At 32.3% G+C, this 72089-nt stretch overlaps 3 protein-coding genes and 1 long non-coding RNA gene across 5 annotated transcripts in view; 2 read left to right on the forward strand and 2 right to left on the reverse strand.

Moving 5' to 3' along the window:
- Positions 1–1058: 1058 nt before the first annotated feature.
- LOC127739151 (uncharacterized) lies at positions 1059–4385 on the reverse strand. The gene is made up of 2 exons (XR_008000306.1): positions 3393–4385; positions 1059–3335 (listed from the first exon to the last, which is right to left on the reverse strand). It is a non-coding gene; the product is annotated as an uncharacterized LOC127739151 (long non-coding RNA).
- A 17-nt stretch (positions 4386–4402) lies between these two features.
- LOC127739147 (tight junction-associated protein 1-like) lies at positions 4403–19930 on the reverse strand. Of its 2 annotated transcripts, XM_052250741.1 has the most exons (9): positions 19866–19930; positions 16097–16214; positions 14999–15048; positions 14291–14455; positions 12791–12857; positions 12125–12232; positions 8980–9063; positions 7026–7361; positions 4403–6551 (listed from the first exon to the last, which is right to left on the reverse strand). In XM_052250741.1, exons 2-9 carry the CDS (start codon positions 16172–16174, stop codon positions 6540–6542), a joined length of 900 nt encoding a protein of 299 aa, XP_052106701.1. In that variant the 5' UTR covers positions 16175–16214; positions 19866–19930; the 3' UTR covers positions 4403–6539. The 2 variants fall into 2 exon arrangements, with proteins under 2 accessions (XP_052106701.1, XP_052106700.1); XM_052250740.1 differs by having other exon boundaries at positions 4403–7361.
- Positions 19931–19944: 14 nt separating this feature from the next.
- Positions 19945–45251, forward strand: LOC127739144 (F-box/WD repeat-containing protein 7-like). The gene is made up of 12 exons (XM_052250736.1): positions 19945–19987; positions 26317–26457; positions 27901–28025; positions 28934–29086; positions 30569–30687; positions 32087–32241; positions 33308–33380; positions 35832–35943; positions 37749–37873; positions 41169–41244; positions 42374–42489; positions 43363–45251. The coding sequence occupies exons 2-12, from the start codon at positions 26324–26326 to the stop codon at positions 43489–43491; spliced, it is 1317 nt and encodes a 438-aa protein (XP_052106696.1). The 5' UTR covers positions 19945–19987; positions 26317–26323; the 3' UTR covers positions 43492–45251.
- An 11806-nt stretch (positions 45252–57057) lies between these two features.
- LOC127739153 (extracellular tyrosine-protein kinase PKDCC-like) overlaps positions 57058–72089 on the forward strand; it is a 16094-nt gene continuing 1062 nt past the window's right edge. Inside the window, exons 1-7 of the mRNA XM_052250743.1 lie at positions 57058–57156; positions 58803–59810; positions 61917–62033; positions 65144–65352; positions 66795–67045; positions 69189–69368; positions 71517–72089. The exon at positions 71517–72089 is cut by the window's right edge and continues 1062 nt beyond it. Coding sequence (XP_052106703.1) covers positions 59304–59810; positions 61917–62033; positions 65144–65352; positions 66795–67045; positions 69189–69368; positions 71517–71620 — 1368 coding nt within the window. The 5' untranslated portion in view covers positions 57058–57156; positions 58803–59303 and the 3' untranslated portion in view covers positions 71621–72089. The remainder of the gene's footprint in view (positions 57157–58802; positions 59811–61916; positions 62034–65143; positions 65353–66794; positions 67046–69188; positions 69369–71516) is intronic.

Here is a 72089-nt window from a genome sequence, read left to right on the forward strand (position 1 = left end):
TCTGACCCACTCACTAAAGAACAGATTGCTATAGGCCTTCTGCTGATTAATCAGTGGGCCCTTATGTAATTTCATAAACAACATGTAATTTTTAATAATTAGGGCCCCACCGAATGGCGGACGCCCTACAGTGATCAGTCTGTCCGTCCGTCCTTAACAAATTGTGTCCGCTCTATATCTAGAGAACCATTATGATTTCAAAGTTTAAACTTGACATGTATATTAACCAACACCAGAGGGTGTGTCATAATGTATGTACAACTTCCTAGGTCAAAGGTCAAGGTAAAAAACTTTGGTTTTAGTTGACAATCCCATGTCCTATGGTAAAGATCGTGTCCGCTCTATATCTTGAGAACCGTTATGATTTCAAAGTTTATACTTGACATGTATATAAACCAACACCAGAGGGTGTGTCATAATGTATGTACAACTTCCTAGGTCAAAGGTCAAGGTCAAACACTTTGGTTTTAGTTGACAACCCCATGTCTATGGTAAAGATCGTGTCCACTCTATATCTTGAGAACCGTTATGATTTCAATGTTTATACTTGACATGTATATAAACCAACACCAGAGGTTGTGTCATAATTTATGTTCAACTTCCTAGATCAAAGGTCAAGGTCAAACACTTCGGTTTCAGTTGACAACCCCATGTCCAATGATAAAGATACAAATTTTTTACCACACATTATTCACAGCGGGGCCCACAGAGATGGCTCCCATCTCAATGATATCTAGTTGCTCCAACGAATACTCTATATGTGAAAAGCAGCTGTAAAAGAATTGTTAAAATCACAACATATTAATTTTAATTGCATGACAATTAACATTGCTGTGAATTCAGAAATTCGTGCGAGGTTTTTATTAATGCGAATAATGCGACTACTTGAGTATTGCAATAATAAGAATTCACATTCTGTTATCAAATACTTATATCTGTATGTAGCTTTTCCTCAAATCGCTAAAATCAAACTTGCATTTTTGTTTAATTTTCAAAAAATCGCAATAATAAATGCATGCAATAATTTCTGAATTTACAGTATAAGGACAATAAACAAATTAAATGTATCTTCTTTATTGGGACATATTAGATTCAAAACTGACATATCCATTATTGTTCTGTCCATAATTCAATTCATACAAATGATAAATGTGACATACAATGAGTACGAATTACAAATAATACCTTTATTATCAATTCTAAACCTTTTAATAACTACGTCAACCTGTATCAGTCACTATAAGGAAAACTGTTAATCTTGATCTAGGACAAGGTTAAAATATTTTGTCCAAACAGGCTTGTAATATGCAGATCAAAGATTGATTGAGTGAATATTGATTGTTTTTATGGAAAATGGCTATATTGTGGTGGCAGATCAAAGAAAAATAATGGTAGTCATCTTGGACTTCAGACAGAATCATGGTTCATATACAACCAAGATTTTATGGTAATATAAGTCAATAGTTAGTTAAATATTCAAAAACCTTAAGCCATTTCACCATTATCATCTTAACAGCTGTGATGGGAAAAAGATCAATTGGTATTTTTGTTATTGTTTGGTTTATATACCAATGGATATTAATAGATGGACCCATGTTCTTTTAAAATAAAATTCAGAAACAAATTAACTAACGTCCTGGTAAATGATTTTGTGCCGGCTCAGTGTCTTTGTAAATGATGCATGGAACTATCAGATTGTTTGAGATATTGGTGTTTTATATTGCAATACATTTTCTGAATTTGTCCATCAATGCATAATAAGACTAGTGCTTCAGATAAGAAAAATTTTAAAAGCTTCCGACAGACAATGATGGGTACCAAGAAATGGCTAAAGCTCAGTTGGCCGATATTGTATGTGTCATAAGTCATCTTAAAATAAATTGACAATTATTGCACTTGTGTGAGGAGTTCAAACTATTGGCTATTGCATTTCAGAGTATTCATAAAAGTAAATTTATAAAATTCATGTCAATAATATATAAGCGGGAAAAAAATACAATGCCACAAATAATACAATTCCCTTCCAAAATTTTAAATGAAAATTGATTACATGGAGAAGAAAATACAAATAACAACACTTTTTGTCAAAAGTCGTAAAGGACTTTTCTTCAGTTTATGTGGAACATTTATAACAAACAAAAGGGCCAACCACTCTTTTTCCATATAAAACTGATGATAAAAAGTTAGTACATTGCAGTGTACAGGTAACCTTTGATTAATTTTAATCGTAAAATTCTTTGTGAAAAGAGCACTAGTTTGTGAAATATTAAAATATGCATTCATTTTGCTCTCTGAAAAGTATTTCACCAAAAAAGTTAATCTGGGGGGAAAATCTAAAACAAGAAGCAAAACGAAAATCCTGTAACACACAATTTTAATAAAACACCTATTGTGCTGAGTCCTTGAAAATGTGAGAAATTAACCAGTTATACAGTTGCTTTCCTTCACATTACAAAAACTATTCTTAAATTCAAAACAACAGCAAATCTGACAGCAACAAAAAAATAGTGTTATGGATAACTGAAATGTAACAGAAATATTAATCTCAATAATTCAGCCATTACATTCCATGAACTACAATCAGATGCAGAATTATTCAAACAAAATGTGAATCAATACATTCAAACAAAATGTGAATCAATATATTCAAACAAAATGTGAATCAATACATTCAAACAACATGTGAATCAATACATTCAAACAACAAGTGAATCAATACAACAGAGAAAACTAACAGCCTGAATTAAGTTAATGACATAAAATGAATACAGTTATGACAGATGGAAACCAACAACCACTGAATGACAGGCATATAAATCATGAGGCAGGATTAAAAAATTTTGTGAGCACTCAAGCCTCCCACTTCCTTCGGACAGTAGTGTAACAATACTAGCACATCATTCATGTATTTATCACTGCAAATACACTGATTTTTCCCAGGTACTTTTTGTGTTGAACCCGTTCCAACCAAATTTTGTGCCTTTTTATTTTTTGTGATTTGCTAACTTTATTCATGTATTCAAATAAAAAAAAATTAAAAATTTCAAATTTTTGAAATTATTTATTTTATACTTGCAAAAGTCAAGGAAAATAAATCGCCCCTGAAAATAAGTTTATAGTATACTAAGGATGCTCTCTCTTCTTTCAAACTAACAAGCATTTTAAAAGACTGTTATAAAATTGATAGTATGTAAATAAAGGAACTTAAAAAATAGAAAAAATGACAAGTTTGTGTCCTTGTTTTTGAGATATAATAAATTGAAAATTTGGCGCGAAATGATTCTCTCTAGATTTTACATACATTTAACATTGGCACCTTGTTTCTTTAAAAAAAACTATCTAATAGATTTTACATACATTTAACATTGGCACCTTGTTTCTTTAAAAAAAACTATCTAAAAATAACAAGGATTTTATAAGATTTTCATAATTGTTTTTTAAACATTATCTAATAAAATTATGAAAAGAAAAGAAGGGTTACCGGGCAAAATTTTTATTGACACTACATGGATAAAACCAAGGATTTGTATAACAATATAGTACTATACAAATCCTTGATAAAACCAGAGGATTCCAAATGTCTGACAAAAAGTCAAAAACAAGAGAAGCGAACATACTTAAAACAATACATAATACTGTATTGTGTACTAGACATTTATATTAAAAACAAGGACATTGTACTCATATTTTCTACCTAAATCTATATTGATGTCAGTCCAGTATATTTGACATACAATTCATACACAGCCAATTATACACTATGATATATATACTTTTCAAATTATAAACATTAAAAATATTTTTTGGCACAAAACTGACAAAAGTATTTGAATATTATGCGTTAAAATATGCATTAAATAAGAATAATTTGATGATAATATATAAACTTAAAATTTAAACTTGCATGTTAACTAGCATCTTCGCTAGCCAAGGGTTACGATCCAGTCCCCTTCTCTCCATGAGGAGGGGACTTGGTTGTAACCCTTGGATAGTGAAGATGCCTCCATGGTTATTTTGTTGAGTTTGAATGGAGCAGCCATGCCTCCTCCTAAACACAATTGAAAGTAGATACACTTCTATAAATTAACATGTAAAAATAGAGAATAATAATGAGTATATCATAACTTACATTAAACTACATACATGTATATTATTTCATAAACAAGTTAAATTTAGCTTTTCATAATTTAAGATCAAACAAATTTAGTTAGATTTCCATTCATCAACATCAATGAACTGAGTACAATTTTATAACATGTGTATATTTTTTTCATATATACTACCTTTTAGAGATTTTCTTTCCCCTCATTATGGAAAAATCTTAAGTTAGTAAAAAATTAAGGGCAACAGATAAATTTTCATATTTAATAAAAAGTTTCATTTAGTAGTTTCTAAAAAAAAATTCTAACATTCTTCTTTTTATAGGATTGAATAACAGTGAAGCAGTTTTTCAATCCACTTCAGTTATTTGCCCATGTTAATAAAACATAATTACAAAATTAACCAGAGTAATATGGCAACTATTTGTTGTATCTGAATACCTTTTGACACCAACTTTTGCAAATATTGGCTAACAATACGGTTGGTTTTCCTGTTTGAATGGTTTTTCACTAGTCATTTTTGGGGCCCTTTATAGCTTGCTGTTCGGTGTGAGCCAAGGCTCCGTGTTGAAGGCTGTACTTTGACCTATAATGGTTTACTTTTACAAATTGTGACTTGGATGGAGAGTTGTCTCATTGGCACTCATACCACATCTTCTTATATTTATTTACAAAGCAATTACTAACACAATCCTCAAAAATAGGTGATTTTTTTAAAATCTTTATCTCAGGGCTATTAAATTAAAGTGATTGATTGATTGGTGTAAAATGCCACTTTCAGCACTATTATAAGTTATCTACGTTCATATCCGTAGATATGGATATTTTAACACCCTGAAGTATCAAAGTACACCCTGAGGCGTAGCCGAAGGGTGTACAGGGTACTGAAGGGTGTTAAAATATCCATATCTACGGATATGAACGTAGATAACGAATTTATCCCCGCTCTTAGTCTAAATATAGCGATTTTTAGAGAAATTCGACCACAAAATTAAACGTGAAAGCAACGTTTTTTTCATTTTTTAAATATCTTTTATTGAAATTTAGGAATTTGACATATTTTTAACGGGGTGTAGGGTACTACCTTTGGTAGAACCCTACAGGTAGACAAATATAAGACGTTTTTAAACTAGAGACAGAGAAACTGAAATGGGTCGAATTTGGCGCGCAATGTTGTGAGAGTTACATCATAAACGGTGTGACTACAACGTGAGTCATTTGCATAGCTAGGTCAGTAGTACCATTCATTGACAATGTGGCTGCATAGTGATGCATTTACTAAAATGAGTGCAAATAATCGATATAATAAGATAAAATCGTTAGTGGATTAAATATTTAATTATACAGACATCATGGAAAATCTACAGAATTCGATATTTCATAAGGAACAACCATGGAACTAAGGAAAACGCGCGTGAAATTCCCCGATGTAATGGGTAGCAACGTCCGGGGATATGGGTTAGCAACACCCAGGGGATATGGGTTTTGTAACGACGTGCGTTAACCAATCAGAATCCTAGAAATATACTAAGCCGGGGATAATGGCTATTTCATGGTGATCAATGTTTATTGGTAAAGGAAGCTGTAGTGCCTGTAGAGAACCACAACCTTTGGCAGGAACATTGGCAATCCTAGTTAATTAAGATTAGAGTCAAACGCACTTGTCATGTGTGGGATTCAAACTCACAACCTCAGTGTTGACAGGTTAGTGATACAGAAGTTCAACTAATAAGACCACTCAGGCACATTCTTCCTGACATGGCTTAAGAGTAAAACTGGCAAACAAATTTAACCAAACAAAATGCTTCTTGGAACACATATTAGTATACAGAGATCTAAGTCATAATTTCAATGTTTAAACACAACAAGTCAATTCTATAATTTAATTGCCACTGTTCATCACCAAGTTTAATAATCAGCGACCACTCTCGGACTACTAACATGTGTGGGGGGGTGTCTTTCATTTCACATCTTTTTCGCCAATTAAATTTTATTCTTTTTTTTTAAGCACCCCATTCTTCTCTATTCTATATTTTAGCAGCCCATTTTTCCCTATTCATGCTATTCTTTATATTTTAGCACCTCTTTATTCTCTATTCTATATTTTTTTGCCCTTTATTCTACACATTATTCTCTATTCTGTTAACCCTATCTACACCATATAACAACCTGAAGGACAAATTTCATTACTAACGTGATGGATCAGCTTTTTGATACCAAATTTAACTTTAAGAAACACCAAATAACACCATAAACATCAAACAACTATATTCGCATTCTGATGACATGAGAAAAAAAATGGGTATGGTGGCACCGATGACAATATTTCATTTTTTAATGCATCATATACATTTTCTTCTCTTTTTTTCCATACAGTTGTTGCTACATATGCTCACATTGTTCCTGGTGACTTGGCCAATTGCTTGCTACACTGTTCTATCAAGTAACGTCCTTAAAAGAAAATACTATCCAATATAAATAGTTTGTAGTAGGTGTTAAATATTTGCCTATTGATACTATTTAGTGATCTGAAAAAAGTTTAAATCTTTATTTTTTGGTTGTAAGACATATCTGTATTTTATATAGCAAGGTAACTTATATTTTTCAGAAAACTTTAAAGTTTTCATTTAAGATAAGGTATATTTCTGACAATTTCAGAATGTTTCAATTATTTTCAACTTCTGGAACCGTTCAACAACATCAGAAAGAAAAATATCAACTCAAGAGTATTTCTATTTTAGGTGATCCTTCCAGGGTTGAGCGATCTTTGATCAATCTCTATTAATGCAGTGTTCAGTGGAGAAATTCTATAACATGTACACAATCCAAAATACTAAATTACTTGTGTCAAATATCTGTCTCTGTAGAGTTGGCACGTACTCTACCATGAGGTCTATGTACTCGGGAGTTACTATGGTTACTTACTGAGTCACGTGACACATTAACTTGCACCTCTTTATCGTGATATGTGACATCATCATTACATTTGACACACAAGTAAACTCGACGGGGTTTACGACGAGGTTCGTTTGGTGTTAATACTTTGGTAATGAGATTCATTGGTACTGTGCCATTTGGCTCATCCTTTTTCTCGTCCTTAGTAGGATTATTTATAGAATACACCATGGCAGTGGGCGGGAATGTTGGCATAGGAACACGGATTAATTTTGTTGATTCATCTGATTTCGGAGCCTCTTCACAATTCAGTCTTTGTTCTTGTGTCATGTGTTTCTTAACTCTTTCTTGAAATTCTATGGGAAGCTGTGAAAATAAAATAATAATTGCTTCTTTATTAGTCAAGGGTGTAACTTGAATAAGTTATTGGAGAAAAATAACATACATGTGTTATTATGGATACTTTCTCTTAATCTGTAGTAACATATGTTTGTTATCAGTTAAATGTACCATAAAATTTTTTATTTTCAGTGGGCACTTGGGAATTCTTGAAACTTGCGCAGAAACTTAATACATAACCTTGAAAACTAATTTTCCAATTCAATTAATACATTTTTGATCAACCATGGTAAATCAATGAGACAAGCTAGGCTTTTAAGTAATAACTTAGCTGTAATAACAATGCTTAGTTATTACAGGCATTTAACTTATTACATGAGACACTTGGGAATGACTAGGAAGCTTGCGCAGAACCTCATTACATGCTCTTATCATTATTTATTACAATAAATTAAAATACATTGTGATATATGTAGGAGAAAAGGCTTTGAAGAGTTGTAGAGAAGCTGTAATAACACCCTTGAGTTATTACAGGCATACTTTTTCTGTTATAACATGGGTGTGTTATGCATGATTGGCAAACTATGGGCTGTTATATCTTTCTAAAGTTTAATATACATAAAGACAATTATAATATCAAAAGAACTAGTAACAAAATAAAGGATGTATAATGCCCCTTTGAAACATGTAACATACATATGTTATCACAGATGTTTGATTTTTTCGCCCTCAATAACAAATGTATGTTATTTTTCTCTAATAACTTATTTAAGTTAGACCCTTGACTGTTTATTAGGACTATAACAGGAAAAATGTATGGGAGGGTTTGAAGACACTATTAAGTTCCACAACCTGTAAAATTTCAATAAGTACATCCTTATGTAAAAGATGCTCCAAATCCCTACACCAAAATATTATATAACTTTTCCTGGTAAAGCCTTTAAATTAAGACAGGATTTTTTTGTGGTTAGAGAGTTAAGACAAGCATGACTGCAAAGTGTAATACCTTGACTGGACTGAACTGGACTCTCATATGTTTATTATTTTGATGGCATCCACTTAGGCCACACTTAAAAATATTTTGGTTTGCCCAAACCCTACTCGAAGGTAGAGACAGTGGGTAGGTAGGCAGGCATTTTCTTTTTTTTTGGCAAAGAGAAATTGAAGTGTCAATTGTTTATTATATCATGCCTATCTGATTAAAAAAAAAACTTTTTCACATCAGGACAATAAGAGATTTTGAGTAGGCAGCTATTTTCTGGGTAGGTAGGGTTAGGGCAAACAAACATATTCTTTTTTATGGCCTTATGTTTTATTTGTATATTTGTTATCTTCTTGATTAGGGCTGTTCCATTAAAACATACATGGTACCCAGGGAAGGCACTTTTAAAATGGGGTAACCACCTATAGAGGCAAATTAAAATTGTTTGGTGGTAATAAACATTGTGTATAAGTTTCATAACATTTGTTTTAGGCACACTAAAGTTAGAGAACAGAAACTAATTTTCAAAACATATGTACAGACAGACAAGGGTATATTTATATTCATGTAACTTAATATGTTCAAAAACACTGTTTAATATTAAAGCATGTCTACAAAGGAAGCTGAAATATTTTCTGTACATTTGGAGTAAATGCAACTTACCGTATTTAATTTATGAGATATAAAATTTGAGGGTCGACATTGTAACAATTGAACAGCTATATTGCAGTCTGTTCTGTAACGATCCTGAAAAATAAGAATATTGTACTAGTAATAGTTTTAGTCAATAGTCAATTGAAATTAGATTAAAAATTCAAGCTTTGAGTGCTAACAAAATAATGATAAATGACTAACCGTTATTCTTACCACAACTCTTTTATATCAAAATTCTATGACAATAAAATCAATAAATAACACAATTTGTTAAATAATTTGTGACTTATTTGACATATGGTTTATAGAACTTTTAAGATAGTCCCTTTTTAGCTCACCTGGCCCAAAGGGCCAAGTGAGCTTTTCTCATCACTTGGCGTCCGTCGTCGTCCGTCGTCGTTGTTAACTTTTTACATTTTTAACTTCTTCTAGAGAACCACTGAATGGAATGAAACCAAACATGGCATGAATGTTCCTTATGAGGTGCTGACCATGTGTTGTTACTTTGTAGCCAATCCATCATCCAAGATGGCCGCCATCAGGGAACTTAGTTTAACATAGGACCCTATGGGAAATACATACAAATGTCTTCTTATAGAGAACCACTGAATGGAACGAAATCAAACATGGCATGAATGTTCCTTATGAGGTGCTGACCAAGTGTTGTTACTTTGTAGCCGATCCATCATCCAAGATGGCCGCCAGCGGGGGACTTAGTTTAACATAGGACCCTATGGGAAATACATACAAATGTCTTCTTTTAGAGAACCACTGAATGGAATGAAACCAAACATGGCATGAATGTTCCTTATGAGGTGCTAACCAATTGTTGTGATTTGAAGCTAATCCATAATCCAAGATGGCTGCCAGCGGGGGACTTAGTTTAACATAGGACCCTATGGGAAATATTTACAAATGTCTTCTTTTAGAGAACCACTGAAATGGAATGAAACCAAACATGGCATGAATGTTCCTTATAAGGTGCTGACCAAGTGTTGTTACTTTGTAGCCGATCCATCATCCAAGATGGCCGCCTATGGAGGACTAAGTTTAACATAGGACCCTATGGGAAATACATACAAATGTCTTCTTTTAGAGAACCCCAGAATGGAATGAAACCAAACATGGCATGAATGTTCCTTATGAGGTGCTGACCAAGTGTTGTTACTTTGAAGCCGATCCATCATCCAAGATGGCCGCCAGTGGGAGACTTAGTTTAACATAGGACCCTAAGGGAAATACATACAAATGTCTTCTTTTAGAGAACCACTGAATGGAATGAAACCAAACATGGCATGAATGTTCCTTATAAGGTGCTGACCAAGTGTTGTTACTTTGTAGCCGATCCATCATCCAAGATGGCCGCCTATGGAGGACTAAGTTTAACATAGGACCCTATGGGAAATATTTACAAATGTCTTCTTTTAGAGAACCACTTGAATGGAATGAAACCAAACATGGCATGAATGTTCCTTATGAGGTGCTGACCAAGTGTTGTTACTTTGAAGATGATCCATAATCCAAGATGGCTGCCAGTGGAGGACTTAGTTTAACATAGGACCCTATGGGAAATACATACAAATGTCTTCTTTTAGGGAACTTACTAAATGGAATGAAACCAAACATGGCATGCATGTTCCTTTCAAGGTACTGACCAAGTGTTGTTACTTTGAAGCCGATCCATAATCCAAGATGGCCGCCAGTGGGGGACTTAGTTTAACATAGGACCCTAAGGGAAATACATACAAATGTCTTATTTTAGAGAACCACTGAATGGAATGAAACTAAACATGGCATGAATGTTCATTATGAAGTGCTGACCAATTGTTGTTACTTTGAAGCCGATCCATCATCCAAGATGGCCGCCAGCTGGGGACAATGTTTAACAAAGGACCCTATGGACAATACATACAAATGTCTTATTTTAGAGAACCACGTACTGAATATATTGAAACCAAACATGGCATGAATGTTCCTTATGAGGTGCTGACTAAGTGTTGTTACTTTGAAGCTGATCCTTCATCCAAGATGGCCGCCAGCAGGGGGACTTCCTTTAACATAAGATCCTATGGGAAATACATACAAATGCTTCTTCTAGAGGTGCACTGAATGGAATGAAACCAAACATGTCATAAATGTTTCTTATGAGGTGCTGATGAAGTGTTGCTACTTTGTTGCCGATTTACTGTTCAAGATCTAGATGGCCACCAGGATTTTTTATTAAATTACAGGACCAATATTAAACCAAATTTGGCCTTACTCATTATTAGGGTATCTGTTATGATTTTAATCTATTTTTACATGATTTCCAAAACCAAAGTAGAATCAGGTGAGCGACACAGGCTCTTGAGAGCTTCTAGTTTCTAGGTGCTGACGTTGTGTTTCATGTTATTTACTTTACTGTTTTCCCTAAATTTGTCTTTGTATTACTATGTTCCTTTTGGTTGTATTACTCTTGACGTGACACGGTATTTGTGAATTCGGCTATAGAGATTTTGGTTTTGGGTGGTCCTGATGCAGGTGGGTCCAGAGGTATGATTTGGATGCATGAGGTTTTCATTTTGTATACCTTTGTATTTATATTCTACTTGATTTGGAAAGTGTATATGAAATTATGTTTTACTATACTGTATGTACTATCAACTACAATCAGTTTTTTTGTTGGTATCTTTTCAGATTTGTTTGTATGTTTGTTTGAATTCTTTAATGTGTTGTTTTGTAAGTTTGTGTACATGTACAGTATTGACTGTTGGATCCCAATTATTGGGAAAGTATGTGTGAAAATATGACTTCCATGGTAAACTCTTAGTGAAACTTACAATGACCTCCATGGTAAATGCTAGTGAAACTTACAATGACTTTCATGGTAAACTCTAGTGAAACTTATAGACCTCCATGGTAAACCCTTGTGAAACTTACAATGTTTTCCATGGAAAACTATAGTGAAACTTACAATGACCTGCATGGTAAACTCTTGTGAAACTTACAATGACTTCCATGGTAAACTTTAGTGAAACTTACAATGACCTACATGGTAAACTCAAGTGAATCTTACAATGACTTTCGTAAACTCTAGTGAAACATTTAATGACTTCCATGGTAAACTATAGTGAAATTTACAATGGCCTATGTGGTAAACTCTAGTGAAACTTACATTTTCTTCCTCCATGTCTGTTACAGCTAGTCTTGCTTCAACTAACTTAGATGTCACTGAGGACCTTTCTCTCTGTAAACTCATCTTTTCTGATTCAAATCCAGAAACCTTTAAAAAAGACAATTAACATGAATTACCAAACTGTTGTTGGATGTTAACCTACTGATCAATTTGATTTATCATACTTCAAGTTAAAATGTCAGATTTGATTGGTTAATACAAGGGAGATATTCTACTTTATTCCATATTGATAGAAATTTAGTAGGTCTTTCTATATGAATGGGATTACGAATAAATAAGCATATTCACCTGCGGAAAAGTATATACTATATCCACTGGCTTATAATACATTACTTTTCATGGAGACACTTGATCAGTTTTGCATTTTATCAAAAAGGGATGTTTTTTTATGTACATGACTTCATAATTTATTACTTTCAATTTAAAATTGAAAAGACAATAATAAAGAAACATGCAGTATAATAAATTAAATAACACACAGAAGAGGGTGATGGAATAGATTGATCCTTACTCCTCAATAAAACATTGTCAACCTTTGCCTCATGGCCTACAGGCATGGAAAATAACCTGTATAGTTTGTTTCGGGGGCCAGGGGGGAGACCCTTAAAATCAATCTGGTTAAAATAATAATAAAAGAATACTCACAACTTTGAGTAATTTGTCTTCTAGGTTATGATTTACTTTCTGTAATTTCTTGTGACTTTCATACAATCTGCAATAAAATTGTGAAGATTTTTTTTTCTAAACTAAACAGTTGACAGAGTTCCTTCAATTAAAAGTGTCAAATATAAATAATAATTCTACAGCCCGTAATCCAGAGGTTAATTGTCGTTCATTGCTGTCAATCATATTTGTTAATTTGAATATATACAATATCTCCCATATGATCTCTTAATTTGTTTAGTGACCTCTAAGTGTGAGCACTGCACTCTTTGTACAATGTATCAACTTTCATTTCTATCTATAATTTTGAAGGTTGATCTCTGACTCTCATTTTTTCCTAATCCTTAGATGATTTATACTTTCCATGTAGGCTGAATATTTTTTAAAGTCAAGGTATGTGTAGTTGCTTGATTTCAGTTCTTCATTGGTCCAAATTCCATTAGGATGGCAAATTTTCTTGCTCTTCTACAATTTTTTTAATTTTACATAAACAATTGAGAATAAAATGCTTCGAACCCTGAACAGTTGGGGCAAATTTGGACACAATATTCAAGCTTGATACTGTCTGAATTTGGATTGTGATCAAATTTTTGACATAATATAGGTTTCTGACACAAAATAAATGTGGTCAAAGATCTTAAAAATCTATTGCGCAATACTGTGCAATTGAAGATTTCTTCTTGAAACTTTTAAAAAAAATTTGAAAAATTTTGAAAAAAAAAATATGAACCCCTTAAAAAAATTGGAAAAAAATCACCCCCAAACTCAATCCCAGTCTTCCCTTTGTAGTATGGAACCTTGTAGTACAATTTTAGAGAGATTCATACACTTAAACACAAGTTATTGTCTGGAAAAATGCTCGTTTTTGGCCCCTTTTTTGCCCCAAATTCCTGCACGTTTGGGGAAATTATCCCCAAACTCAATCCCAGCCTTCACTTTGTGATATGGAACCTTGTGGTACAATGTCAGAGAGATCCATACACTTACACACAAGTTATTGTCCAGAAACTACAAAAATGCTTGTTTTTGGCCCCTAATTCCTAAACTGTTGGTACCATAACCCCCAAAATCAATCCCAACATTCCTTTTGTGGTATTGAACCTTCTTGTAAAATTTCATAGAGATCCATTCACTTAAACTAAAGTTATTGTCCGGAAACCAAATGTGTCTTCGGAAGACGACGACGACATCATAGCATTATACAAACCCAAAAAAATGTTTGCAGTCGTATAAAAAACTGGACAATGTTTGATTACGTTTCAGAGAAAGAGCATAATCTTTCGCAGATCATTGAAAATGGAAGATAAAAGTTTGCCTACATGTCATCTAAGTTATAAAAGAAACAGATTCCATCAACCTAACTTGCAAATATGTGATAAGATATTTCACAACTTTTGATAGTTTAATCTTAATATCAAACTATCTTGTAAGGAGAAATCTATCGCGCTCGGTACAGTTGTAGAATCTATATATGTATCCTACCTGTCATATCGATCCCTCAGTTTGTTAAGTTCGTCTCTCAGTTTGAGTACTTCACTTTCAGCAGCCATTTTACTATATATTAACTCATGCTCGATCTCTGAGAGTCTATTATTACTCTTTCTTAACTGGCTCTCTAATTCTTCGATCTGCTGGTGCATGTCCAGACTAAAATAAGCACAATGAAAAACATGTTAACAAAATAAATGCTTTAATTTCCTTTTAGAACTTGAAATTTTGTTGACAATTCTATTCAGAAAAGTTAGTTATTAATTGTGAATGTAACTCTGTCAATTGTTGGAAATCTTTAAGAGAAATTGCTATTGTCTCTTTTTTTCATCTTCTCTGTTGCATACATTTATGACTTTTCTAAACTTGAAATGATTTAAAGCGAGGGGCCTTACTAGTACAGTTTAATTTTGTATATTTATACAATAGACAATAGACAATATTTCATTAGCACAAACACAATTATAACAATTGGTAACGACTCAACATGCTCAATTTAGTACATTGTATAGAAATACATAAAATACAAAAATTCAAAATTACAAAAACTAGATAATCAATACTTTCTAAACAGGATATTGATATCTTAATGGTTTTTTAAAACATAATTTCTAACTTTCAACAATTCAGAAATGTAATTTGAACATATTTTTGATATTTTGACTGACCTACTGTTTAACAATAGTTTCTACATTAGATTACCTTGAATTACTTGAAAATCCATTACAACAATCACAAGTGCAACCACATTCCTGAAATACAATGTTTTAACGGTTTAAAATACAATATAAAAACATTTTTCATGCCCTTCTACTTTTGAATCAGAGGCATATCATATAAGGAGATATGGTACAATTCCCAATGAGACAATTATCCCCAGAGACCAAAGGACATGGATATATCATATAAGCAACTATAATTCACCTTACAGCCTTCAACAATGACCAAAAACCATACTATCTAATAAGTCAAATAAGGCCTGGTATGACAAATCTAAGAAATAATGGTTTCATGTCATGCCCTATGCTCATTTTAACAGGTAACTACAATGTAACAAGATGAAGAACTGGTAACTTGCAATTGTACAAAAAGTCTGTACAAATTATCAATTGAAAACATTTCCTTTCTTTTTTTATGTATAAATATATATATGATACCCACAAGGAGGCCAGGAACAGAATGAGGAAGGAGCTAAACCTGCAATGTCGAAAGCTATATTAAATTCATGGAATTTATTTTGCTCACTTAAGTGGTCTTATTTTAGTTCAATTGAACTGAGTTTGTTTGTTTCTTTTTCTTCTGCACATAGTCAATGATAGTGTTGTGTTTCCTTGATGATATACTTTCTTTCACTTTAATCTTTTCCTACTACATCATGGATATAATTATGTTTAACCAAGATAGAATAGAGATTGAGAAGGTATCTATTTTCCAACAAATTGTGTAATTCCCATGTTTTGTTTTTCATTTTTTTTATTTCAAAAATAAATTTGTTGTTCAAGAGACCTGTTTTATGTCTGTTTCTGAAACTTTTCTTTTTTAAGGACCATTTTGACAATTTTGCTACAATCAAACAAACATATATATAATACACTGAACTGTAAAGATACAAAATTCTTAGTTTCACAGACTCATATATGTTCATCTCATGGTATAATAGTACAATCATTCATGTGTCCATGGGTACACTTGATTAAAATAACATATTCACAAAATCACTATATAAATTTTTTTAAATAAAAATTAAAAGCAAAGAAACACAGCACTTTTATTGCTGCTATTCATGTTAATTATACTTACTTTACATGCTCTTGACATTTCCGGCGGCAGATTAAGACTACTAAGTATTAAATCAGCTGATTGTTCTCTTCTATGCATTTTTTTAACCTTTACTTGAAATCTCAATGACTACTCAGATCTGTCAAAATAAATACTGTAAAAATATCTTTCTCCATTGCATAATAATTTTTAACTATTTTCACAGTTCCAATATTGATGATTGAAAAAAAAAATAGAATACAATGTAAATTATATCATAATCATGATTATCATGATTATACACCATTAACTTCACATTAGAGTCTGAGTGTATAAACATGATAAACTGTTAATAAATCTTAAATCTGATAAAGCTACTGATACAGATTCAAGTCCAACTTTAATACTGAAGGCCGCAGAATGTCCTTGGTAATAAAAAAAAACAAGGATATGTTATTTCTTTAATTTTGAAAAAAAAGTAAGACTATTATACATAAAAAACAGACTTCACAGGTAACACCTGCCCCATATTTACAAAAATCCATGAAAACGACTTCACCAAGTATGCCCAGACTGGTTGTATGACCAAAACAACTATGGAGGAAGTAGTAATGCCGGCCGAAACTTCTTGCATTTATTTTTTCAGCACTGGCTACGACTACGTTGAAACGTAACAATAACAAACAAGTTATTGTTACGTTGGACACTAATTGCTAGAATGCTAGGTTGGGTTAGGAACAGATTAATTACGAACATAACAATTATATTTGTGTCTACGGTTACATTGGGTTATTGTTACATTAGATTTATTAAACTTTTAACAGACTTTAGTTTTGCTGCTGAATTCTCCGATATGTTTGAAATTAATAATAATGATATTAATTATTATTCTATTATTATTATTATTATTATTATTATTATTATTATTATTATTATTCGTATATGTATGAGAAAGATAATACTACAGTTTTATATAATAGAAGTGCCAAAGATGAAGAATATAGTTCAGTGTTTCGATGTTTAGAAGAAAAGTGTTCGCTTCTAGGTTTTTTTCTACACTCTTACCCTTTTTTAACACCCTCATTACTGTCATTAAACTTTGAACAATAGACGAACTTATTCCTATAAACAAATTTTCTTTGGTTGAAAAATTAAAATTTTTTGATGCATTTCAATCAAAACTAAAAAAATATCAAGATTCAAATTTTATACAGTTATATAAAGGACGGAAATGAAATGATATAAGAAGACAACATAAAACAACATCACATGTTTCCAACAAAAATTTTGGATGAAAATATAACTATTTCAAGAATAAAACATTTAATTTCACCTGAAGCATGGTAGGCAGCTGACTATGCGGTATGGGTTTTGCTCATTGTTGAAGGGCGTATGGTGACCTATAGTTGTAAACTTCTATGTCATTTGGTCTCTTGTGGAGAATTATCTTATTGGCAATCCTACCACATCTTATTATTTATATATTGAAAGCTGGTATAACTTCAAAAAGGAAAATTTCAGAGTGGAACTGTTTATAGTTTTCAAAACCGACGTGCACATTGCAGCACCACTCATTTGTGATGGCTGACTACAGAGGTTCCACCAAAATTGTGTTGGACTAAAACATGCACCAAAAAGGACATGCTAGATGTGCAGAAGCTGCCATTGTTAATAAAATAAGAGATGCGTTGGATAGAAATCGACCTTATGCAAATGAATATCAATACATCTGTTTATTTATTTCAGGTTGAAAATATCTCTATGCAAAGTCTGTAACTGTTCCAAAACTGAGTTTATATAGGAACCCTACAAAACAGACCAAAATTTATCTTTTATATCTTATTTGAATGTTCAAAAATCAATAAAAGTCTTATACATGCACATGTATACATGCACTTGCATAAGGTCGATTTCTATCTGACACAGCTCATATATTATCTGTATGCAATATTGTATCATTGCTTAAATTAGGAATTAAAGTTTTTATGTTGGATTTTAATATAAAATGTATTACATACATATGGGACATCCTATATTACTATTCCCAGCATATAATGGCATACATTAAAAAGCATTAACGTAACAATAACCATAACACAACATAACCTTAGACAAAAATATTATTGTTACGTTGTAATTAATCGGTTCCTAACCCAACCTAGCATTCCGGTAATTAGTGTCCAACGTACAATAACTTTTTTGTTTAATTGTAAGGTTTTCAAAGTAATCGTAGCCAGTGCATATTTTTTTAGCATGGCTGATGGTAGCTAGCAGAAAGTTTTTATTTCTTAGGCCATATGTGTTTCCTGGGACTATTATACTCACTGTACATGCTGTAAGTATAATAGTTCCAAGTGTTTCCAAATATTTCACACAAAACTAACTGACCAAATAAATTCATTTCAGAGTTTTTTTTTCAATTTGTTTCCTTATCTGGGATTAAAGAACAAGAAGAATGTGAAAAAGGAAAGGGATATAAAATTTGAAGAAGGATAAATAATTTGGTTGTAACTGTAAATCCTAAACTTTTGGCATAGTTGGTGTTTATTGCGAGTTTTTTTCATAATTGTAATCTAGTTTCACTGCTCCATTTTAGGATCTCCTGTAGTTGATCACAATACTGCCTTACTGGTTTAAAAATGTTGTGCTGCCATGGAATAGAAGTTCCTTCATAACATAACTTCCCAATGGAAACAATATATTCTGGAATATTATTTCCACTGGAATAAATATTACAGTAAATGTTCCTAACGGAATAAATAGTATAGAATATATGTTCCAACAGGAACAGTTTATAACAAAGTTTCCATTGGAACTTCTGTTAGGCGGAACAAATATATGTTGACACCGCCAATAATATTCATGTGATATTGTACTTTAAAAAAAAAAAAAAAAAACAATACTGGTACATTACTGTTGTTCCAGTATTGTAGTTGTACTGTAGACAATACTTTAAGGTGTATGCTATGTCCAAGTTCAAGTTGTTTTTAAGTGTATTTTCAGCAACTTTTTCATTATGTTCGTGATGTTTCAGATAGAAAATTTGGTTCTTTTTTTTAAAGGAATTTAAGGTAGATAGGGTGTCTTCCTCCATCTTGGATTTGTAATACCTGAAAACAATCGGTCTAGATCTTGAATAGAATGTGCAAATTTTGAGAGTAGTAGGTAATTCATATGTAAGAATTTTCATTTCAATATAGAAAATGGCATGTTTTATCATATTTATGGTTGTATTTTACAAAAAAACAGAAAACTTTTGTTTGATTCAATTTTTTCCAACTTTGCCACATAAGGGGAGGCAACTCAAATGTAAGGGCAGATAATTCAGATAAAGATACTTTTACAATAGAATGTGTTAGGAATTTACCTATTTTATTATGTAGCAAGAAAACGAGTCCGGTGACCCCATTTTTTCTTTTTCTTATCTGAAAGCATTATATTAAAGCTATCTTCTCATATTTTATCTGAAAATTCTATGGTGCAGTTTTCGTTTTATGGCAGAAAATTGGGTTTTCCATGCATAATCTATACAAAATCTGTTGATTTTGAACAACCTGTAGCGTGAAAATAAGCCCCGTGACCCATTCTTTTTATCATTTTTTTTTAAAAAGCTTGATATAAACTACATTTTGGCAAATTATTAAAAAATTCTATGGATTATAATTTAGACACCCCATCTACCTTAAATACAGAAAGTAGTATACCAGGATTGCGATCACCAACTACAGGAGATCCTGATTGGATTTTACAGTCGCCAGATATTAACAGCAAAAAGCAACAAAGTCAATCATAATTACATAATGTTATTTACCAAATCTGACAGATGCCACGAACATCATCATAAATAAGTTTATTCCCCTTGGATCCACACTGCATTTCCGCTTTGTTTCCTTCTCTAAATAGAAGGTGCAAAGCGTCATTAGCAACTTAAAGGTACGAAAGATAAAAGTTACAAAAATTTTCTTCATTTCGAAAATGTTAATGCCTCTGCAGATTCACGTTTATATCAAGGGTTTCATGAAAGAATATGGTTAAATTTTGGTCCGCAAATTGTACAAAAATATGCTTTTGAGACGTTTCGGCCACAACCAATTCGGCCGCAGTCGTTTCGGCCAAAGTCGTTTCGGCCATAGTCGATTCGACCACACTTTTTCATATTGTTCTTTACATACATGTATATGCATTAATTGTTTTGAGAGAAGTTTGTTTTGAGAAAGAATATTACTCAACAAAAAGTCATTTTGTCATAATGTACACGTACGCTCATCTGCTGTGAAACATTAGGATGTTACACATGATGAAGACATTAATATCATAACGTTTCCTTTTGACTTTGCTGTTTGAATAATGAGGAAAGGAATGCCCTTTATCGTCAAGTGTTAGCGTCCAATGTCCATTTTTACGCAAGCATTATCGTATAATGTCCATTTTTACGCAACCGTTTAGCGTCTAATGTCCATTTTTACGCAACCGTTAGCATCTTATGAACCTTTTTTTTTTTTTTGGCATTCAACAAATCTCATTTTGTAGCTACCATTAAAGTCAAATGGAGGTAAATCATGTTTATCGTTAACGTTATATTAACATAGGATATTTTTTCTGTCATTCATCATGTGGGGTACCCCATTCCTTACCTCATTAATACAATTTTTTAAATAGAGAATAGAAAAAAAGTTGTCTGTATTAAATAAACACCAACAACTGCATCTAATATTTCTACATCTGCTATGTTGATTCCATTTCAACATATTTATGTTTGACATTGAGCAGTCTGTTGATATTGAACTCTTATTCATTTGTTTCATCAGCATATCTGTCATATGACCCGGATTTTGCAGGTCCCACCTGGGAATTTAAGAGCACACCTGCAACATTTCTATAGTTGCCCAGGTCATCAGATAACCGGTAATTTCCACATTTGACACGTTTTCACTCGTTTTCTTGTGCCTTGAGACTTTTTTAAGTATGAAATGATAGATTTCAAAAGTGATTTTCCTTTGAAATACCAGCGAATTCGTAATTCTTCCTGGACAGGAAGTTCAACTAGCTGTGTAAACTGTCAAATCAAGTGACACATTAAGTGCATGGCTTCACTTGACAGCTTTGGTGTCAAACACACTATTAATTGACACCAATTACCTTAGTCATAAATGATTTGTGTATTTCAAAGATGTTAGACAAAAATTTGAGTTACTCCCCCTTTTTTGCCCATTTTCACAGTTTACTCCTTAAATTGATGTTTCCTTGTAAAAAGATTAAATCTGAGGCAAATTGAATGCAAAAATTTATAAGAATATTAATTAAATGATTTTAATTATCTTAGGACAATTAAAAAATTAATATTTTGGAAATTATATTTTTCATCTCTACTTCACAGAAACTTGTCTCTGAAAAAAAAATCCTATATACCTTAATAGAACACAAGGTATCTAACTCGCTTTTTTGTAAAATGTCACCTGGTCGAGATGTTACGTTATATTTAGTTTTCTCGGTTGTCTACTCCACTAAAACTTGTTATGCCGTTATTCTAAATTGATTTATCTACACAATGGAGTATAACACGCCTATCTTTGTTGCCGGAATCAATCGTAGCACGCCTCCCTTACTATGTCAAAACATTGTTAATCTAATCATTAAATTTTGATTGGTGTTATAAAATTTAACACTCTTAGACAAGCAGTAACTCAAGTAAGGACCAGGGCTTCCAAAACGGTCATATATTCCGGACTTGACCGAAACTTTCATAAAAAGACCGGCTGCTCTCAGCCTCAAACGGTCAAATAGAATTGGTGTGCCACATTTTGTTATTCAAGGCATTTTCATGAAACGGTCATTTCAATTTTTACCAACTATCGATCGATAAAAATGTCCGTTTGGGGCTTTGGGCATGTCCGTTTGGGCATTTTAGTTTAGAATTGTGGCAATCTATTTCGGTCATAATTGGGTTTAATAAAACAGAAGCAGCATATTTCAGATACTTTGAAGTGTTTCAGTTAGTCTAATCCTCTGGGTACATAAATGTACGGCTTGGTCTTTAGCTTGAGTACATCAATAAAAAGTAGAAAAAACACGTTTTCTTTTATTTAAATAACAACAAGCTGTCAAACAATTATCCCTTCAATAAGTTATATTGAAGCCATAAATCATTCACTGATTACAGGTTTGTTACCTTTGATGAGGTGTCCTTAGCTTGTCTTTATCAATAGAATTAATGATGCATAACAATGTACATAAAGGTAATCAGGTAAACGAGGTCAAACATGTAAGCGTGTATGGAACAACATCCTATTTAATTAAGCTTTATAGATATTATTTTAAATGAGCATTCAGTTTAAAAAAGTATCCTGATATTTAAAAGTTATTCTTCAAATAAGGATATTTGTAAATGAATAAGTATGATATATATTATTTTATTTAACACTGTACATCGTGTTAAATACTGGGGTACTCTCAAGGGGAAAATTTACTAAAATATATAGGAAAAACTAGACCAAGCTGAGTTGTCCAATAAATAAGGGGGGCGTTTTCTATTCTTGTTTTCATATTAAAAACTGTTTTTATAATTAAAATCATAAAGAATAATACCCAATCATGACAATCTCCGACTGTTATAAAGACTTTGTCTCAAATTGAACTTTCCAAATCTGCCATCATGGGCAAACGTAAACGTGACGATTCCGATCAAAATTCGAAATCTGCTAAAAATGCTAGAAGCTTTATTCATAAATGGTTACAACTGTTTTTATGGTTAAGATTTGACAGTATGCTAAATGCCATGTTTTGTGACATTTGTCAAAAACATAAACTTAAAAATAACTTTGTAAAGCCTGGTTCGACAAATTTTCGAAAGTCAGCCGTTGTAGAGCATGCTAATAGCAATGACCACATTCAAGCTCTTAAATTAGAGACAGCTTCCAAAAGTAATCCAATTGTATCAGTATTTGAGAAAGTTCATGAAAAGACTGACAACGGCGCAATGTGCACCTTGTTCCGTAATGCTTACTTTATTGCTAAAGAAAACTTACCAATGGACAAATTTCAGTCAATAAATGATTTAACTAAGTTAAATGGTGCCGTGATCACTTCTAAATTATATCAAGAGAACAATGCCTCCTCCGAATTTATTCAGACAATTTCCGATGTTATAGAGAAAGAGGTGATGTCCGACGTAAAGTTAAGTCCCGCCGTGGGAATTATGATCGACGAGTCAACTGATCTGGCTACGCAAAAACATTTAATTTTGTACTTATCATTGTACAAAGAAAAATGTTATCACTGTTCAGTAGATTTTACACGGTTAAAACAATATCCTTCATTGGGCCTCCTCAATGTTATCTATAAATACCGCATCAGTTGTAAAAGTCACGTGGTCAGGTAATCAATACACAAAAAGAAAAGTATCACGTGTATTGATGATCAAGTTGTACTGCAATTAAAGCCAACATCAACAGTTTCAAATAAGATGGCCTTAATTTACAAATTGTTAAGTACTCACAGAGAGAAGATAGATTATATAAACAGAAAAAAAACATGAGAACAGTCGGGTACTGAAGCTGATTGATGCAACGATGGTTACTGTATTACGATACACAGAAAATGACACAATACCGAGGATAATATTTTATTTATTTTTAGAATGAAGAAAACAAAACAGTTATAAATAATTTTATTGCATATAACACTACTAATTATTAAGACACATATATCAATTTATGCATCCTCTCAGTTACATTTAAGTATCCAGCTGATCATTGACCGTCAAAAATATTTCTTTGAAAAATGTCCGGCAGTCGTCAGGAAATTTTGGAAGCACTGGTAAGGACCTGTAGCTAGTGGTTGTTGGTTTTGTCTTTCATATGTGTTTTTTGTAAATTGTTTTGTAATAAATTAGTCCATCAGTTTTCTCATCTGAATTGTTTCACATTTTTCATGTCGGGACCTTTTATAGCCAACTATATGGTATTAGATTTTTTCATTGTTGAAGGCTGTACGTTTGCCTATAATTGCTTACATTTACTTCATTTGAACTCTGGTGGATAGTTGTCTCGTTGGTAAATACCACATCTCCTTATTTTTATAGTAAAAGAGTTTGAAGTCGTTCTTTTTTTCTTATGATAAAATTGCAAGCAATGATATTCAATTGGGCCTACTAGCCAAGGAACAATTAGCTACAATTTGGTCTGGAGACTTTCCAATCATTTGTTTAATTTTAAAGACATGATGTATTTATATATACATGCATATGTTTAACATTTAACACAGCTGCATATCAATTAGGGTGTGATTAAATAAATTGGTACAAGTTTTTTTTTATATGAGTTTGCTTTTAGTGGTACAAGTTGACATTGGTATTATGCCACTTTTCACAGGTGATATAAGTTTGGAGTATAATTTTAAGTGTATGTTCCCTTGGAAACATAATAGGAAATTCAATGAGGATTGATAGTTCTGTAATCATATTTAGTCGTGAATAAATCCTAAAAATTATGCATTGCAATCTGTACTTTTTATAAATATATTGCAAGACTCATTATTTTTTGCAGGAAACTATTTTAAAGTTAAAATTCCAAGTTGGGTTATCTCCCTTTTCAGGGAATAGTACAGCTTCAGGGTAATGAAGCTCAATGAAGAGTCAACGATTAACGGTTTTTTATCCCTGGTTATTTGATGATGATATTTGGTTTATATAGATATAAAAATTATTGATAGTATTTTGTCTTCCAACATACTCTTTTGTAAAACTGGAAATGTTTGTAAACTAAATTAACGCATTGCTTTCTATTTTACTTCTCACTGTTGCTCTGCACTGCAGCGAACCAGTATTCATACCAGTATTCTTTCTTGAAAGCCCTATATATGTTATAAAACAATGTTAGAATTATATTGATAGCTTTAAGATTTTATAAGAGAATTTTGCCATCTTGGATCATAAATGGCTGCAATTCACATGATTTTTATGCTCAGATTTTTACTGAAATAAGCCGGCCAATTTTGACATACAAATTGAACATGTTTGTGTAGCTTTTGAATTGAAAATCATGTGTTTTATCTCCTCATGCTCATATTTTTTTTTGGAATTTATCATTTATGTATTTTTTATATAATTTGTATAGAAAATTTTGTGATTGTTACAATTTAAAAAAAAGCTTTATTAAGGGGGATAACTCAGATAATTTAGTTTTATATAAGAAAGTACTGTAAGTCCTGTATACCAATTTATAGGACAAGATAAACAAATTTAATAATGTGTCCCAATTTTTCTTTTTCTTTTTTGTCTGAAATCATTTCATTAGAGCTATCAGCTCTTATTTAGTTCTGAATTCTACTTATTTTTAATTTTCTTGTCACAAAATGGCACTTTTTGTATGTAATCCTTGCAAAATATGAGATTTTGCAGTTTTTAACATAAACTACATTTTGGCAAAGTTAAAAAAGATATAATTGTTTGTTTATACTCCTATATACAGCCTTGAGTCATAGGCAGTGGGAAGAGTTTAAATTGGATACTGTAAATCCAGAAATTATTGCATGCATTTATTATTGCGATTTTTGAAGAATGGACAAAAATGCGAGATAAATTATTGCGATTCCAGGAAAATCCAACAACACAATAAATGCAAACAATTCATTTATAGACCAAAGACAATGTCCTTGCTCCTTACTGTTTCATCATATTTAGATCTTAAAGCATTTCTCCATTTCTAATATTTCACTTTTTGTAACAAGTAGTCAACTGGAGCATAAAATGAAAAATGTTTATAAATCAGGCTTCCCATGTTGTAGTTTTTCTTTCCCTATTAAAGCTAAATACTAAGTCTTAGTAGTCTAACAAAATTTTCATGACTCTTGAAGAAATTAATTAGCATGTGGATAGTCAGCAGGACTAGGTATATGATAAACTCTGGATTGCAATTAATTTTGCACCCTATTTCCCATTATCAGCATTGAAGATGCAGTAGGTAATAATGATCAAGATCTGCTGTACATGATTGCAAAATCCATTGTATTATTGTATTGTAATGGCAATAGAAACTGCAGGAAAAATATCTGCTGTACACAATAGCAAAAACGATAGAACACAGATCCTATTGTGTCCAGATGCTGATGTGATAGCCAGTAATAAGGTGTGACCCAGAATTTTTTTTTAAAAGTACAAAAAGAACTGCAACCAGATTTGTTTTTCAAGTATAACAGCTCGAGTGTAGTCTTCCAAAACCCCCTAGAAAAACAACAGATTGACAAGGCCTTATTAACAATTTTAGATGAGAGATGTCAGATTTTACCAGATATTTACCACCAGAGTTGATAGACAAAGTTTTGTCCTACCTGAATGTAAAGGAGATTGGATTCTTCTCACAAGTCTCTGTTAATTGGAGAGAGGCTTCAAACAGGGACTCGGTATGGTAAGTTAATTAAAAAATCTGTATTACTTAGAGGGATTCTCTTTAACAGGAATCTGTATGGTAAGTTAATTAAAAATTCTTTATTACTTAGAGGGATTCTCTTTAACAGGAATCTGTATGGTAAGTTAATTAAAAATCTGCATTACTTAGAGGGATTCTCTTTAAGAGGGACTCTGTATGGTAAGTTAATTAAAAAATCTGTATTACTTAGAGGGATTCTCTTTAACAGGGACTCTGTATGGTAAGTTAATAAACAAATCTGTACTACTTACATGTATAGGGATTCTCTTTAACAGGGACTCGGTATGGTAAGTTAATTAAAAAATCTGTACTACTTACATGTAGAGGGATTCTCTTTGACAGGGACTCTGTATGGTACTATAATAGAAAAACAAAGGATATGGGGTATTGATCTATGACACAAAATCAGTACATGCACAGCAAAAAACACACAAAAAGCAAAGGAAGAGCGCTTTAATTGCTGTTCTTCATCTCAAAGTCACAGTGAGGTCTTCAACACAGAGCAATGTATGTTAAATGTACTTGGAATGAAGCCTCAAAACAGGAACTCTATCTGTATACTTTATACATCTGTATAATATTGAGGGATTCCATCAAACAGGTTGCTGCATCTCTGTATGCTATGTTACTTCACAAATCTCTATTATTATGAAGGAACTCTGTATGATTAGTTAATTCACAAGTCTGATTAAATTAGAAAGAAGACTTGAACAGGAATTTGATGTTACATGATATGTATATATGTATTAATAGGCAGGCATCCTCAAATACCAGCTCTGCATGGTAAGTTACTTCAAAAGTCTGCATTTTGAATTGTCAAAAGTCTCAAACACAATTCTTACAGGCACTTGACAACACAAAAAAACAAAAGAACATCCCTTTAATTCTAAGTACATTTCACCCTTACATTGTGTTCATGTAAGGTTATTATAGATCCTAATGCCTCTATATAATAATAATGTCCATATATTTATATCAAACATACATGTTTATTCTTAACCACCACTAAATAATCTGATTGATGATTGATTTGTTGGTGTTTAACACCACATTCAGCGCTGTTGACTATATCATGCTGGTCAGATTTCATTAGTGGAGGAAGCCAAAAAGAACCACGACATTAAGGAGGAAAACTAGCTATCTCCCGCCGTCAACTAAGATTGGAGTCAAATGTGACCTGCCACATGCAAGGTTTGGACTCACAACCTCAATGTTAATATGCTAGTGATGCAGTAGATGAACTACTTAGACCACTTAGTCACTGAGGCCCCTCTAAATGATTAACAAATACAAAAAATCAAGGAAAAATGGAATACACAAAGTTAAATATCATCATGACCAACTTGATAGCTCAATGATTTATCAACTACTTATAAAAGACAAATTCAAATTCTTATGAATCTGTATGTTATTTTACCATAGGCTTCACCATTGCATGAAGAATGGTTGGATGAAATATGGTATATCAGGCAGCATTTTACATGAGGAACCCAGTGCTAAACCAACAACCAATATCTCAGGAACTTCTCCACATTTTGATTTGTATGGTGAGTATCTTAATGAGGAACCCAGTGCTAAACCAACAACTAATATCTCAGGAACTTCTCCACATTTTGATTTGTATGGTGAGTATCTTAATGAGGAACCCAATGCTAAACCAACAACTAATATCTCAGGAACTTCTCCACATTTTGATCTGTATGGTGAGTATCTTAATGTGGAACCCAGTGCTAAACCAACAACTAATATCTCAGGAACTTCTCCACATTTTGATTTGTATGGTGAGTGTCTTAATGAGGAACCAGTGCTAAACCAACAACTAATATCTCAGGAACTTCTCCACATTTTGATCTGTATGGTGAGTATCTTAATGAGGAACCCAGTGCTAAACCAACAACTAATGTCTCAGGAACTTCTCCCCATTTTGATCTTTATGGTGAGTATCTTAATATATAATGGCAAATGATATAAAATGTCTGACCTATCTAATATAAAAATAAGAAGATGTAGTATGATTGCCAATGAGACAACTCTTCACCAGAGACCAAATGGCATAGAAGTTAACAACTATGTTTTGATTGTGTCAAAATTTTAGTTGTGAGTGATTTTTGCAATGGGATTGAAATCTTTTAAAATCTTGTTATATATATATTGTTAAAAGAAAGAACAACTCAGTCTTTAGTTACTGTAAGAAGGCTGTAAGACACTTGTATGGCAAAATAACACAGTGGTCTGCCAAGAGTCTTTGAGCATCATGGCAATGTGCCATTAAATTAAGTTTATTATAGATTTTTACTTACTGTCCTGGAGAACCATTAGTATAGATAGTATACAAATCATATTTTAAAGTTCTGCATTTAGGTCCTTTTAAGTTAATCAAGAAAAAAGGGGGAACCATGTTTGTTGAGAATAAAAAATATGTGATAAGAAAAATTATATGTTTATTTTATTTCAGTGCCATTTGATACTCGTTTATCACCAATATGTAAATGGAAACATGTATACCTACGAATGTACCATTTAACCAGGAACTGGGAGAAGGGAAGATTTTTTGTCTCCCCTACCTTACGTGGACATAGCCAAAGAGTTACTGCAATAGACAGTAATGGTAATAAAATATGAATATTCAAATAAGTACCATATCACTTTTCAGTTATGATTTGCTGAGCAAACCTGAAATCCAGAACCAAAGAGACTGGACAGTCTATTTATCTTCCAGTTATCTAATTTGGCAAATTTCTTTGATGTACAAAATGTTTCACAACTATTGTAGGGTTAAAAGTCCTGCTTCGATATGAGAAAAATGGCAGGGTGTGCTTGTAATAAAGATTGTAAGATATATATTTGCTGGAGGTTTGTGGTTTAGCCATCACCTCAGTTTCATCAACTAATGAAATTTATAGCTGCTATAAAATTGTTCAATTAAGAAACAGAAAGTCAGATTATGAACCTTTATAAGGATATTCCCTGCTCCCATTTTCAATTTTTCCCTAAGTATTTTGTAAACCAGATGGCTTTTTTTTACCAATATGTTAGCAAAATTGTCCAGCAACCCATTATAACAATATATATATGGTTTTTAAATTCATCTTGAATATGAAAATATGTGGTATATTAAATGACAATGAGGCAATTATCTTTTAGCGATAAAAGACTTGGATGTAGCAACTATAGTTCACATTATGGCTTTCAAAGATGAGCAAAACTCTTACCATATAGTAATCTATAAAAAGCATGACGAAATGTGAAGCAATTAAAATGAGAAAACAACAAATTGATTTATTCTAAAACAAAAGAGAGGCAAACGATACCAAAGTGACATTCAAATTCAAGTCAAAAATAAACCGACAACGCCGTGGCAAAAAAAAAAGAGACAAACAGACAAACAACAGTACACAAAACACAATATAGAAAATTAAAGACTGAGCAACACGAACCCCACCAAAAACTGGGGTAATCTCAGGTACTCCGGAAGGGTAAGTAGATCATGCTTCACATGTGGCACCTGTCGTGTTGCTCATGTTAGTACAAACCTGGTAATAAGTTTAATTCAGTAGGTCACATTTGAGGAAAGGGGGACGGGATTGTAGTTACGAAGATTTTATATTCAAGATGATTTGAATAAATGAAAAACAAATCTATGCAAACAAAACTAACAACAACCATTGAATTACAGGCTCCTGACTTATAATAAGCAACTTTTCAAATGTTCATATCCACAATTTGAAATTTTTTATGTACAATGTACTATAAATTTTTAATTGAAAATGTTGTTTTGAATTTCAATACCTTACTTTCCTAAAATGAAAAATGATAATTCTTGATAAAAATGCTTAAAAATGTAGAAACATGTTTCCATAAGCAAGAAGTGATTATAGATATATAGATAAAGGTTTCATTTCCATCAGATTCATTTTATATCAAAAAAATTCTGCAAACAAAATATGTGGTTCATGTAGTTTATTTAATGTGTTCAATTGAAGACTTTTAAAAATATGTAATAATTATCAAACTACAATGGAGGACTTTTAACTAAGCAATTACCATTCAGCTTTTTATTGTTAACACAAAGCAACTTTTTCCTGTTTAGGTACATGTTTAGTCAGTGGAAGTGAAGATAAAACATTAGTTACATGGAACATGCTTACAGGCTCTAAAATCTACACAGTACGTGGTCATTCAGATGCTGTTACTGCAATTAAAATTCAGGTAAACAGATTCTTATTACGACATATTTTGCCAGCTAAAGTGTAGATTGCCAAAATGATGAGCACTTATGAAATCACTGGCATACAATGATAATTTTTTTGTTGTTCTTCTTTCTTATGATTTTGAAAATAAAACAAATAAAATAGGATAATTTAATAAAACAAACAAATTAGAATAATTTAACAAAACAAACAAAATAGGATAATTCTAAGAAACAAACAAAATATTTTGCCAGGTAAAATTGGAGATTGCCAAAATGATGAGGGCTTGTGAAATCACTGGTATACCAGATAATTTTGTTGATGTTGTTGCAGAACAATACATTTCTTTCTTATGATTAAAAATAAAACAAACAAAAAGGATAATTTAATGAAACATACAAAGTAAAATAATTTAATAAAACAAACAAAATAGGATAATTTAAAAAACAAACAAGATAAAATAATTAAAAGCTAATTTACAAATGCTTTTAGGGCAAGACTTTGGTTGGCTTGCTTGTTCTGTTTTTATAAACTTTTGCTTAAGCATTGTAATTAAGATTGACAACTGAAAACAATATATATATATATATAGGTGATTGTCATGGAAACAAACTAAGACACAATAAAAGTTTAAGACATTAATTATATATACATAAGGAGATGTGTTATAACTAGCAATGAGGAAAATATCTAACATATGTTTATTTACCTCATATTTCTTTTTGTCCTTCATGCAATGCATTGTGGGGGACATAGAAATACCATATGTTCGTCTGTCAGGTTTTGTTAGTGCTCTCCCGTGTTCAATTCTTCCCAGATTTTTATGAAACTTTTCTATCATAGGTTTATATCATCAATGTCGAAGACAAATTGGAAAATCAGAGCTGATCAATTATTTTTAAAAGAGTAATGCCCTTGGAAATATTGACTTTTATGGAAAATTGCATTGTTAGCGCTTTCATGTGTACAATTCTTGCCAGAATTTTATGGAAACTTATATCATAGATTTCTATCAGCAATGTCTTTGACACTTTCAAAAATAAGTGCTGATAAAATATTTTAACGAGTAATGCCCCTTGGAAAGTTGGAAATATTAATTATAACGGAAATCGTATTGCATTTTCTCTGAAGCCTTCATTTCTCTAAGATATTTATAAAAAGTTTTAAAGAACAAAAAAGAAAGTGTTTTTTTTAGTTATTGCCCTTGTACCTTGGAAAGATAAAATATGTGCAACGTGAGGGACATTGGAACTATGTTTTTTTATTATATTTTTAATATATTTACATGTTTAAGGGAATATTTTCCCCATTCATTACAAAATGTGGAACAATTAAGCTGAGAAAACTAATGGCCTGATTTATGAAAAAATAATAAAGGAAAAACAAATAAGATAGACAGCAAGCTATTTATTTTTTAGGGTCATCACATTATAACAGGCTGTGCAGACAGTGCTGTACGGGTATTTAGGATAGACAATGGTGATCTAGAGTTTTCTTTATTTGGCCATAGTGGTAGTGTTGATCATCTAGGGGTCAGTGACCATGATTACATTATATCAGCAGGATCAGACAGGTTAGATTACCAAATCTTGCTGTTTTGAGCAAGGATAGTAGGAAAGTTCTGAGATAAAAAAAAATAAAAGTCATACAATAAAAAAAGTGGTAAGATACCAAGGGAACTGTCAAAACTCATATGTCGAAAAGAGAAACTGAAAAGGTGATGGCAAAAAAGATGAAAAGACAGACAAGTCCACAAAACACTATATAGAAAACTAAAGATTGAGCACGTACAAACCCCACCAAAAACCCAGGTGATCTCAGGTGCTCAGGAAGGGTTAATAGATCCTGCTCCACATGTGGCACTTGTCAACTCATGTTATTCAACTTTAACACAGCAACCACAAGTTTGCCTCAACCAAATATTATAAAACTTATACACAATGCTTATTACCACAAAATACAGATCAATGTCCAAATTGGGTGGCGTTACTTTTATTGTTCTTGAGTTATGCCCCTTTATAAATGAAAAAATGCTAAATCTGTCGTTTCCTTTCTCTAACTTTAGTTTGCCTCAACCAAATGTTATGAAACTTATGCTTATAATCACAAAACGGTCTTAACTACATGAATCCTGCATCTGTAATTGGAAGTTGACTCATGCATATTTACAAGCGGGGGCATCTGTGGCCCATAGACACATTCTCCATTTATTTTTTCATACTAGAGTTAAACATTTTGTAATCTGTAATCATGGATTGATCATGTCTCCAGGATAAGAGAGATTTTGGAGTGGCACAGTTTTGCTGATCTATGTAATTTTGTCTTTGGCCTACAGTTTATTGGAATTTATAATCAAACGGTGGATTATTTGGCCCAAACCTGACTTTGATTATTTATTCTAGCCTTGAATATATTTCCAAGGTTTCTTCACTAGGCTCTGAACTATTAAATCAAGACGGTTCAAGACCTGGTTGTGACTCCTTTGTTAAGAAGTCTCAAACTCGCACGTACACATTGAAAACAAATTAAAGTATCCTGCAAGAGGACATCACAGGATTACATATTAACCTTACACATGACAATTCCTGTTTCTGTAAATATATTTGAATTTTAATGATGAGAGTATCTATCTCTTTTAGAACAGTGAGGGTGTGGTCCTCTAGTGAGAGAAAGTTACTTAGGATGTTTCATGCTCATACAGATGAAATAGAGGTATGACCAATACTTTTAAGTGATCTTCATGTATAAAGATTTGTAATAATTAAAATAAACAAGGAATTCATGTTCCTTAGTTTGGTAGTACTATAGAATTAACAATGGCAAAATCATTTAGTGTAATTATCTACTGTTCATAAGGGAACGAACCATTTAACTTCAAAGGAGGGGTTGGGGGTGTTTATGATTTTTTCCTAAAAAAATATTCTGATCCCCAATTTGACGAAAAAAAATATTGTGGTCAAGCAGATGACAAAAAAAAATATTTTGAATCAAGATTTTCCCCATACCTAATTATAGTGTTAAATTTTGAAAAAAAATAATTTGATTGATAGCGTTGAAAAACTAAAAAAAAATGTTCGGGCTTTGCACAAAAAAATTTTCTGACTCAGGCAAAAAAAAACACAACCCCCCCCCCCCCCCCCCCCCATTGAAATTAAATGGTTGCTCCCTAACAGAATAATTGTTTATGTTTATGTTTAAATTCCTTACTGTATATACAATTGCAGAGATATAATTATTACTGAAAATTAAGGAGTACATTTGAACCCTAAATGGATGTTATATACATTTTAAGTCTCCTTACCTCATCATTTTGAACTGTTTGTATAAACATTAAACATATTTTAAATATTTCAATTTTCAAAGTTATAATTGAGGGAATTGACTTGAAACCTTATCATGATGACATCTCAGCCAGGTTATTCAGTTGGTTTATTCCCGATTGTCCCACTTTTTAAAATTTTAGAGTTCTGATTGTCCCACATGAAAAGTTCTGATTGTCCCACATGAAAAGTTCTGATTGTCCCACATTATTTTATGAATAAAATGTTCTTAGATAAACAAGGTAACTGTTGTTTGTTTTGCTAAAAAAACAAGAAATAATTATTGCACATTTAATATTAATTTTATAAAAGTATTAAAAAAATGTTTTTTAAATAATTAGATTAATGCACTTTTGATCAAAAAAATATAATATTTCTGATTTATGAAATATATCTACAATGTTACGTTATTCATAAAACAAATGTCAATACCGTAATTTTAATTCCTTTTTCTCTGTAAAGTTTTTAAATAAATTTAGAAATAATGCATGCAATTTCAAAAAAAAAGGTATAAACTCATTTACATTCTACACTCTACATGAACTTGTTTACTAGGGAAGTCGGAGGACATTAATACAACATTCTCTGCACTATTGAAGACTGCTTACACCCAACGTCAGATTCACCTGAACCCAACAACTGTCTTTATTGTTACGAAGCTGATGTCTATAATTTTGCCAGATCAGCCTTTCCAAGAATCACTATTAAAGGTTGTTTTTCCAATATTCCCATTGCTTTTGCAGTCAGCAGGACTCTTCACCAACTATAAAGTAGAAACAGACTTCCATCAAAAATGAGAAGATGTGGTATGATTGCCAATGAGACAACTCTCCCAAAGAGACCAAATGACACAGAAATTAACAACTATAGGTCACCATACGGCCTTCAACAATTAGCAAAGCTCATACTGCATAGCTACAAAATACCCCAAAATGGCAAATGTAAAACAATTCAAACGAGAAAACTAATGGCATAATTTATGTACAAAATAATGAACGAAAAATAAATATGTTACACAGCAACAAACGGCAACCACTGAATACCAGGCTCCTGACTTGGGACAGGCACATACAGAATTTTGCGGGGTTAAACTTATTTGAAGGCGCCAACCCTCACAATAACCTGGAACAGTGTTGAAACAGTACAACATAAGAATAAACTATAAAAATCAGTTGAAAAAGGCTTTTCTCATCAGATGGGTACAAACAGAAATACATCTAACAAAAACACAGAGTGGACGTGGACGGCTACTTATGCATCACCACAACGAAGACACTGAGTACTGTAACAGGTCTGAGAGTATTCGCAGTTACTTACAGCTAGTGCAAAGCCAATAAAAACTAATTAAAAAAAATATGCATCTAAGACTAAAATTTTATGACTTCATATTATATTCCGTGTTTGATGATACTAAAATTGTACCTACTATGTGCAAAATGAAATATGTAAATATTATTATTTGTTCATGTTTTTTTCATATTTTATAAGTTACATTGTTTAGTGACCTTTAATTAACTGCAACACACTATAAAAACAAATTAATCACTATCAAAACAATTCCCAATTGTCCCACATTTAAACTTCCCAATTGTCCCACAAACATATTCCCGATTGTCCCACAAAATTTCATTACTTTTTTACCTGTAATTTCAAAAAGTGGGACAATCGGGAAGACACCATTCAGTTATTGAGTTATTCAGAGGGCATCAGGAGAGATTAGTATTTTACTAACTGATTTTACCCTCTTTAAATAAAGTATTTATTATATATTATTATACAATTTTTTCATATTGCTGAAAGATTTTCTTGTTCTCTCAATGGTTTTCCTTATTAATATTTTCAGTGTATGCATTGTTGTGGACATATGATTTTAACTTGTTCATGGGACAAATTGATGGTTCTCTACCATGTAGAAAATGATAATCCAATCCAAGTTTTTGAAGGTCATTCTGAAGGTCAGTATGATATGCTCTCATGGATGTATGATAATAAATTGTTTTTTTTAGTATATTTTGTTGCGCCTGTAATCTGAAAATTATAACTTTGTCCAAGTGTTTAAAAAATAGGGGGGGGGGGGGGGGGGGGATACCAAGGGAGCAATCATAAACTGTCAGTTGGAAAAAAGACGTCAATTCCACATCCAAAAGAAAAATGACTAACAAGCAAGAATTATCAAATACTTCACAGAAATTAAGCATCAGGAATCCCACCAAAATCAGGGGTTAACTCAGCTGCTCTGGAAGGGTAAGCAGTTCCTGTACCACCAATGACCCCCAGGATGTTGCTTATGGCAAGTAAAGGTCATTTAGAAGATAAGTATAAAATGTTGTCATGGATACATTATGATAACTTGTTTGCATATAAGAGATTTTGTTTTGTTTTAATCTTTAACTGAACTTTCAACTTTTAAATGAATTAGATAAGTTTCAAGATTTTTAGCATTATTAATATATATTAATAAACTGTAAATTCCAACCCTAAAAAAAAACTAACTGTAAAAAAAATGGAAAGACAAACTTTCATTAAATCTTCCACTGCATAACTGAAGCTTGGGCAATACAAATCTCACAAAGAACTTAATTTGAACTAGGGTGTTTGAGGATGATAAGCAGTTTTTATTATACGACCGCAAAAAATATTTTTGGATCGTATAAAGGTATGATGTTGTCGTCGTCTGCGTCGTCGTCCGAAGACACATTGGTTTCCGGACAATAACTTTAGTTTAAGTGAATGGATCTCTATGAAATTTTTTAAGAAGGTTCAATACCCCAAAAGGAAGGTTGGGATTGAATTTGGGGATGATGTTCCCAACAGTTTGGGAATTAGGGCCCCAAAAAGGGGCCCAAAACAAGCATTTTTCTAGTTTCAGGATAATAACTTGTGTATAAGTATTTCTATTGCTCTGAAATTGTACCGCAATGTTAAATACCACAAGTAGAAGGTTTGGATTCATTTTAGGGGTTATGGGGCCAACAGTTTAGGAATGAAGGGCCAAAAAGGGGCCAAAATCAAGCATTTTTCTAGTTTCCAGACAATAACTAGTGTGTAAGTGTATGGATCTCTCTGATATTGTACCATAAGGTTCCATATAACAAAGGGAAGGCTGGGATTGGTGTTTGGGGTTAATTGCCCCAATTGTGTAGGAATCAGGGGCCAAAAAAGGGCCAAAAACAAGCATTTTTCTAGTTTCCAGACAATAACTTGTGTGCAAGTGTATGGATCTCTCTGAAATTGTACTACAAGGTTCCATACTACAAAGGAAAGGCTGTGATTGAGTTTTGGGGTTGTTGTTCCAAGGGGGGTTTCAAAAAGTTGGGGGGGCGGGGGATTTTTTTCCCAATTTTTTTAAGGGATTCATATTTTTTTTTCAAAATTTTTAAAATTTCGAATTTTTGAAAAGTTTCAAGAAGAAATCTTCAATTGCACAGTATTGGGCAATGGATTTATAAGATCTTTGACCACATTTATTTTGTGTCAGAAACCTATATTATGTCAAAAATTTGATCACAATCCAAATTCAGACAGTATCAAGCTTGAATATTGTGTCCAAATTTGCCCCAACTGTTCAGGGTTCGACCTCTGCGGTAGTATCAGGCTGCGCTCAGCGACGCATTTTATTGACTATGGGATATCTGTTATGTTACTAATAGGCAGATCCTATTATGTCGGCTAGGTACAGTGAATGTGATTTTAATGATATCAAGTCTCCAGTATACGTACCTAATCAAGTTGCAGAATAATTCAGCATTATATATTTCAGCTGTGAGTTGTTGCCAGTTTGATGAGTATAAAGTTGTCAGTGGGAGTGCCGATTCAGATTTACGCATTTGGGAGACATCATCTGGTTATTGTACACATGTGTTAGAGGGACACACAGGTGAAGTAGTAAGTATATCAGATTTGTATACACATCAATCATCTGGTTATTAACGGTATATTACACATGTGTTTGATTGACATACACAGAAGAAATGGAATGTTTCAGATTCAAGCATTTTTGAGACATCTACTTATTGTGAACATGTGTTGGAGGGCACACTGGAAAATTTGGTATGTTTTTAAATCAGATTTACATATGTTTGGGAGATATTTTCTTGTTGTAACAAGGGTTCGCTCACCGGAGAATGGTAAGAGTCATATTCAAATTAACATGGTTACTCCAGAAATAGGTAGCAAACAAATTGCTTACATCCACTTTATTTGAACTTTGGTGGACAGTTGTCTCATTTGAACTTTGGTGGACAGTTGTCTCATTTGAACTTTGATGGATAGTTGTCTCATTTGAACTTTGGTGGACAGTTGTCTCATTTGAACTTTGGTGGATAGTTGTCTCATTTTAACTTTGGTGGATAGTTGTCTCATTTGAACTTTGGTGGATAATTGTTTCATTTGAACTTTGGTGGATAGTTGTCTCATTTTCAATCATACCTCATCTCCTTATTTTTATAAAGGTAATTTCATGGTTCACCAACCAAACATTTAACCCCAAACCCAGAATGGTCCTAAACAGTAAATTTTTAGAATGGTTGTATAATGGCATAGGTTCTACTGTTTAATCTCAACCTGAAGCAGGCCATAATCTTGCCGGCGAAATGACGATTTAAGTCGCCAAAGAATTTTGAAAATCGCTAAATCTCGCCAGCCGACTGACTTGATGGCGAAGCCAAATCGCTATGAAAATCAGTAAAAGGGAGACAACTTGTGAATTACAAGTCTCCCAGGTAAAAAAAATGGCGACTGACAAGGAAAATCGAGATTTTCTAAACGACCCAGGACTAATACTGTCGACGATCAAATTAAATAAATACAACGGCGACTTTGAACATCCTCGGATATAACTTTCAAAACTATTCAAACGGAAAACTGACTGTCTGTTAAAGTTATCATTTTACGACGATTTTTATCTGAGGATGTTGCGTAATCACTCAGCTGATTTGTTTTATTTTTATTAATTATGAGTCGATCAAATTGTACTATTCGGTAGGTTAAGGGTGGGAATTAACGGTAGATTTATTATATTCATTGAATAAAAATTGAAATATTAAAGGTAGAAAGACAGCTGATGGATAATGTGATTGCAAACGTACGACACTCGACCAGCTGTGATCAGCAGTGAATTTTTTTCACGACCATTTCATTGATAGGGAAGACATCTTTAAAAAAATGATAGAAATTAGCTCTTTATCGGTTAATTAATATGTGATTGACAGATATTTTCATTTATAGGCTTACAATCTTTAACGAGAATCTCAATTTACAACTACATGTAACATGATGTCCTGGACATTCAATAATGTTTTACAAAATAATGACAAGTGGTGACATAAATTAAATTCCCAGTTATGTGAAATTCATCAGGTAAACTGGGAGTCATATTTTTCTGGACATTTGAAAATAAATTGAGGCAGATGCACATGAATTTAATGCCTCATAATATTACTAGGCTACTCCCTCATGTCCCTAGCTAGCAACAAATTTTATTCAAACTTAAATTCAAGTTGACAGTACAAATGGTATCAATGAATAAATAACAACTATATTGTCTAAACCTTTTTATTAAGAACTTTCTATATAAACATTTTGTACAACAACATGAAAAAACTGCAAGTATATTTTTTATTGCATATAAAACAATTTCCTTAGTGATAAGCATGAGAACAAAATGCAACTGAAACAGTAATGGAATCTCACTTCTCCAAGAAATTGACCACTTCTCCCTTCTCTCTGATGGAAGGAGAAGTCACTTCTCCCTCTCCAAAATCCTAGATTAGGCCCTGACCTGAAGAAGCGTAAATCATAGATAACTTTTGATAGTTTAGCAAATATGAGGTAATGAGACTGAAACCCAACGACAGAAATATTTAAAAGACAACCTGGGAGCAGTATGAAGTCTTCATCAATTGACAAGTGTATATAAACATGTCAAGCTATATAGCATCCAAAGTCTCTAAAAGTTGTGAATATATTAAACAGAAATTATCAAAGATCTGTCTTCAACAACATATTCTCCAAATAACCCAAAATGACCAATGACACTAATTAACCTTATCACATAACTGGTTAAAGCATCAAAACAGCATGGAAATGTATCACTTAGGCAAAATACCAGCACTACAACACTTCACAAACCATTTCATTATATTTTTGATTTGCACATTTCTTTGTTTAAAATGTTTATGGTTATTGTTGTGATGATGTGTATTCGCTTAAAAGAATATTTTTATCATTCATTTATAGCTCACATGGCCCCCTGTACATAACATTGAAAGGATGTAGAACCAAAATTTTTCATAAATGAAAAGCAATACATTTTCAGTTGTTTAATTTAATTTATCAAAAACAAAATCAATGTTAGTACCCATGAAAACCATATGCAAAGATCTTACTAAGGTGTTAAAGTGATATCCTTTAAGAATAAATTTATTCAAAGGATCAGTAAGTTAACATTGATCGTATTAAAATTTAAATGCTTTGTAAACAACATTACCATAAAAAAAAACTAGGATTTGGTATCCCGTTTGTTATAAGAATTCTATAGGTACAGCCGAACTTCAAAACCAAATCTTTGTATCTATGAAAGAATTTATTAAAAGTGTTAAGTAATTTTCAAGATTTATTGTATAAACAACATCCCTCACAGACTTAATAATTTGCTAGTTATATATAGATTACATTCATCGCAGACATGGGAATAACAAACGAGTTGACAAATATACACATCATAAGAGGGGGCCAAAAGAGCAAGACTGCCAAAATAGGAAAATTAACAATCATGACAATTTGACAAAAGGGCATGACAAATCGTCCTTAGTGTCATAAATTTTTGTTTTTTAGTGAAAATGGAATAATCAAAACTAGAAAAGGACAAATATTGCTGTTAATATTAGATGTATGCCCTCTGGTAAATTTTCTCGGTGTAATTAGAGTATTCTTTATTATTCAAATCAAAAATATCATAAAGGTAATGGTGAGTGGAATTAAATTTATCAATTAAATGAAATTTAGACTGATTTTATTTTAATTTGGCCATAAACTGTGATTAATAACAATAAAGGAACAAGTCTGCTATTAAAGAGGCGCAATAAGTGCCCATATGAATACCTACAACATATCTCACTATATCAACCTAGCATGCTTGTTATTCGTTGTGTATGATCTCAGCATGTAGTTTTCTTTTCAGTACTGTCTTGTATACAACAAGCATGTAATAGCATCAGGAGCTTCAGACAGCACCATAAGAATTTGGTCTCATTCAGGTAGGAATATAGGACAGAGTTTGTGGCCCTCTTCCCTGAAAAAAATAACAGACAATCATTAAGGTAGATTAACTATATACCGCCATCTTGGATTGTACAATAGCAGTTCACAATTGGTCTAGTTCTTTGCTTAAATCTTCAAATTTTGAGACAGATTGGCTATTATGTGTTAGACTGTTTGTTGGAATAAAGAAAAATAAGTGATTAATTGCATTATTCAGACTGATTTAACAAATATCAAAATATTTGGGTATGTTTTAATCAAATTGTCAACTTGGCCATTTACGGGTAGATAACTCAAATAGTAAATTTTTTAAAAAGGATTGATAGAGAAATTTTCAATTTTTACTTGTAGCAAGAAAACAAGGTCTGTGACACCATTTTTCATTTTTATTTTCTTAAAGCATATTTTAAAAGCTTAAAACCTATCTTCTCATATTTTATTTCAAAAATTTCTATCTCATAGATTTCTTTTTATTCACAAAAATGTGTTTTTTCATGAACAATCTATGCAAATTTTGGCTATTTTGCACGACTTGTAGCTTGAAAAATAGCAGGTGACCCATACTTTTTATTATGTTTTTGAAAAAAGTATGAAAAAATCTACACTTTTGCAAAGTATAAGAAAATTCTATCTCAGGAAATATATAACAATAATCCATCTTAACAACTGCTAAATTGCACCTTCATATTATTAGAATTATGTCTCTATTTATTGCATGGTCTCATTTTTGCATGACTATTGATCAGTTTCTGATTTATTCCCTCCATTCCAAAATGCACTCACATATACAAACATCACAGCTAATTGAAATTATATATAATTAATTAATAAAGTGTCTGAACCTGTTTAACACATACTCACAGTACAGAAAAGTTAGTTAAAATCTTACATCACAAATTACTATCTTTTGAGAAATGATAAAATCATGTTTTCCATTTTCATAGAAAATGGCCAAGGTTTTTCTTGGTCCCTCAAACCCACATTATTTTGTTACCAGAAATATGTTGTTTGTATATTTTCCAGTAAGAATTTTTATTGTTATTTATTTGTTCAATTGCTTTTATTTGTAAGAAAGAGAATGAGAATCAAAAAATAAATTTTTATGACCTTATATGTGTTATTTAGGTGAATGCCAATATGTACTGACTGGACATCTGGGGATAGTTAGATGTCTATATATCAATGATCATAGGCTTGTAAGTGGTGGGGACCAGAAGAAAATCGGTATTTGGAATTTTAAAGTAAGTATATTGACTAATCAGAAAAGGCCAGAGTGACTTTGAATGAAAGAGAAAGATAGATGAAACAAATATAAACAGGAGAAAAACAAAGAACAACATAAAAGAGAGTAACAGAAAGCTTACTAGAACATATTGAGCAAACTATTAAGGAATATGATTCAAAGGTTTTATTCAAAATTTGAAAATAGATATATATTTATGCCAATGAAATTTATGTAGGCAGAGACCATTCATCTTGTGTGGGGAGCATTTAGTTTTTCTCGGAACAAAATGTTTTATCAAGTTCATAAGTCTGATATCAAAACCATATTTAAGGAAAAAATGTCCTATAACAAAAAATTAAAGTTTGCATATGAAATATTTTTCAAAATTTTTAATTCAAAGGTGATTACTTATGAAAATGTAAACTTCATGTTAATATCTCCCATTGCACAAAGTTTCATGAACATCTGATGATGCATTTAGGAGGAGGTGGGTCTACAAAATGTATACTGATCATGAATAGTATTACAAATTTGAAATTCAAAGGGGCATAACTCTGTGATTTTTCAAGAGACCAGGATGCCTTATTAACATGCCCATCTTTATGTTAGGATCTTATAATGGATAAAGTTTCATGAACATCTGGAGAAGCATGTATTGGAGAGGTTGCGTCCTCAAAAGTACTGAAAAGTATCAAAAATAATAAATTCATTTCAAAGGAGCAGTACTCATAAATTTATTTGGAGTAAAATAATAGATATTCAAGTAGTTATAAATCCTTGGCCTTCAAATTTGTGAGCTTCATCATTCCTGATGAAGGTAAATCTGGAAAAGCGCTTCAGAATTCAGACACACTAAATTATTTTCATTGTTTATTTTTGTTTATTTCAGACAGGAAAGTTAATGAATATGGTTCATAGGTGTCCTTCTTTGTTACACCTGATGTGGGTCGGGGAAACAAAAATCGTCACAGCATCTCCAGAATCAACAGGGACGATCACTATTATCAATTTTTGGTGAAGTCAATCAATCATCATAGGAACACATGACCTAGGACATTACATGGACAATTTAATAATGTTTGCATCATGACATCACCTGTAAAGGTAACATAGCATCAGAAGACTTTGTTACATTGTAGAAGTATTGTTTATTAAAATTTACGTTATGTGAACTTGCCAAACACTAATATTTTAAAGAATGTTTATGTGTGATAATCAGTTTTGATGAAACAGTAGTTGCCATATATTTTGTTATATGTGTTATAGGTTAAAGCCATTAAGGCAGAATGAATATTGAGTTATGTTTCATGAATTTTTTTTTTTTATGAACCTAAAACTGGAGAGTTATCAGACAAAATTGTGAACAATAGAAATAGTTTATATGCATGATATTTGTTATGTCCTATAGCAAAAAAAAATAGAAAGTAAGAGCTTTTTAAAAGCCTGCTTTCAAAGATAAAAATTGAAAAAAGGATAGAAGCTATTAGCAACATCAGAAAGGGGTATATTATAACACAAACAACTTACCTTACTAGACATAGATAACTATGATGGTGGCATTTTCTGATAGGATAATATCTTAAAGAATTATTGTTATTACCAGATAATTTGTATAACAAGTGTGATTAGTAGAGTTGGACCTACTGGTTTTAAATGGCAAAAAAGTAATGAAATTTGGTAGACTGTTGATAGCAGAGAAAACAGAATTTGAAATTGAAATATATTTACTTGTGCCAAAGTGACATATACTACCGGTATGTCTATTTTAAAATATATCATAAAAGTTTGAATGACTTAATAATATATAAAAAGAATTGAGAATTTAGGTACACGTAGGAAGTATTATATATACTGTAAATTCAGAAATTATTGCTAGGTTTTTATTAATTCGAATAATGCGACAACGTGAGTATCGCAATAATAAAAACTCGCATTTTGATAACTGAAACATAGATCTGTATGTAGATTTTGCTGAAATCGCAATAATTAAAATCGCATTCTTGTGCATTTTTGAAAAATCGCAAAAATAAATGCACGCAATAATTTCTGAATTTACAGTAGTTATGCTCAATGTTTATATACTTATATATGTTTGAATATGTTGTTGTACGGTTATAGATGAACAAAGTTATTAAGATATTCTTTTACTTACCATATTTGTTTGATTTGTTATGTTATTGACTTATTTAAATGAACTACGGTAATGTACGTTAATTATTTAGACCTCTCCAATTGGTGGGTGTTATGCTGACAGATAGAAAAATGAATTTAAACCTCATGCTGTGTTAAAATGTCTCAAACCCAATAAACCAGTAATGTAAATGGCCATGGTTGGTATTTATTTCATTATGAGTTAACATTATTGGTAGCTTCATTGACAACAATGACTTTCCAATCATTGGTTTAACGCTAGAAAAACTAGATTTTTTGTGGGTAAAGGGTGTCTCTTAGATTCATTTTGTTGGAAGAAATTAATTCATAAAATGTTAGAGAAAAACAAAAATATAATAATACTTTGTCGGTAGTATTTTTTTTTTTTACATGTATATTTTTGAATAATATTGTGACAAATTTGGGGTTTCTTAGCAAACACTTTTAACTCAATGTCTAGGGAAAAAAATAGAAAGATTTATTTGTCATATCTACAGACTGATTAAAAAACTAATGAAGCCAACATTTTATGTATTTGATCAGGTTATATTTTATTATACAAGATGAATTGAGTTAGCAAAATTCATTATCTACAGTGTTAATTATATTAAAGATTTGTTGAAGACATTTAAGAATTCGTTGTTGATGGCTTATCTAGCAGTTGCTAAATTTATTGATAACTTGTCTATACCCATGGTGACAAGTAGACTACATGTCTTTTGTGATTTATGTTGCTGGTTTCCTGTCGCTTCAGTATAACCACATCTTCTTTTATTGATAAGTAATTATATAAGCTCTTTATGATAAATTTTATAAGTGAATCATGGGTACTTAAGATGTGAAAAATTACACAAAAATGAAAGATGACAAATAACCATGTAGAGTGGCAAAAGAGACATATGAATGAAAAGATAATAAAGTCAAAAAAAAAGGGGGGGAGGTGGCATGCTTATGAGGTATATGTCAATGAGACAACCACAAAAAAACAAAGACATCTAGAGGTTAACAAACTACAACAATAGACATTATTTATACAAAATGTGAAGCTCTAAACTTCCCTGAGTCTAGAAAAGGATGGAAAACATTTAATATTGGCTATCAAAGATTTGCAACTATAACATTAAGATATAACTTAAGACAAACATTGATAAATTTTCTGACATAGGACAGGTACATGAACATGTGGCAATTTTTAAATAGGTTTTTTTTTAAGAACTCAATCCTTCCACTTTTATCTCAATTAGTATACCAGTAATTACAAAAGGTGCATACAAGAACTTAGGGATATTCCATTAAAACGGATGTGGGAGGGTAGGACAGGACTTCCAAACCCCCTCCTCCCCACAACCATCATACTTTTTTTTGAGTAATGGATGTCAAGTTGGTTCAATATTCAACATTCAACATTCAAATTTTTTTTTTGTTAAACTTTTTTTTCAATTTTTTTTTTATTTTTTCCACATTCAACTTTCGTTTTCAACATTCGATTTTTAACATTCAGCATTCATTTTCAACATTCAACATTCGATTTCAACATTCAACATTCAAAATTTTTTTTTTGTTAAACTTTTTTTCAATTTTTTCTTATTAGGTCTTTCCACTTTTCTGTGGAAAGACCTATTGTATTTGTTCTGATTATTATTAAGTCTTTCCACTTTTCTGTGGAAAGACCTATTGTATTTGTTCTGATTATTATTATTATTAATTTTGTTTTTTTTTTTTCCTTCCGCCAAATTTTGTTCGTGCGATAAATGTTTGTTTCACAATATGTCGCTTAGATATTTCTCATATTGTATCGTATAGTTTATGCGCTTTTAAATTCACCCTGCTAAGCCGAACCATTTTCTTTGCAAGAGTTATCTCCCTATTCACTGTTTATCATCTGTGTGCATCTCCTTTGTAACAAAAAAAGATATCGATAAAATTCTTTTTCTAAATTGTTTGTTACATCCTCATTAATTTTTGCCTAATTTGGATCGAAGCGATCCAGTGAGATCTTAAAGGAGTTATCTGCCTTTACCAAATTAATTTGTCGTTATGTTTTTGTAACACGTAAACCGTAAGCCGTATAAAAAAAATTTGACCAAAATGTTAGTCGCGACATGATATAACTGGAAAGTTTTTGTCAAAATGGTACGCGTCATTGTTTTAGGGGTTCCATGCCACTGAAATAGTAAAATGAACAAAATGAACTAATTATAGCCTCAAACTTTGCAGCTATCATGATGTATACATGCATCTTATCTTAATTTATCAACCAAGGTCCACCATCCTCCAACTCCCCCCCCCCCCCTTTTTTTTTTTTTTTTTTTTTTCTTCTACTTTGAGGAATCCCATTTCGCCTTGAAGTTCACTCCTGTACATTTTACTGTAAAAATGCAATCCTTCTGATGTACAAACTTCTTAAATAGAAATTAATTCCTGCAAAAATCGGCTCCAATTCATGTTCCCGTTAGACGCTGTCTGCTTGATTGAGAAATAAAATTCAATGACGTAGAAAAATCGTAAATATTGCTGAAATCCTACAATCAAATTTTTTAATCATGCATTAAAATACAAATCTGTGCTCCCGTAAACATGTGTATCTAAGATGCATGCATGATCCGTCATCAATGACCTGTAAATAATAAAACCAATAGTGATCATGTTTGTCCGATCAGTACACATGTGCTCTGTTCAACGGTCTCCCCTGAAAAGAAATTAATATTCTAACTCCAGACATATATATTCGAGCGTCACGTAACTTCAAAACATCATCACGCGCGCGGACCTAAAATTAGATTAAAACATTCGAGATCCATATCCAAATATGGAAAGTGAAACTTCCAAGACAAAATGTTACCGTACTCATTTTTTTTCCCTACAAGTTGAAACAAAATGTACACACAACACATAAAAGAAACCATGAAGTACCAGTTCTCGTAGCAAATAGAGAAAATTAGAAAAAAAAGAAGATGTTAGGATTTTTATTTATTAGGAAATCCTGAGGCTGTCCGTTAGGGAGTACGGGATGTACAAGTACGCAGCCAGGTCAGAATATGAACGTCAAGTCCGATGCCTCGCATAGAGAGAGTGTCATGCAAACTTTCAATCAATCAATCAATCAATCAATAAATCAATCAATTGATCGATCAACCAACCAACCAACCAACCAATTAATCATGTTTCGGAGGGGAAAGACTGTTTAATAATTGTTTTTAAAACAATTGATTTATATTTATTATTATTTTTTTTTTTTTTCTTCCGCCAAATTTTGTTCTTGCGATAAATGTTTGTTTCGCAATATGTCGCTTAGATATTTCTCATATTGTATCGTATAGTTTATGCGCTTTTAAATTCACCCTGCTAAGCCGAACCATTTTCTTTGCAAGAGTTATCTCCCTATTCACTGTTTATCATCTGTGTGCATCTCCTTCATAACAAAAAAAGATATCGACAAAATTCTTTTTCTAAATTGTTTGTTACATCCTCAGGAATTTTTGGCTAATTTGGATCGAAGAAATTTTATAGGAGTTATCTACCTTTACCAAGAAAATTTGTCGGTATGTTTTTTTTAACTCATAAACCTTTAACCGTATAACCCTGGAATCTTTTTATTTGAGGCCCGTAGGTCCTAACTTAAAAAATGAATTCAAGGTCAAAGGTCAAGGTCAAGTTCTCAATTTTGACTTTTCCTTGTTTTTGCATTTTCTCCAACACTTTTAAAGATATATATGAAAGAACAAGTGCAAAATGTTTGCTTTATTGTAATGAAGATATGTTACATTTGGTCTGAAACAATCTAAAGGCATCTTATAGGAGCTAGTGCCCCTGAAATGTCTAATTATAAGGTTAATTGATTATTACTTCAACTTGGTTCATTATAAAGCCATATGACCTTTTACAAAAGGTTTGGTGACATATGACCTTGAAAAATGTCAACCGGAAGTGACCTTGAGAAAACAGGAAGTAGCCTTTTTTGCACTTTTTTCATGGAAAAGTACTCAGAATCCATATATTTTGTAATTTAAATACATAAACTTATCACTAAGGACCAGAAGTGACTTTCGACAAACCGGAAGTGGCCAATTATCTCCTGTTTTACATGCAAAAGTATATAGAATCTATATATTTTTGGAATCAGTGTAAAAGAAGCTATCAAATGAGACCGGAAGTGACGTTTACTTCACCGGAAGAAGCACATTATCTCCCTTATTTCACTCAAAAGTATATAGAAACCATTCATTTATCGCATCAGTTTGAAGAAACTTATGATTGGATACCAATTTTAACTTTGAGTAAACCGGAACTAGCATCTTTTCAATAACTTTGAAAATTGATGTGGAAAGACCTTCAATTGTTCTGTGAACAATTGGTTTTTAATTTTTTTTTCTTTTTTTTTTCCACATTCAACATTCGTTTTCAACATTCGATTTTCAACATTCGATTTTCAACATTCGATTTTCAACATTCAACATTTGTTTTCAACATTCGTTTTCAACATTCGATTTTCAACTTTCAACATTCGTTTTCAACATTCAATTTTTTTTAATTTTTTTTTCAATATTCAATGTTCGTTTTCAACATTCGATTTTCGTTATTTAGAATTCATTTTCAACATTCAACATTCGATTTCAACATTCAACATTCAAATTTTTTTTTTTTGTTAAATGTTTTTTAAGTTGTTTTTTTTCAACATTCGTTTGCAACATTCAACATTCGATTTTCAACTTTCAAGATTCGTTTTCAATATTCAACATCGGTTTTCGACATTCGATTTTCGATTTTCAACTTTCAACATTCAAAATTCGTTTCAACATTCAACATTCGTTTTCAACATTCGATTTTCAACTGTCAACATTCGTTTTCAACATTTAACATTCGTTTTCAACATTCGATTTTCGATTTTCAACTTTCAACATTCGTTTTCAACATTCGATTTTCAACATTCAACATTTGTTTTCAACATTCAACATTCGTTTTCAACATTCAACATCCGTTTTCAACATTCAACATTCAATTATTTTTTTTGCTAATCTTTTTTTTTCAATTTTTTTTGTTTTCAATATTCAATGTTCGTTTTCAACATTCGATTTTCAACATTCCGAATTCATTTTCAACATTCAACATTCGTTTTCAACATTCGATTTTCAACATTCAACATACGTTTACAACATGAAAACGAATGTTGAATGTTGCAAACGAATGTTGAAAAAAAAAAAAAAAAAATGAAAAAAAAAGTTTAGCAAAAAAAAAAAAATGTTGAATGTTGGAAACGGATGTTGAATGTTGAAAACGAATGTTGAATGTTGAAAACGAATGTTGAAAGTTGAAAATCGAATGTTGAAAACGAATGTTGAATGTTGAAAACGAATGTTGAATATTGAAAAAACGAATGTTGAAAGTTGAAAAACGAATGTTGAATGTTGAAAATGAATGTTGAATGTTGAAAATCGAATGTTGAAAACGAATGTTGAATGTTGAAAATGAATGTTGAATGTTGAAAATCGAATGTTGAAAACGAATGTTGAATGTTGAAAACGAATGTTGAATGTTGAAAATCGAATGTTGAAAACGGATGTTGAATGTTGAAAATCGAATGTTGAAAACGAATGTTGAATGTTGAAAATGAATGTTGAATGTTGAAAATCGAATGTTGAAAACGAATGCTGAATGTTGAAAACGAATGTTGAATGTTGAAAACGAATGTTAAATGTTGAAAACGAATGTTGAAAGTTGGAAATCGAATGTTGAAAACGAATGTTGAATGTTGAAAACGAATGGACACTCTCCAATATATGGACTAGAATAGAATTCATGATAAAAATCTCTTTTTTGTTGATCTTATATTGCTGATCATTTTTCTGTTTACAGTTTCTCTCTATCTTCAGTTTTGCCCAAAACAAAAAAAAAAAGGGTAAAAAATTGCCTTAAAAGGCTGTCATCTAACGATTTCGAAAAAAAATTGACTTATTTGTAGATCTTGTTTTGCTGATCATTTTTGCTATTTAAAGTGTCTATCTTATCTATCACTTATAATGTTTTTCAAGATAATAGGCAAAAACGTAAAATATAGGTAAAAATCATCTCGAAAGAGCAAGAACTCCAATAAGTTTACTAATGATTTTGGATATTTTGACTTATTTGATTGATTGATTGATTGTTGGTTGCTTAACGTCCAGTGGCAAATATGACTTATTTGAAGATCTAGTCTTGCTCATCATTTTTGCTATTTAACATGGCTATCTATCTATAAATAGTTTTCAACATAAGAGGCAGAACACTAAAAATGGGTAAAAATCGTCATTAAAGAGCAATAACTCCAATAAGGAATCAACTGACAATGTAGGCCATTAGACTTAATTGTATATCTTGTCTTGCTGATCATTTTTGCTTATTCAAGTTTCTATCTAACTATTATAGTTTTTTTTCAGATATATATAAGGCAAAAACCCCAAAAATGATAAAAATCGTCATTAAAAGTCAATAACTCCAATAAAGGGTCGTCAGACGATTTCAACAACTAAACCTATTTCTAGATCTTGTCTTGATGATCACTTTTGCTTGATTAAGTTTTAGTTTTTGAGATAAAAATCGTCATTAAAAATCAGGCCGTTTTCTCGTTTGCATAGTTTTACATTTGTCAAATCGACGACGACAGACGACGACGGACGCCAAGTGATGAGAAAAAGCTCATTTGGTCCTCTGGGCCAGGTGAGGTAAAAAAAATCAGCACATTCATTTATTTATGTTCAGCTGAAAACTGTCCTTTTCTTTCTTTAATTGTTGGCTTACTTTTCCACTGACCAATACCCCACAGCATTCTTCTGTTATGGGGAAATATTGATTGCAATAAATCCATGAGATTTTTAAAATTACATTTTATTCAGTAAGTGAAAAGAAAAAAAAATCTTACTTGAAAAAATCAAGTAACTCTAATAAGTTTATTTTTTGAAATCAAAATAATCTACTGTGTAACATACAACAATCGCACTTTAAATTTTGAGTATTCACAAAGATATATAATTGGTTTTTTTTTATTAGGGATAAATGCTTATGAAATTTCACATCCGATACCTAGAAAGTCCAAATTACTAATTATCTCTCCTTATAACAGCCATGAATCTTTCTTCAAAGTCATCATAAACAGCAGGAGGTTAAAAAATTTAATTTCGGTCTCCACAAATTAAAACAATCTCAGAGAAACTATGAGTGAAGACTTCCTCTGACTTTCCAGACTATAGGATGAACATAAGCGGAATATAGTTTCCATTTTTGTCATCTCTTGACTTTGGCAAATCTGATTAAGATTACAGGTAAACTTATATAGGTAAAAAGTGCAAATGTCCAGTCAATTTGGTTCAGGTGTATCAAAGTTTAAAGCCCAAATGTCCATATTGTTTGAGCACAAGTGTCCTGTTGTGGTACAGGTAAAAAAGGGCAAATGTCCTGCGCCCTTCAAATGAGACTGGAGAAACATTATTTGAAAACGTTCTGAAACAATGCAAATTATATATGTTCCAAGATTTTTGCAATGCTCAGACAAAGATGATTTTTAATGTACATAAAATAAAAAAGACTGGACAACGTTTGAATTGTTTTACATTTGTCATTTCGGGGCCTTTTATAGCTGACTATGCGGTATGGGTTTTACTCATTGTTGAAGGCCGTACGGTGACCTATAGTTGTTAATTTCTGTGTCATTTGGTCTCTTGTGGAGAGCTGTCTCATTGGCAATCATACCACATCTTCTTATTTTTATATGGACAAGTCACAGAATAGAGAAAGAATGAAGGAAATTATCAAGGAAAGTGCAGTATCTTAAAATGTGCTCTCAAGAATTCTTTTGTTTGAGCAATTCATTGACAAGAAGTTAGAATAATCTTAAAATTTGCTTTGATTTATAAAATGGTGATTTTTTTTAAGCATTTCATTTTGGTATTTCTTAGTTCCATAATCATAAAAGAGTAGAGATGTAAAAATCATGTTTGATTGAGACATTCTATGAAATAATTCAATGAGAACACACCAGTTATCTATTAAACTTTGACTCTACTTTGCAAACTTGTGAAACAGTATCTGGTCCTCCAAACCTGCACATGAGTTTGGTGGGCATGGACCTTCCTTTTTAGCTCACCGGGACCCAAAGGGCCCCATGTGAGCTTATGCCATCACTTGGCGTCTGTCGTCGTCCGTCGTCGTCTGTCGTTGTCGTCTGTCGTCGTAAACTATTTCAAAAATCTTCTCCTCTGAAACTGCTAGGCCAATTACCTTCAAACTTTAACTAAATGTTCCTTAGGGTATCTAGTTTATAAATTGTATCCGAAGTTTTGATCCATCGACAAACATGCCCGCCATGGCTAAAAATAGAACATAGGGGTCAAATGCAGTTTTTGGCTTATATCTCAAAAACTAAATCTTTTAGAGCAAATGTGACATGGGGTAAAATTGTTTAATTGGTCAAGATCTATCGGCCCTGAAATTATCAGTCGAATCGAACAACCCATTGTTGGGTTGCTGCCACTGAATTGGTAGTTTTAACAAAATTTTGCAGTTTTTTGTTATTATTTTGAATATTATTATAGATATATATAAACTGTAAGCAGCAATAATGTTCAGCAAAGTAAGATCTACAAAAAATTTAATATGACAAAAATTGTCAATTGACCCCTTAAGGAGCTATTGCCCTTGAAAGACAAATTTACACAATTTGTTCATCAAGTTTGCTAACATTTAAAAATCTTTCTTCTGAAATACAGGTGAGCGATTCAGGCTCTTGAGAGCCTCTTGTTATCTCACCTGGTCCAAAGGTCTAGATTGAGCTTTTGAAATAGATTTGCATCTATTGTCTGTGGTCTGTGATCATGGATCTCACTAAACAATATTTGGCTAATTTTATTATTCTTATTTATAATCTTGAAAACTATATCATATTATAGAATGAGAGAAAATATGAACATCAAAGTTAAAAGGATAAAATCAGTCAAATTGTTTCTTCTAATGGACATTCATAATCAACAACTCAGTTTATGAACCTTTATGTTGCTTCTGTATTTCTATAACCCCGTCGTATATACTAAGTATATACATTAAGGTTTACCCTTGTCCGTCCCGTCCGTCCGTCCGTCGCGTACGTCCCCAAAATTGGTTTCCGTTCTCTTAACTTTAGTTTGCCTCAACCAAATGTTATAAAACTTATATACAATGCTTATTACCACAAAACACAGATCAAGTTCAAAATTGGGTGGCGTCACTTTTACCGTTCATGAGTTATGCCCCTTTATAAACATAAAAATTGCTGAATTTTTCGTTTCCGTTTTCTAACTTTAGTTTGCCTAAACCAAATGTTATGAAACTTATACACAATGCTTATTACCACAAAACACCGATCAAGTTTGAAATTGGGTGGCGTCACTTTTACCGTTCGTGAGTTATGCCCCTTTATAAATGGAAAAATTGCTAAATCTGTCATTTCCGTTCTCTAACTTTAGTTTGCCTCAACCAAATGTTATTGAACAATGAGAGCACTCAAACCTGCAAGCAATTTCTAATAACAACATGTAGAAATATATGTCATTAACTTTAAAAGAAAAGAAAATTTCAATAATTAGTACATTGACTCTTGCATATTTACAAGCGGGGGCATCTGTGGCCCATAGACACATTCTCCATTTATTTCCCCATATTGTCTTCAAACCAAAAACAGCAAAATGATCAGCAAAACAAGATCTACCAAAAAATAAACAGAAACATTGTCTTCATTATAGGACTTATTGCCATTGAAAGACATTTTTTTTACTTATTATATGATCTTGAAACTTTTAGAAAGAAACTGTAAACAGCAAACAATTTCAGCAATTCAAGATCTATAAAACACCATATGACTGAAATCAACATGGACTTGGTTCTGGGGTTAATGCCCTTAAAAGACAACTTTTTTAATCAATTTTAGAATTCTGACTAATTGTCCTTAAAAGACGAATTTTGAACAATTTCAGCATTTTTGCATAAAATTCATGACCGGAAACTGTCAACAGTTGACTCTTCATTTGAGTTGTTGCCCTAAAATTACCATTTTAACCAATTATATTTGTTACAAAAATGCCAATATGACTGAAACCACCACTTGACTCCATATAGAAGTTACTGCCTTTAAAATACGATTTTTGACAAGGGAAATGAAAGGAGCGACAATGCTTAGAAAATCAATATCTAAAAAAACCAAACCGATCATAATTGTCACATGTCCAAGACTAATCCAGATGTCGATATCGAATCAATATCGATGAATTTATTCACTCATGACATAACCAGATGTCGATTTAGATGGCGACACCAATGACAAAACCCGATGTCGATGTCGATCGATATCGATGATGACTTAAGATAATGGAGTCAAAATAAGACATATCTATCTGATCAAATGACCGAATATAAAGATTGATATAGGGCGAGATGATGGCTGAATTTTAATAATTTTTCCCCATTGTATTTAAACAAGTCAATCAAGTGGTCATCTCTCCAAATAACTGTATCCTTAAAAGAGCATCACTATATATACATATTCTTTAAAAGTCATACCTCAATTGTCAGACGATACTTCATTGGAGTAATGGCATGGGCATACTTTTTTTTTAACTTTTAGAAAAAGAGCACCTTGAAAATGAAGTCAAGGTCAAGTATCCAGCTTCTAATAAATATGTAGACCTTTCAAAAGTTATAAACCTAGTTAAATTTTTAAAATACAATTTGTCAACGCTGTCGCCGCCGCCGCCGGATTACTTATTGCAGGCAAAAAAAGTGAAACTGAGGTTAATGTCAATACATTTTTTTCGCGATGTGGAATCCTTATCCTGATTCATAAATCAAAACCTTGTTATATGATATATATTTTATATATGTCTCTGGTTACACATAGTTGTATCTGAAAATTTATAGGAATATATTTTGTATATATGTCTCTGGTTGCATAGATGTTATGCAACTATATTCTCTAAAACAATAGGAAGAGCAATTTATTACCACAGAGAATTTGGCGGACAACCTGTGAGGAAAATCAGTTGACGGAGAGACGGATCATATACCCGAATTTCTTTAGAAAGAGCTGGCAAAATAAAGGTGTAATGTAGAGCAACTAATGTTATGTGATATCTGTGTATTTACCAGCTTTTGAGATTATAGCGCACGGCTAAAATTATGTACGTGTCAAATTTTATTTAAGTGTCCTAGTGTCTGCGTCTTAGCAGCATAAAATTGCGTTAGACTCTCTCTCTCTCTCGATCGATATCGATATATAAAATATAAAACCTGAGACCCCCTGCCGAAAGTTCTACTCACCCCGACATAGTTTTAAAAACGAAGAATTGTAAAAATAACTTCACTTGATTGTATCTTGGCAACTGAATATATGATAACAACAATCAGTTTTCTATTAGATACAAAACAAGATATTCCCAAAAAACTTGCTAATCATTAACACATAAGTTGAAATACATGTATATCGAACAAGTATTTCTGTTCTTGACAGCCGTGAATCACGCATTTGGGTAAAATTTTTCTGGTACGATGTTAGGTACGCAAGCATTTTTGTTCTTGACAGCGATAATGCATTTTTTTTAATTCTTCTGTTAACGATGTTTACGTACAGAAAGCAACATGCATGTTTCTCTAGTTTTCCGGTACGTTATTAAAGTTAAAGATGTATTTTGAAATTTCAAATCTACAAAATTGGAAATATAACACGTACAGGTCCTTTAAATTAGAGTCGTTCAATATAAATCAGAAGTAGTGCATGAAATATAGAGGTTTTTTTTAAAGGAAAATGTACTATTTCAAAACATGTGGTTTTCATAAATTAAAACTTTAAATAACTGAATGAAAAAAATAATGTCTATAAGTAGTAATTAAAGTTTATGTAACTTAAAATTGACACCAGAGATCTTTTTTTTTTTTCTTTTTTTTCGGGGGTGGGAGGATTTGGTTGACACATATTTTAGTTGGTTTGTTCACTTAATGCGGGAAATTATTTTTCAACTGTTGCGAAAAGAATCTCAAATTAACTTTGTTTCGCCTCCGTGAGACCGCATGAAACTGTAACGACATAAATATACTTACATCGATTTCTGAGGCATCAACTTTGTAACTTGTCTTTACTAATAAAAACGAATTAGGCTTGTGTCAGAAATATTGTAAATTTCACCTGTCAGTAATGAAAAAATGAATCACGTTTAAAGATTAAGATATATATTAAATTACTCTCAGGTGATGATAATTAAAACCGCTCCGACACATGATTAATCTGATAAAGATTTTAATAAAACAACTACTCAACAAATGTCAAAATTGAATGTTTTAAAAGTTATTAGACCGTGAATGTCAAAAAACAAGCAAAAAAACTTTAAAATGTAATTGAGATAAGAAATGAGATAAAACTTTCAGTTTGTAATGAGATGGATGTTTTCAAGGGAGCTAATCGTGCCTGTGACCTTTCAGGTTTATAAAAGGATTACAGGTATTTGTTATTACAACATTAACAGACTGGAAACCAACCAAGGTAAGTTTGTGTAATGAACATTTTTTCTGCATTGATCATTCATGCCATTTTAATAACTCATTCTACAAGTACATTCTAAACCTTTTTTTTATATATATATTGGCAACAGGTTTTTTTTAAAAGAGGTATACGTTTATGCTTAAGCGTATAGAGAGTACAAATTATTTTCATTTATTCTAAATAAAATAAATAACAAAAAAAAAAGCAAGAAGCTTTGAAATTACCCAATTTATCTCTATTGTAAAACTTTAATTGTCGGCATGGTTCTTTCTGCTAAAATCAACCCTGTTCAAACGACTATCCTTTGGATTATGTACTAAAATTATTCAACATCTGTATATCCTTTTACTTCGGTGGTCGATATTTAACTCGTGTTATTCAAAATTTCCCGAGACTCGGGTCGACTTGCAGCTTGCCACGCTACATATAGACACTTATTGATTGCCGAATCTGATGGAAGATATGAGGTTTTACTCCTGAAACTAAATGTTTTTTTTTTATTTATTGCATATCTCTGCAGATATTTGTTGTTGTTGTTTTTTTTGTTTTGTTTTGTTTTGGTTTTTTTTTGTGGGGGGGAGGGGGGGGGGGTCGCTAGGTTGTTATCTTGTTGGGGGTATACCAGATATCTCAATATATTCATATTAACAATGTACTGATGAGTAAAGACAGTCATTCTTCAAGGACTTGAGACAAATTTGGTCTAAAAATCCAGAATATTTTGGATTGCAAATTTCTAAATCGAATGCTAACTGTACAAGGAGTCAGATGTATAAAAGATTGAATTTAAGCAAAACCGTCATGCATTTTGTTTGTAAAAAAGGAGAAGGTACGATCGTACCACTTTTCTGGCCCTTTTAATTCGAAAATATCGTAAATCTATCAAATAAAATCCTGGCTGGCTGATATCAGTATATATACATGTATTTTTTCATTGTACCTTACAAATTTGCTTAAGGGATTCATACTTCTTGCATTTCATGCCAAACTGCAAAATTTACCAAAATAGTCCCATTTTAAGATCTAGTCATTTATGTTTAGATATGAGCCAATATAAGGCTTTATCAAAAATGATAATTTAATTTGGGTAAAATATAATTTTGGATAAAGCATGGGCTCATAACTAAGTTTAACAAATTTTTGTGTAAAATCGCCATTTTAGGCACAGGCGCTTTGGGAAGGCCTCTTTTGTGTATTTTAATCGTTTATTTTAGTAAATATTCTTTAATATTTTAACTTATTAAATGTGTTCTTGCTCTTATTTATACGATATGACAACAACAGTAGTTTATATCATATGATGCCCCTCTTTTCATTTTCCACGAAACTGAACATGAGTTGAAATATTAAAGAATAATTTACCGTAAACAATTTTAAAACACAAAAACAAATTATTTAGTAATTGCGCGAAGTCCGGTTTTTCAATCCCGTAAAATTTTATAACAATCTATAAATGCTACATCCTTTTCAATTCTTAAATACCTGTCATTGACTATTATGAGCGACTCGTCCTGAAAATGCATGCAATATTTGCCACTGGACGTTAACCAAACCAAAATCAATCAATCAATTATTCATGGTCAAGGGAGATGGGCGTATCATGCTCTTGGTGCAACTGTTTTACATTGAACCATTTCATTATCCAGGTAAATTAAAAGTACAGATGCAAGATATTTTAAACCGTATAATTACACACCATCAATCAATGCAGAATAAAATCGTCTGTTAACCGCTAATTAGCTTTACTGTGCAGTTAAATGATTAGCGTGTGGATGTCAATGCAATTATTGGTGACAGGTATTAAACAGTGAGAGGTTTGAAACTATCAGTTCTATACATCTATTGATAGAAGCGAAGAAGGCACAGCGTGTGACATCCAGGGAACTTAAAACCAGCACAAATTACAGGCAATCTTCTATGTTGGATATTGACATTTTCAATGGGGTTGTGTGAGTCAGAAAAAAAGAAAGTCTGTCATCGTTATGACAAAGTAAACTGTGTCACAACGGACATCACATGTTAGACATCAATTCATCTGGGTCCCTTGAAAGTTTTGGCGAACAACGGGACGAGGTTATATTGTATTCTCGTAAAATAGATAAAGATCTGGCGAGCCGGGATTGTCAAGTTACTATTATAGCGAGAAAATGACTAGATATAGAATGGAAACACGAGTTTTTCTTTTCGCTATAATTGTGATATTTATTAATGTTCTGATTTTACACAAAACTTTTAGTGGATTAGAACGAGAGAACATGATTGACCCCGGGGGGACAAATCATCGTCATAGCTCCATGGATATGTATAGTATATTTGAAAGTAGACTTCGGAAACTTACAGAAGTATCTTTTGATAGAGGTGTTCATTTGGAACATCTCTATCCCTTATCAAGAGACAGTGCTACTTTAGGGTGCCAAGATATGGTCCGAATGACAAACTATCGCTTCCTAGCGTCGGGGTGGACAAAAGCTGTATATAGCGCAAGTTACAATAATAAGACATATGCTGTGAAGACCGTGTTTCCCAAGGGTAGAGATATATCTTCTTGTTTAGAAGAAGGACATTTGTATGATAAGTGTTTTTACAAGGCCGCCAAGAAACTGGTCAAAGAGATCAGCCTGCTACAGAAACTATCTCATCCAAATATTGTCCAGGTAAGTCTATAAATAAAAACTGTAAAAAGAGATGCATGCGAGGTATACATCAAGGACTGAAAAGCAAGTCAACGACACAAAACACCAGAAGATAACTATATAAAATAAGACGAATAATTTATGCTTGCCAACGAGACAACTATCCCGCACCAGAGTACACATGACGTGGATGTAACTAGCTGATATGCTTAAGCAGCTTTATAGAAATGAAAAGATGTGGTATGATTGCCAATGATACAACTTTCCGCCAAATGACGTAGAAGAATTAGAAGGTTCGCAACTATAGGTCACTGTATAGCCTTCAACAATAAGCAAAACCGATACGGCATACAGCAAGCTATATAAGGCCCCGAAATAACAAATCTAAAACAATTCAAACGAGAAAACTATAACGGCCTGATTTTTGTTAAAACCAACAACAAACGACAACCACTGAATTACAGGCTCCTGTTTTTTTTAATGGTGTCTGGGGTTATCTTTATATTTGCTGCTATTTTTATAGATCTGTCGGAAACGCCTAATGATATTTGTACCAAGGCGTCCACCAGTTGTCTCTGTTATTCATTCATAACTCGAGCATAATATATGTACAACCAAAAATATTTTCAGCGGTAATCAGTCAATACTATTCAATTGTTACCACTCAATCTAAGGTTATAGGGAATACGTCGACCTTCAAGTTGTTATAGGGCGTTTATTCAATTCGTTTGTTTCCTTATCACTGTAAATATTTAAGTAATTGCCAAGATGAATAACAAAACAAAAAAATGAAACTAATTAAGGTTCTTTATATATCTTGTTATTTCATTGCATATCTAGGAAATATGTTTAATTATATCTATCAAATATCCATTTTTTCAATGGACATAGAGAACCTACATTATTCTTTTATTATCTTTTGACTCTAATCTTTGAGCCACAACAAACCCTAACATAGAAATAACACGATTTGGTAAGATTGCCAATGATACAACTCTCCACCAGAGACCAAATGCCATAGAGGTTATCAACTATATTTCACCGTACGGCCTCCAACAAGGAGCAGATCCCATACCGCATTGCAATCTATAAAAGACCCAGAAATAACAAATGTAAAACAATTCAAACAAGAAAACTAACGGGCTGATTTATGTACAAATAATAAACAAAATACAAATATGATAATATACTAGTACAGCAACAAACGACAACCACTGAATTCCAGGCACTTGACTTGGGACAGGCACTTACAGAACGTTTCAAAGATAAACTAAGCATGTTAGCCGTATTCATGTTGACCTAGATGAATTCCTGTTTAATATCCAGTGACAAAAAGTCCTGATATGCATATCAGAACGACGACCTGCTAATGTAATATGAATGTGTATACTGCTTTGAACTAGACCGACACGCGTAACCAGATTTTTACGTGAGCAGTACACAGGAAGGCATGTCATCCAAACCGGACACATTATTCCTAAATGCCGACTGCATAGCGAAGAAGCAGTAATTATTCAGGTCTTTGATTTGATGCGACCGGGGAACGAAACCACAATATCTAGTATACTTGAGGCGAGCACGCGACCATAATGTCACCGGTCAAAACTTCGAAATTAAGGTGTAAAATAAAAACAAACGTTTATTTTCAATAAAGCATTCAAATCGAAATTCTTATAGCATTAACAAAAAGATTAGAGAGTCGAGAGAAAGGCGAAACCAGACGAAGAAAAAAAAGACAACGTAAACCTAGCCAAAAGAAATATAAGACAAACAGACAAACCAATCTAATTAAAATAAAAATCTCTGATTTCGTAATCCTCATATGAGCACGCGAATGGCAATATATCTGTATTTTAATCAGATTGACAGACAAGCAAGTAAAAAAAATAGTTAAAATACTACACAGAAAACTAAAGATTGAGCAACACGAGATCCTTCAGAAATTGGAGGTCAGTCAGGTGCTCCGGACGGTTAGGTAGTTCCTGCAGCATACATATAAATTTGACACGGAATGTTCCACATCAGTTACCTCAGTCGGGTAGAGCCACAGAAAAAGCATTCAAATATACACGAAAGATTAAATATTCATCGGAAGACAAAAAGAGATTTAAAAAGTTTATTTTGTAGGTGTTTGGTTTCTGTATTACAAGTGACAATCTATACGACGTCTCCATGGTAACAGAATTAGGGGATCCCGTAGAACTGATTAGACTTTTACAAATGTCATGGGAGGACAGACTCAAGGCATGTACATTAAATCTCTCTCCCTCTATCGATATAACGTAAAACCGAGGTGGATTTTTTTTTCAACTCTCCACCAATAAAACTGACCACCAAATATAGCCAATAGTGCTGAAAGTTGAGTTGTAAAAGAGCGATATTAAGTTTTGGCGGGTCATATTATGTGATACCATTACCAACCCCAAACCCCCGCTTTTCTGTCAGTCCATCTGAACTCTGGATATTATATATATATATATATATATATTCGATCGTTTTTTTTCCCTTTACCTGTTATAATATTATACACACAAACAGAAATGTCAGGTAAGAATTGTAATCAGTAAACAAGGAGTCTGGCTTGCAGTTGCATTAGAATACATCGATCTTTCCTGACATGATATATGGAAAGTTTCAGTTAACAAATCTCTCAAGATTACATTTTGTCTAGCACATGTAGCATGTGCATACTATCAGAATTTTAAACTCCCGTGTCAAAAATATAATTGATGCGTACCACGTGGAAACGTTAATCCAAAACAAGTATTACGTAAGAGCTGTCTTTAAAGAATTTAAATGTCTTTATAATGACTGTTTGTTTTTATTATTAATGATTTTTGTACAGCAGTCTGTTGTATTAATCTTGTAATTTCACCAGGAGAAACACTTTTGCTCATAATATCAGTATTTTTTGTACCTTTAACTTCATGTTATTAATTATGTATTTTTTGTTGTACCGAATGGGACTAAAGTTGTCTCCTTTGTTCGTTTTTAAAAAGGTTACAAATCTATCAAGCTAAATCGACCTTGGGCAGTCTGGCGGATATTAATCTTGAGCTATACTTAGGACGATTTGGCTTTTATATTGCGATATTTTGGTTTTGACACCCTCGTTCGCTTTCCAAACATTTGGTCTTAAGAGCACCGGGTGAAGTTTATTACAGAAACACGGGCCGTGTGCACCGATATCGGTGAGACATGATTATAATATACAATGAATAAAAATTGAAGCTTGCAAACACCAAAGGTCTTGTGAGCTATTCTCATGACTTGGCGTCCGTCGTCCATCGTCCGTTGACTTTTACAAAAAATATCTTATCCTTTGAAACTACTGGGCCAATTGGAACCGAACTTTGCCACAATCATCATTGAGGTATCTAGTTTGACAAACATGTGTCCAATGATTCGGCTTGCCAACCAACATGGCCGGCATACCTTAAAATAGAACATTGGGGGTAAAATGCAAGTTTTGACGATTATCTCGAAAAACGCTATAATATAACTAGAGAAAATTTGAAATGTTAAGAAAGCTGAGATATACCTACTGTTCATTGACATAAACACTGTCAGACGACTTATAGATATGTTATTGTCCTTAAGTGACGAATTTTACAATTTTTTCATGTTTGCCTTTTATCTTGAAAACTATAATAGATAGATAGAAAATTTAAAAATACAAAAATTATCAGCAAGACACGAACTGCATATAAGTCAAATGTCTTAAATTGTCAGTTGACTCCTTATTGGATTTATTGCCCTTTGCTTATATGACGATTGTTTTACCAATTTGTTGCGCTTTTGCCTATTATCTTGAAACTATAATAGTTGGGTAGAAACTTTAAATAGCATAGATGATCAACAAGACAATATCTACTAATAAGTCAACATGGCCGAAATCGCCCGTTGACTTTTATAGAAGTTATTTCTCTTAATTGACGATTTTTACAACAACAAAAAATACTTATTGCCTATTATTTTAAAACTATAATAGATAGAGAGAAACTTTAAGAAAGCAAAAATGATCCACGAATCAAGATCTACAAGTGAGTTATATGTTGCCGAAATCATTGGCTGACTTTTTATAGGAGTTATTGCGCTTAAAGACAATTTTACCAAAATATGTGTTTTTGCCTATTACATTTATTTTAAAAACTATAATATTATATAGATAAACAAATTAAATAGCAAGAATGATCAGCAAGACAAGATATGAAAATAAGTTAGCATTGCCCGAATTGTCAGTCAACTCCTTATAGGAATTATTGCCTTTAAATGACGATGTTTACCCTTTTTCATTTTGGGCAAACATTATAGAAGATAGAATGACACTGTAAGCGGTAAAAATGACCAGCAAGACACGATCAACTAAATTTCAATTTGGGAGTTGGTATGATTTGTTTGAAATGAACAAATTTCTACATTTTCTTTTCATCAACTCTGCGGTATTTACTCTTAGTACAACACGGTCAGAAATCTTATTCATAAGGTGTAAATGTTATTGGATAGGTTCAATGATGAATAATTTTAGAGTCAAAGAAAAACAGTGCTGACATATAACCAGTTTAAAAAATACAAATCATTTAAAGTCATATGCATGATAACGAGTTTCTAGTAGTTATAATGTTAAAGAAATTATTGCATACTCAACTAAGTCCTCTGTAGGTGTCCTCTGTGCATGATTTTAACATTTATTACGAATCCATAACGTATATAATAGCAACACAATTTTTTTCATTCGGTGATTGTTCATCGAAAAGTTTGACTGCTAATTAACTTTCGGATTTTGGTGTCGAAGTGCACCAAATCGTGACCTTCATAGAAAACCAACACACTGAATCATGGAGCACGTGTAAAATAAATGAGACGATAGATCATGCAATGTTTATTCTCTTTAATATTTTCCATGCTTTCCCATTTGTTAATTAATCTTTCTCCTAACAGATTTGGTGTCTTGGGATTTTTCTGACAGAATCGATTAATACTATTTTCCTTCCACTTTTGCTTTCCTTTCATGTTCACTTTTTTTTGTTGTGATGATGTTTAAGGGATTGAGCAATGGTAAAGGGAAATACCTGTTTAAATCATTACTGCGTTTGTAATAGGCAGTTTCAAATTTATTTATAAGGATTCATATGAAGGCCAAAAAGAAAATAACCTTTGTCTATCAGAAGCTTTAAAGATGTTTATGAAAATGCTTGACACAAGCGTACCAGCGATTTTTAAAAGTTATGTCCCTTTACCTTGACGATAATAAACTTTTAATAGCGTTTTTTGACGCGTTGTAGATGTAATTTATCTTTTATTAGCACATAAATTTCTATTTTGTGTTGTAATTGTTATTTCTTTATTCTTAGGTTGCGTACGACATTACAAAGTTGTTATATTTCATGGCACACAATCAGTTTGGGACAATTTCTATCAATGATTTCCGGAGGCAACAGTTTGTCAGGGTAAATGATGAAATAAAGTTATCCGATGTTGATGATATAGGTTTCGGCGACCCAATTTGCCAAACAGATGACGATTGTACTGTTACCTTTCCAAATGCCAACTTCTCGTTGAGGTAAACTATTTCTGCTTAATTTATCTGGATTGCAACGGCTTCCATTTCACCAAAAACCAAAATAATAGTCATAAATCATAGTGAAGTAGTAAAGGTAAAATATCCAATATTCTGTTATCAAATTTGTTCGATTAAGTTGGGGTAAGTTCGCGAAGGGTTAAAATTGGCCCTAAGATTTTGATGTTTTTTTTTAATCAGGCCAAAATACTACACCGGCATTTCACATAGAAACAGTTGTGCTATAACAACTAGTACAAAATGTCGTCTGTTTCGCACAATACATTAAAATGACGAAGTGATGACCCCCTAAGTATGCATTATTTGTGTTGTAACGTCAGTTTTGGTCAAATTTTTACAATAATTCTTAACGGTTTTTAACATAATTTACTTTGACCACCACCCCTGATCCAGAACGTTTTTGTGTCTAGGGATTCAATATCACAATTGAAAACTTTTGGCTACAGAACTTTTAGGATCCTAGGTTGCGGCCAAGGGTTTCCTTACGCGTTTATGTCCGAAAATGCATAAAATCATCGTATTTTGACAATATATACAAATTTGCTGACTTTGAAGCCTAGAATGTACTCTAATGAAGATATTTGTTTAACTAGTTGTAAGGCTTTTGAAAAAGGTCCATTTACGAACCAAATTATGGCCATTTGGAAATGTTATGATAAAGTTGAAATTCAAGGCCATATTTGGCCTAGAGTGAACCTTATCCTTTCTCTTAATACGAATCCTCACGGTTCAATGCTATGGTACAATCAAAAGACATTAATATATCATAAAACAGATAGGTATACTTTTACAAAACTGTTTGTAAATGTCATTTTGATCGGATAACTGCACATATTTAAACATCGATTCCAAGGCGATTGATGGTCTGATATTGTGTGCGCAAATGCAGACGTCATGTAAATAGTTTGGAATTGTATGATTCAACGGTTGTATCTCTCAGTTGTATAATAAATAAATGGTAATATTGCATTTGTAGATTTGCAGTTGGTTTAACCTCTTACAACTTTTAGATAGTAATTGGACTCACGCAAGGAATATTTGTAATATATGACACAACTAGTAAAATCGATACCACAAACAAAAAAGTCCTACTGTGTAAAAAGATGGATCTCCGCTTCTCACCAATAATTGAGGGTCTTGATTGTTGGTGGTGGTGGTTGAGGAGAGGGTCTTCGTATTTGTATTTAAAAAAAAAATTCTAGACCATCTTTCTTTTTTTTTTTTTTTTTATATCTTAGCATCCCATGAAAATTTTCTCTTTTAATTAATCTTTTTGTCCTTTTTTTCTCTATTCTTTATATTTTTGCCTAATATTTGCTATCTAATATGTGAAATATCCACCAAACCCTCATTATTTACTTCATACTTTATCAATTTATGTTGCATACTGAATGAAATAGAAACACTGATTTAATATATTTCAGAATATCTTGTCAGAATTTAAGGTGTATTGGACATAACGAGAAAAAGAACATTTTTAACGCTGGACGACATTTTACCACATTCCTCCTGCCTCATGGTGTTCCAAAAGGCTTGCAGCCATTAGTTGACAGAGTCGTACTTGGTTACTCTAATGTTACTATGAACACCAAACAACTCTTATATTTGATGGACAAAATTGTGCAAATGTACGGGAGTGGTAGTTACTTGAACCGGAATGGTACACATACAAAAGGTAAATCGAAAAAAGCAAAGCATGGTCAAGTTCTGAATTAAAGGTGCGAGACGACATTTTCTTAATATATGTATATACTCAACCACCAACAAGGTCTACAACTTGTTTCTTCAGGAAAAAAATATACCGGTGATAGTTCCTAGTAAGAATTGTCATTAACGGTTGATTGAACCTTCTCGTACTTAACACTTTTCGAAAGGTCTATATTTTCTTTGAAATATGAACCCAATATGAAGATTTAAGTCCAAGACATAAAAAAAAGTTCCGGTTTACGAGTTTTGAAAAAATATCCGATATGGTCGAAGTCGGACATTTGTTATTTCTTGATAATCATACTCCATCAAAGACGTTGAGATACTGATTTTAGCCAGTACGATCGACCATCTGTCAGTCTGTCCGTCAGCCTGTCATCATTATTATCGCCTGGATAGTGTTGTCATTTCTTATTCTATCATGTTAAAGTTTAAAGTTTGAATTTACAGAAATCTTGGACAAATTCTATTATCGGAGGTGAAAGTCTTTTCGTTGGAAGACTGGACTTGTCTCAGTGTGAACTTATTTTTTTGCATAGCCTGGACAGCAGTTTTCCCGAACCATGTGTAAGCACTTTAAGTAATAATCTTAATCCAAAAACATAGATTAATGCTGTCGTCAGGTAAAATCTGAATCAAATATTACATAATGGTAGAATCGTTAGCTTTAATACATTCATGTTTTTGCGGATCCCAATAAAATTCGAATGCAGATTTTCTTTTATCTAAATTTTGCACCATTTCGAATTGTTAAGAAATAGGAAATGGGGGTACATGACGTTTTTCGTGATGGGTTTGTATTTCCTGTAATGTTTTCAGAACCGTCGGTTTTTTTGTTTTGTTTTGTTTTGTTTATTTGGTCCCCCCCCCCCCCCCCCCCCCATCATAATAGTGTAGCGATGATACCCGTATTTCATGGACTATGAGTATCTGTGCAAAGAGTGTTTTTATGCCCCACCTACGATAGTAGAGGGGCATTATGTTTTTCGGTCTGTGCGTCCGTTCGTTCATCCTTCCTTTCGTCCGTCCGTCCGTCCGTCCGTCTGTCCCGCTTCAGGTTAAAGTTTTTGGTCAAGGTAGTTTTTGATGAAGTTGAAGTCCAATCAACTTGAAACTTAGTACACATGTTCCCTATGATATGATCTTTCTAATTTGAATGCCAAATTAAAGTTTTAATCCCAATTTCACGGTCCACTGAACATAGAAAATGATAGTGCGAGTGGGGCATCCCTGTACTATGGACACATTCTTGTTAAAAATTGTTTTTATGTATATATTTACTTTTTATTTACCTGAAACTCTGTTAAAAATGATAACTATGAAAACTCTATCTTGGGTCCTCAATGAACTTTATTTGGCCTTTTTAACTTTTTTTATTCGAGCGTCACTGATGAGTCTTCTGTAAACGAAACATATAACTAAGAGTACTATAAATCATAGTTATTCTCAGTATAGAATAGAATAGAATATTTTTATTTACCAAATTAGGGCCCCAGGAGGGAATATAGCATACAAACAATATTATTATAAACAATAAAATATGCAATACACAGACAATAGATACTAAGTATATAAGGAGCTGAAAAGGGACGAAGTGTGAACAATTTTCAAACTTGAATTCTTATTTCAAGTGAGAGTTTATTGGCTTTTTTGCATTCCTTGTAAAATTCCTACCTTTTATTTTGAGATAATTTGATTTTACCACTGTCGTACGGATTAAGAGATGAACGACTGTTTTTTTTTTGTGTGTAGCATGAAAAATGATGATGCATAGTTTAAATGTTTACAGAAATCGTGATGGAATTATTGTTGTATAGAAAACTTGAATGCATATACAAATAATAAATGTAACGAACTCTTTTTATTACAATTAGAACAAGGATAAGAAATCTGATTGATGATGTTTTTTAGAAGATGGCTGTTTTCATCATTATTGAAATCTCTAGCGAGTCTCAAGACGTCTTGCAACAGGATTTAAATAGTTCTAGCTTTGTCTTCTTAATTTGTTAATTATACAAGTACAAACGAGATTAATTATCAAATATGATAAAAATAGTTACATTTCCTAATAATGCCAAAAATTGAATATTTCATTGCTTATTGTTTTTCAGTTCTTTATAATAAAATACCATACCAAGATCTCCCTGGAATATATGATTACCCGTGTCGGTTATCATTGACCGGATACGGATGTACTGTATCAGTGTTTGACCTACAGGAAGCGGAAGCGCTTTGCAATGCAGATGAACAATGTCTAGCTTTTGTTTTCACTAAAGAACAATCCTGGACAGGTAAGTTTCTGTTTATTTGAAGGCAGATAAAAAGAGTTTATTTTTAGAACTTTGACCCTTAGTTCATGGCAGATTTTGAAAATGTGAATGCACAAGGTTCATATCAACGATATCTAGATCTAGTCCAAAAACCAGTGCTGATCGAAAATTTGTATAGTAAATGCTCACTGAGACTACTGTGTTATATAGTATATAGCAAGGCCAATGTAATTTTTTTGCTATATTGCTCTCAATCGCATAGTTCATATCGGATTTCGATGATTTTATATGAGAGATTTGTATTAATGATATCATGATTGAACCATAACACTCAAGCATATTTTTGGAGTTGTGACCCTTGACGAGAGGAATGATGTGCCATGATTACCCTATCACCATTAAATTTCTTCATTGGTTTACAAAAATGTTATGATTAAACTTTATATCAACACTGTCTTTGTCGAGCTTCAAGGCCTAATGTCGATTTATAGGCGTTATGATCTTTGGTAATGAAAAGTTGACTATTTAACAAGTGTTTTTGTCTTTACGATTCGTTTGAACTATGACGAAATACATATGCAAAGCTTTTATTAACAATATCTCATTGAGTTGGAAAATGAATGCTGACTAAAAATATGGTGGGAGCTATGGCCCATGGTTAATCAATGTGAAATTTTGACCGAAAAGATTATGGATTGTAACTGAATTTAACAAAGAATGATTGTAAAGCTTACTTCTTTCTCCATTAATCATGTAAAGGTTTTTGCTATTGTGCGGACATTAACTTCACCATGAGAGATAGGGAATGTTAAACAATAATATACATATAATATTATCCACATGTGGAGCAGTATCTGCTTACACTTTCGGAGCACCTGAGATCATCCCGAGTTTGGATTAAAAGGGGTTCTTATTGGTATTGCTTTCGTTTTAAGCGTTGTTCTTTGTGCTTTTTAATTTTTCAATGTTTATTTTGTTTATACTGGCAACAGTCTTGTTTTTCCTTTGTCATGGAAAACATTTTTTTCAAATTTTTACATGCGGTCAAGTTTCAGGCTTAGAAACTTTGCATGACCGATGGTTTATTAATTTGGTGATGTCTTAGAGTTAGATAAAAGTCAATTACCAATCATCTATCGTGTTGTGCCTAATCACTTTATAGAACTTGACGTTTTCATAGGAGTAACACGACGGGTGTCGCATGGGGAGCAGGATCTGCTTATAGTAGCGGCGGGGGCATTAAGTTTTACCCTTGTTCATCCGTTTGTCCCAAAGTTGGTTTCCGTTCTCTAACTTTAGTTTGCCTCAACCAAATGTTATGAAACTTATACACAATGCTTATTACCACAAAATACAGATCAATAGATATCAGAAGATGTGGTATGAGTGCCAATGAGACAACCCTCCATCCAAGTCAAAATTTATAAAGTAAACCATTATAGGTCAAAGTATGGTCTTCAACACGGAGCCTTGGCTCACACCGAACAGCAAGCTATAAAGGGCCCCAAAAATTACTAGTGTAAAACCATTCAAACGGGAAAACCAACGGTCTAATCTATATAAAAAAAACGAGAAACGAGAAACACTTATGAACCACATCAACAAACGACAACTACTGAACATCAGATTCCTGACTTAGGACAGGTGCAAACAATTGCATCGGGTTTTAACGTTTTAATGGTACCAAACCTTCACCCTTATCTGAAACAATAGTGTAACATCACAACATAGAAAAACACACTATAAAATATCAATGAAATGGCTTTACTCAATCAAAAGACATATTAACACCAGTGGACATACACTGAACAAATAAATTTGATCTATGATACAATGCAAGTACACATTTGGGTAGTGTCACTTTTACCGTTCTTCAGTTATGTCCTTTTATAATTTTATATGATATGCAAGCGGGGGCATCATCTGTGTCCATGGACACATTCCCCATTTATTTTATATCTTTTTTATACCTCTTTCATGTTTATAATAGATTTACTTCATAAATAAACTTAAAGCATGTATTGACATTTGTTTTCAGAAATATAGTTTTCAAATACTTTAATATCAGATTTTGAATATTATTGAAATACAAAATTCACTGTAGTAACCAAACTCTCATTGCATCTATCTAAATAATTTAGTTAAAATTTATCATTTCTGTATTTTCAGGGCGGACATTAATACACATGAAGTCTAATGTTGGATATTTGAACCCGAATATAAATACAAATTTATACATGTATGTAAAACCAACGAGTTCAAGATTGATGTAGAATTAAAACCAACGAGTTAAATATTGATGTAACATTAAAACCAACGAGTTAAAGATTGATGTAACATTAAAACCAACGAGTCAAAGATTGATGTAACATTAAAACCAACGAGTTGTTAAAGATTGATGTAACATTAAAACCAACGAGTTCAAGATTGACGTAACATTAAAACCAACAAGTTAAAGATTGATGTAACATTAAAACCAATGCGTTAAAGATTGAAGTAACATTTAAACCAATGCGTTAAAGATTGAAGTAACATTAAAACCAATGCGTTAAAGATTGAAGTAACATTAAAACCAATAAGTTAAAGATTGATGTAACATTAAAAAGCAAAGATGGCAATCCGAATACAGGGTATAAGATAGATAACTAGATTTATCATTATCTGATATTAGCAAACACTTTCTGATATTATTTTGTTTGAATATGTGTTAACACGCCAGTAACACGTCAGTGCTGATTTTAT

Source organism: Mytilus californianus, unplaced genomic scaffold (genome assembly GCF_021869535.1).
Source record: "Mytilus californianus isolate M0D057914Y unplaced genomic scaffold, xbMytCali1.0.p SCAF_4, whole genome shotgun sequence".
NCBI lineage: Eukaryota > Metazoa > Mollusca > Bivalvia > Mytilida > Mytilidae > Mytilus > Mytilus californianus.

What these genes read in the sequence shown, in the direction of transcription:
- LOC127739147 (XM_052250740.1), bottom strand. Translation starts at nt 16,174, where the DNA reads ATGCATAGAAGAGAACAATCAGCTGATTTAATACTTAGTAGTCTTAAT. An exon ending in AAATGTCAAGAGCATGTAAA is followed by an intron (nt 15,049 to 16,096) that starts GTAAGTATAATT and finishes ATTGTATTTCAG; the next exon opens with GAATGTGGTTGCACTTGTGA. An exon ending in CAGACATGGAGGAAGAAAAT is followed by an intron (nt 9,064 to 12,124) that starts GTAAGTTTCACT and finishes CTTATTTTTCAG; the next exon opens with GATCGTTACAGAACAGACTG.
- LOC127739144 (XM_052250736.1), top strand. Translation starts at nt 26,324, where the DNA reads ATGTCAGATTTTACCAGATATTTACCACCAGAGTTGATAGACAAAGTT. An exon ending in CTCATACAGATGAAATAGAG is followed by an intron (nt 33,381 to 35,831) that starts GTATGACCAATA and finishes TAATATTTTCAG; the next exon opens with TGTATGCATTGTTGTGGACA. An exon ending in TTTTGAAGGTCATTCTGAAG is followed by an intron (nt 35,944 to 37,748) that starts GTCAGTATGATA and finishes TATATATTTCAG; the next exon opens with CTGTGAGTTGTTGCCAGTTT.